We start from the raw sequence: 72,089 nt of genomic DNA on the forward strand, positions 1-72,089 counted from the left end.
TTCTAATTTCCAGATGTTTGTGGAGGAGATGAATATCTTGACTACAATTTTCTTGAGGTTTGACAACCTTAAGGTTACATATCTGAACACCGTTCTGGCTACCTTGCCGCTAGGCAACTTTTACCAGAGTCCAGATATGGGTGAATCTATCAACTTTTGTATTCATGTCGCACCTCCTGTGGAAAAGATTGCTTTCATGAGAGAACGAATACTGGGGTAAGAACTAAGAAATCTACACTTTTACATGTTCTCACAAAGTTTTGAATGTTAACATGCCATTATTCTGGTTCTTGAACCTGATTTTTTAAGAATAGTTCCAGCTTCAGATCCACTTTACAATATTTCCAACGCGACTAATTAAACTCTTTTTGCAGGTATTTGGAGAACAAGAAGGAGCACTGGTATCCCTCCACAAATTTGGCAAACTATTCAGCTATGCTCCTTAGTTTCACTGCAAAGATATACCAAATTGCTGTCAACATTTCAATGAGCTTCCCTGGTGGAAAAGTCAAGGTTGAAGCCTCAAGAACGAATGAGTATCCTCAATGAGGTATGTGCCGATCTTTAAGATTGGTTTTGTTGGTATGACCTGTATGCTATTTTTTCATGCTTATCCTTGGATGATAGGCTTTGAGGTTCAATAATTATGATCCTAACCCACTCCTACATGCATGTGGCGTTAGCATTGTCACTGCTTTTACTCAAGTAGGAGGCATAGTATTACAACCTCCCCAGGTATGGTTTTATGTTTTGTATTTATACTTTTACATATTATTTGAGGTTATTTATGACAACTAAAGCAAATGTTGCAGCTCAGAGTTGGCAATGGAGAGGACTTTATTCCATCAAGGGGGAGATGGAATTTTAACCAAAAGGTGTGTTTTTTTTTCTTTCAATGAGTTTATTCTTTAAATTGTTAGGACCCTTGTATTGAAAAATCTGGACTGTGGTTTCACTTGGAGGTCTGACTATTCTTTCCAAGTTAAACTTGTAAAAAATCTAGGCTCCATCCAATCCTACCAGACAGGATTGGCGACTGGTTCCAGTTTCAACTTGCTGAAGTGAATTGTTCAAAATTTTGAAACTTGTCTTTTTTGATCATAAATAACTTGGACAACTTGCTGAAGAAAATTGAGAGACAAAAGGACCTTGATAATATAAAGGAGTGCATTCAAAAGGTATTTTATTTCAATTCCATCTTCCTGCATTCTCTTATTTCGTTATGTACCACAGCGTCTGAAATGCCCAAGAGTTGTTTTATAGTCCATAGGGGAAGGTTCTTCTGCTGTACCTTCACGAAGGAGATATGTAGATCTCAAACCTTCTTCCAATCACACATCCATCGAGCTGACAGGGACAGATCGGCCTGGCCTCCTCTCTGAAGTTAGTGTTGTTCTTACTGATCTTAAATGCAATGTGGTGAGTGCTGAGGTCTGGACACAAAACACTCGAGCTGCAGCAGTTATGCAAGTGAACGACGAGATGAATTCAACTATAACTAATCCTCAAAGACTCTCTAGAATCAAACAACTACTTTTCAATTGGTTTTGGCAAGGGTTATTCTGTGGTCACAATACGGTGTAAGGATAGGCCGAAGCTTCTTTTTGATACAGTTTGCACTTTAAAAGATATGCAATATGTGGTTTTCCATGGAAGTTTATTTGTAATGGGATAAATTTTATTTGAACATGAGATATGTTTCTTCTTTTGTAATTGTAATTCTTGTATAACTATAACATTTTGAATGATATTGATGTGGAGAATATTCTTTCTTGATTATAATTCTTTATTATATATTTAAATTGAAATATGATATATTGGTATTAAATGTAATAATTTAAAAGACAACGGTTTAAAACCGTTATTGTTATCTATCGCCCTCAAAGACAACGGTTAAAAACCGTTGTCGTAGCCCCAAAAACGATTATAATTGGCAGTGTTACGCTATTAAAAATGCTCTAAATAACAACGGTTTTAAACCGTTGTCTTTTCATTCAAAGACAACGGTTTAAAACCATTGTAAAACTGTTGTCTTTTCATTCAAAGACAACGGTTTAAAACCGTTGTCGTAGCCCCCCACTTTTAACAACACTGCCAATTACAACGGTTTTAAAGGCCTACGACAACGGTTTTTAACCGTTGTCTTTTAATGTTTTTGTTGTAGTGCTTCTTGGGTATGAGATCATCCACAACTTCTAGATAAAACCTTTCAAAGAAATTGGATATTTAATTTCCTTTCTAAAACTCCTCGGTCTAACTAGTAAAGTGTGAATCAAGCCTAAGTCCTTATCTATCCTAATCTAGATTAAGCAATTAGTAATCATGAATGACATTTATCAATTAATTACTTATATGCATATTCATGGTAATTATGCATGGATCAACCAAATCAAGCATTTATTAGTTTAAGTTAACAAGTTACAATTTTAAGTTAACTTTTAAGTTTACCGATTAATTTAGTGTTTATTGATTGATTTCATAATTAAAAGGCACTTGATTATAGCTTGGTTTGTAGAGTTTAAGTTTTACCTTAGACTTGTAATCCAAGTTTAGATTTTGTGATTTGATTAAATTATTAACAATCTTTTCTAATTTATCAATTTTATCTTTTAAAATATTATTTTGTATTTCTAATTTTCTAAGAGTTGCAGAATAAGAACTTCGAGTACAAAAAGTGTTGTGTTGTATCTCGAGCACCAGACCTCCTTTTATAAGCTCATTAGTTGAAGTGACCATTTGCTCACATCGTGCAGTTCGGACACCCGCACCCTCTCCTGCCGCTCCTAACGAGGCAAACTCTATCTCCATGCAACGACTACGCAACGGCTAGAAGATAGAGTTTTTCATGTACGGGCGCCTGGACCATGTTCCGGCGCTCGGACCATTGCTAACGTGGACCCGAAGAGTTATCCACTGCGACTAGGTGCCCTTTGGGCATCCTGGTGGTCTGAGCCCCTTGACCATCTTGTTCGGGTGTCTGGATCAATGTCCGGGCGCTCGGATCGGTCAGCTTCGTCTTGACCATCCGATTCCTTCTCCGATTGCTGGCTTCATATCCAATCGCTTGGGTGATGTTTCGGCCTTCCAAAGTTGTGCTCACTTGAACCCAACTCCACCTTCTCCTCGAGCAATCTATTGCTACGGCTTCTCGTCCCTCGGAAACGTCACGCGCATCCTTTTAACTCCACTGGCATACTCTTCCATAGCTTCTCGTCCCTCAGATGTACCGAGCCTGTTGACTCGATTCTCATGTCATCTTTCTCGTCCGTTGCATCTTTCGGTTAACTTCTTGTGTTCCTAAACTCCTGCACACTTAGACACAACGATCACATACACAGGACCTAACTTGATTTGGTTGACCACATCAAAACTAGCACGGGGTACTTACAATCTCTCCCTTTTTAATGTAATTAACCCAAGTTAAGTTAGGGTTAAAAGGAAAAAAAATAATAAAATATTTACAATTAATAATCATACTATGCAATTAATAAATATACAAAATTAAAACTCTTAATATGCAAAATAAAATGTACCTCCCCTACACTTAATCTATAATTCTTCCCCTTTGATTACATTAAAAATAGGAGTAAAAATTATAAGGGTTACACAAATAGTGTCAAACACTTAAAAAAAATTCTGGGAATTATTTTCGAAAAGTTGAATTTTGATGATTTAAAAATCAGTTTTATAAGAAAAAATTTTAAAATTATTTTCAATTGTTTAAAAATTATGAAAAATTTTCTAACGATTAAACATACTTATTCAAAATAGTGATAAAATTTTAAAAAATAAATAAAATTAATATAAGTAGTAATAAATTATTTTTATACAGAGAGATGTATTTATAAAAAATACTTAATAAATAGTTTTTGAGTATAAAAATTCTTGCAACTTTTTCTAAGTATATAAAATAGAGAGTCTATCTATAGATTTGTTTTTTTGAAGATTGTTTTTTTTTGAAAATTTTTAATATCAAAAATATTGACAAAAATTCGTAGAAAATAAATTAACAATCATAAAATTCAAAAAAAATTCTTTTGATAGAGGACATAATGTTTTATCACATAAAGATAAATTTTTTAAAAAATAAATTTGTGAAATAATTTTAATTTTGAAAATATGATTTATTTTAAAAAATTTATAAAGAATAATATGGCAGTAAAAAATTTTCAAAATTTTTTCTGCAATAAGTAATAAACTATTTTTTCAAAAAATTAATATTTAATTATTTTCAAAAACAAAGGATATGAAATAATTTATTTGAAAAAATAGACAATTTTAAGCATGCAAATAAAATATTAAGGCTAATTAAAATTAACACATGCATGAAAATTTAACATAAGCATGATTTTAAAACCTAATATAGATTTCTATCTATTAAATTAATTAGATACTTTCTATGAATAAATTTTCTTATTATTTTTCTAATTTGGCCCTTGTGATATTTAAAATACCAATTTAGCCCATGATAGTTCCTAGAATTTTGAACATGTGTGCATAACTAATTCTTTTCAAGTGTTTCTATTTAATCCCTTAACTTTTCATTTTCAATTTTTAACTTGTTGAAATCTTTTAATCGATAAGATTTTGCTAATGTTATTTTTAATTCTATATTTCCCTTTTTAAAATTTCCATTTTCAATTTTTAACTGACAAGAATTTTTAGAAAGCATTTTTATAAATTTATATATTTTGTCAGGATGTAGAGATCGTATCTAATTTACTTTGTCGATCTCATTATCAGATGCTCCCCCTGTATTGCTGCTTTCTTCTGAAGTGACTCCCCCTTCATTGATACTCTCGATTCTCATTTCAGATGAGCTCACTCCATCATCTTTTTGGTGACTTGCCATCAGTACAAGTTTGGCGTAGGCTTCAATTTTCGATTCCGATGACGACGTTTCGTCCCACATCGCCTTTAGATTTTTGTGCTTCGTCCTGGTCCTTTGTTCTTTTCTTTGTTCTTCAGTTTTGGCCAATGGTCCTTTATATGACCTTCTTCTTGGCAGTTATAACATCGCACCTTTTGTTTACTTCGTGAATGTTTCTTAGCCCGCGACTTGTTAAATTTGTTAGTTTTAAGGAATTTATCAAATTTTCTTACCATAAATGTAGCTAGGGAAGGGATCCCTGGCGTTGGCCCTCCAATGCTCATGTCACTCACCGATTATGTAGAAAAACGGAGCAACAAGAACAAGCACTGTAGAGCAAGTAGTGTTTGGCGTTGCATACTTCTGTCGATGCTTGGACCCGCCCCCCCATATAGAGCTCTTGTAGCGCGTATGCATGTTTCCCAAGGCGAACACACTTCCCAAAGATTTTCCTGAAAAAACCTGTCAGTAAAGTGTCCTTGACACAGTACCTTAACAAGTCGAGTATCTCTCTTAAGTGATAGTGGAAGCTTCCACCGTAAGATCTTCTGTCTGACCATGTCGCCTATCAACGACACTAACTCTTAAAAAGATGTCAAGAGATGACACTGTGGATTCGTCGTTAGGCCGAGCAAGCATGCCACTCGGCCTGTACTTAGCAGACCGGGTACACCCGTCCACTCGGCTAGCACTCCACCGCACCTGTGTCTCATCCGCTCGGCTGATACTCCGCTGCGTCTATCCTGAGTCCCGCCGCTTGGCACGGATGCTGCATCTCTTTGGCGTTTACCTCTTTATTGAGCGTCGGTTGTTCAGCGCATTGTCGAGTCAGAGGTGATGTTGGATCGGGTACCCTTTCTCCCAACTGGCCGATGATATCTGAGCGTTGATTGCCTTGACTTTGACCTTTCCCGTGGCAACGACCCTCCTCAAGGTGGGCCCCTCCTTATCACTGCATCATACCCATTTGACAAATAAGTTAGTAGACATTAAATGAACTCAACTTAAACCCTTTACTAACCATGTTAGTAGACCAGTATGTAACACTGAGTTCTCGTTGATCAACTCTATGAAAACTCTATAACTCCCTTCCATCCTCTTGAATTTTCTTGACACTACTTGATAGAGCATGTTGTTAATGAGGAATATATGATTTTTTTTTTTTTTGGAAATACTTATGGTGGTCCAGATCCATGTCGCGATGGTTGCCAATCGCGTTGTTCAAATCACTCATGATGTTAGGTCATTCGTCAAGACTCATCTATGCTTTCGGGATTTATCCTGATGGCCAATGGTAAATTTTCATGGGTCAGGTTGATCACTTTAGGATTAGTCACTTCGAAGAATTGGATACTAGATTATAAAAAAAAATAATGTTGAAATCTATCGACAAGGCTGATGTGTTGAGGTGGAGATATAGTTCGATTTGCAAGGTAAGGTCTGACCTATATGTATGGTGTGACCATTCATACTAGAAATGATGTTCAGGGTGGGACAATGCAAGATCATGAGCCACGTTTGTGACCTACTATAGTCAGAAGTATATAGCTTGGATAACTAAGCTTAATTAGAGTGGAGAGCTTAGAACTGTTAGTTACCATTTATACCAGAAATGATGATCAGGGAAGGACCACACAAGGATCATGAGCCACTTTTGTGACCTACTGTAGTTAAAGGTATAGAACATGGAGAACTGAGATTTTCCAACTGCATGCCCTTATGATATGATAAAACTTGATGCAGTTTGCTTGGTCGCTTCCGAATTCCATTTCTTCATTTAATAACGAATCGAAGTATTTGAATCACTTTCATTTCTTCATTTGATAACTGAAGAACTATTTGAATCAGTTCCATTTCTTAGAAGTTGTTCCATAAACTTGATGCCTACTTTTGATCAAACCAAGGGAAAGATGAGGCAAATCAATAATGAAGCTACTTATGACCCTTTTCCTCATCGACTTTGTGATTGACTTGAGTTAATCTCCTTTTGGATTAACCATCAGAAAAGGAAACACCCCATGGTTATGTGCAACTCCTAGACGGGATGTTATAGTATTATATGAAAGGAGAAAATATAAAATATCAAAAAATATATATATACTTATGTGGATTAAAATGATTAAAATTTGACATAAATAAATTTATTTAAGAAAATAATAACATAATAAATTGATAAATAATAGAACAATAAATTTATATGAATTAATAGAATTTTTTTAAAAAAAATAAATTTTAAATGAGTTGTTTAAGTTTTATGGGATAGAGAGATAGGATATAAAATTTGTTTAAAATGTCTCATCAAAGTGAGAGTTGATTAAATATAAAACTGAAATCCAGAAAATCTAAAACTAAGTTTTTATTTGATCCTCCCGACTTCGTTTCCGTGTCTTTACCCCTCCCCACACAGTGCCGCCGTTCGCAAGCAGCTGGAGTCGCATCTCTTCCCTTCCCTGATGTCGGCCATCATTTTGGACAAGCAGGAAGCACGCCTCCTATCCTTGTGGCATGGCTTCGTTGCTCTTCCGGGTGCACGACATGTGCCGACTGTCGTAGCCTCTGCCGCTGCCCGAGCGTCGGTTTTCCCTAACACCTCCACCAGGTGTTGTCCTGTCCACAACACCAGTTGTTCGCCCGACCGTTGGCGCATCTCTCTGGCCACGTGGGCAGCAGCGATGCATCGTCCTAGTGTCTGATCACCGCACCGGTGATTGCCTCCACTAGCGACGCTGGAAATCCCCGCCAACCACTGCAACCAGCCGTCCTGCTATCCTCACGTGCTGGCATCAAAGTTGCCCCCTTCCCGCCGACCTCCAAACACTGCCATGAGCTGTCAAAGAGGGAGCTGCCAGCCGAGTTGCGGTAATAGATTTCATTAACAATGTTGATTGAAATCTGATTATGCTAATTATGATTGATTAATTGTTCAATTAATGGGTGTTAGGCTAACAGATTAATTGAATTAAAGTTCATTTGATAGAAGCATGCATGCTAATATTAAAAATTTAATCAGATAACTAAATGGGGATTGATTAATTAATCCAAATGACGGTTAGGTTAATGTGTTGATTCAATGATTAGCTTGTTGATTAATAAAATGTTTTTCTATTAATTAAGATTAACATTTAATTAAATATATGTTGATTAATTAACAAACTAACTTGTTAACAGATTAATTAATTTGGTAATTAATTGATGGATCAGTTAATTGACTTATTAACTAATAATAAGTTCTAGAGTGATTAATTGGTTAATTTAATGGATTAATTAGGCTAATTAAAGTTTGATTATTGTGATTAAATAATCAGTTAATTAAATAATTAATTTATTACTTTGATTAAGAATTAACAGATTGTTAACTTGATGATTAATTAAGCAATTAATAAGTTTAGTGATTGAGTGTTGAATTTATTCAACAATTACATTGAAGATGAATTAATTAAGCTAAGATTGATTAAATGAATCATAATCCTTATTCAATCAATTAAGAATTATTTGACTAATTAATTAATAGTAATTAATTAAGTCAATGGAATTACTGAACGGATGGATAGATTGATTTTACATGTGATTCTGTCTAAAACCTGCAAGGTGGTACACTGGCTCAAGCGAATAATGCCTTCGGATGTGGATGAACTTATGGGGATTTGGAAGAGCTCCTCAACGACCCTATGCACAATGAGACGAGCCAATAAAGCGTTAGCGACCTAAGATCAGGGTGGGGATCCCTGGCTAGGCCCTCCGACGCTCAAGTCAATTCCTCTCTCGAAAGTGGAAGAACAAGAAGAAGTACAGTACTTAGAAATAGAAATTGGATGCTAGTACTTGCTTACCTTGTCAACGGAGAGGATCCCTCTTTTTATACTACCTCATAAGACCTCCGTAGTCATGAGGTGGTCTCCGGTTTGTTAGAGTTTGTTAAAAGATAAAATCATCTCCTAGGCTTCATGTAATAATCCTTTAAAGAATCTTTTTTGTACCCGGATAAACCTCCTTTGTCGTTTGTGACTCATATTTCTCATATTCTTGATGAAGTATGCATAGTAACACGTCATTATAACTGAAGAAGTTTCTAGAAGATATTTCCCGTCAAATTTATCAGACTGTCATACATATGTACTTTTGTATAACATGTCTCGGCCGGTCATTCAATCTGGTCGCATATATAGTGAGAATACCCTCTGTTAAGTATATCTCGATCAGTCATTCAAGCCGGTTGCATATATAGTGAGAATACCCTCTGTTAAGCATATCTCGGCCAATCATTCAAGCCGGTCGTAATGTATATTGAGAATACATTCTTCTGAACATGTTTCTGCTGAGACTGTACATAATTTGTATAAGGCTAAATGCCTTTGAGCTCGGTCGGGCTTTGCCCAGCCGAGCGTATATAAGTACATTGGCGCTTGCTCGGCATTCACTCGACCAGTAATATGCTAAAAGCTTTATAAGACTAAGTGTACGCTCGGTCGAGCTTCGTCCGACTGAGCATGTAAGAGCACGTTGATGCTCGCTCGTCCTTCACTCAGTCAGTAATATGATAAAAGCTTATAAGGTTAAGTGCCTTTACACTCAGACAGGCTTCATTCGGCCAAGCGTATGGAATACATTGACACTTGCGCGGGCTTCACTCGGCCGGTAATATGATAAAAGCCTTATAAGGCTAAGTGCCTTTATGCTTGTCGGGTTTCGTTCGGCCGAGCGTATAGGAGCACGTTGACACTTGCTCGACCTTCACTTGGCCGATAATATGCTAAAAGCTTTATAGAGCTAAGTGCCTCTAAGCTCAGTTGAGCTTTGTCTGGCTGAGCGTATATGAGCACATGGGTGCTCACTCGGTCTTAACTCGGCCGGGAATATACTAAAAGGTATATAAGGCTAAGTGCCTATGAGCTCGGTCGAGCTTTGTTTGGCCGAGTGTATATGAGCACATGGGTACTCGCTCGGTCTTAACTCAGCCAGGAATATACTAAAAGGTATATAAGGCTAAGTGCCTTTTAGCTCGATCGAGCCTTGCTTGGTTGAGCACTTGCAGAAAGACTTCATTTGGTCATCCCATATCCTATTACTTATCCACTTACCCATGACTTCTACATTATTCACCAGGTCGAGCTATCATAATCTGTATCACTAGCCTCCCCTTCAAGTCTAGTCGAAGGAGGTATGACCGACTGACTAGACACGAGTTTCAATTTTATTTATTTACTATAATCGTTTAACTCATTATTTCATTTCTTGATAGTCAAGTAATTTTTCAAAATTACTTCGTTGATAATTATTCCTTCAACAGAAAGAGAATGTTGGGGGCGCTCGAAGATATGGTGTCTCAACCTATGATTTGGTTTGTCCTGTCCATCATAAATGTCTCTTCCTGGACGAGCGCCACGTAGCATTTTTTCCTATTTATTGAAGTAACCTTTAGCATGCTTTTTTGTTCATGTCTTATCACATATTCTTCTTAGCAAATCAATGACTCTCCTTTATTAAGCCGTTTCAATTTAACGGCGATCCATATATCTCCTTAAAACCCTAAATCTTTTTCAATTCTTTACTCTTCGTCTTCCTCCAGTTACTTGCTGGCTATTCTCTCTTCCAACTCTCTTCGACACCCCGTGTTTCTTCATCTTCCCTGGTCTTCTTCTGCTACTCTCTTTCCTTAAGGACCCAGTAAGTCACTTATTCCTTAAATGTTTCTATTTTTCACCATGGTTGAAGAATCTTTAATCCCTTGTTATGCTCAAATTCATTCTTCCTTTAGTACTGTCGATCGAACATCCATCCGTTCTCAATATGAAATTCTTAAAGAATATCATATTAAGCTCCTGCAACTTGACGCTCACCCCTATCTTCCTCTTGATAACTACATTACCTTTTTCAAAGATCAACTAGTTATAGGTTTACACTTTCCTATTCCTCCATTCTTGACAGAGATAAGTCAATATTTTGATATTCCTTTGCAACAATTTGTCCCAAATGTTTTTCGATATCTGTGTGTGCTATACATGGTATTTCGCCTCTTCAGTATCCCTTCTACTGCTCAAAATTTCTTTATATTCTTTTACCCTAAAAAATCAGAACCAGGAGTGTTTCTTTTTCAATCTCGTCCAAAGATAGTATTTTTTGAAGAAATGGCCTCATCTATCAAGGGCTGGAAGTCACGTTTCTTCTTCGTAAAATTTTCTACACCTGTCACATGGTCTACTAAATGACAATCTTCTTTTCCCCCTCTTCCTGATATAAGAGAACTTCATCAACAACCCGCTTTCTTTAATTATTCCAACAAATTACTTGGTCATCTCTTTTACATTTACAAATGGACATGTGATGATCTTCTATACCTTTTTGGCTTGAGCCCTGTTCAAAAAAGATTGTAGTGTTCCTTTGGTAAGTCTTGACACTTCAACCATTAGTCTTTTACTAACTAAAATACTCTTTTAGTTGTTATAGTGGACGCTGTATTTAGAGCTCTAATTGACAAGGAAATCTGCCTAGAAGAGGAAGCCTTACTAGCCAAGGAACAGGAGCTCAATGTGGAGCTTAACACTGACTCATCTCAAGCTTCAGATACTCCTTTGTTTGAACCCTCCACCCAACCTACGTTTGCTTCTAGTTCTCACACCATTTCTGAGGAGACATCCACAAGTTTACTTCTCCTGCCAAGGGACACCCCTTTGGAGCTACAAGAGCATACACCTGAAATGGTTATGAACAAATTAAAGATATTGGGAATGAAGAGTCGTGACTGTCATGTCTTTATGAAAAAACTTATTCCAATAGCTTCTCATGACCTGCTTTGTAATAATATTTGGTAAATACTTACAGAATTGAGTCTTTTTTAGAGATTTGATATCAAGGTGTATTATGTTGGTCGATATGCTTCGGCTAGAAATAGAGATTCCTCTCATACTATGTAAATTTAAGTGCATATTACCACCCAGTTTTTTTTATTCAATAGAGCATCTACCAGTTCATTTATTTTACGAGGCACAACTAGCTGATCCTGTAGAGTACAGATGAATATATCCATTTGAATAATTTTTTAGAAAATTAAAGAATAATATTCGTAATAAAGCAAGAGTTGAAGGGTTAATATGCAATAACTATTTGGTTGAAAAAGCATCGTCTTTTTGCTCATATTATTTTGCTGATAATGTAAAAATTAGACATCGTAAGTGTTCTCAAAATTTTGATGATACTCAACTGATAAACCCAAAGATGCTTTTTATTTTCAAGTTTCCTGGTAAGCTAATGGGTGCATTTGTTTCTAAATTGTTAACTTAACAAGAATATCATTATGCAAGAACATACATACTCTTAAACTGTGATGAGATCAAATCCTACATAAAGTAAGTTGACTTATCTAATCAAATATTTATCTCGTTATGTTTATTTGTTATCCCAATTGTCTTAAAACTACCTTTCATGACAGCTTAATGAGTGCAAGTAAGGTAGCTGAAAAGTTAGAGATGGAATTTACATTATGGTTTCAAATCTAAGTTAGATAATTGTCCAAAATATTTTGTCCATGTGTAGTAATTCCGATCTAATTTATATCATAGTTATTTTTATAAGTGAAAGACAATAGAATATCAAATATGCAAGATAAAAAAAATAATAAATCTTACATCACGACCCCTCCATAAAATAACGCTATACTTTGGTTACTATGTTAATGGCTTGAAATTCCACATGGCACAATGGGATTCACACAAATTAACCTATAATTTTGATTTTTGCATTAAAGGATCTATCGACAATAGTAATACTGAGTTTGATTACTATGGTAGACTTAACAAAATCATAGAGGTTAAATATCCTACATTACCTATAAAAAGGTATGTGATATTTGTTGGAACCCCAAGGTTATTTTGATGTGATCAAACAAGTTAAGTTAGGTTCTGTTGTGTTTAACCCTTGTGTCTAAGTGTTCAAGAGCTTAGGAGCACAAGAAGTCGAGCAAAAGACGTGGCCAACGAGAAGGACGACACGGGAGAGAGCTGACGGGCTCGATGCGTCTGAGGGACGAGGTGCTACGAAAGAGTACGCGGGCGGACGAGAAGGAGGCATGTGGCGTTTCTGAGGGACGAGAAGCCAGAGCGAAAGGTTGTTCAAGAAGGCCTGAAGTTAGGTTCGGGTGAGCCCTATTTCGAATAGTCAGAATCACCCAAGCGAGCGGAGCCAGAGTGGAAGACTCGGATTGAGGTGAGCAGAACCAGAGCAGAGGGTCCGGACAGAAAAAGTCAATGGGGTTGACTTTGAGGGTTCGGGCGCTCGGACCCATTCCAGGCACCCGGAGTCCGAGCGCTTGAAACCCTTCCTAGCGCCCGGAACCTCGGTTTTATCTTATTTGACGTGCATGTTGATCGACACTTCGGGGATAGAATTCTATCTCACTCTAGGTGCCTGGAACGCTTCCAGGCGCCTCGACCAAGACTATAAATACAACCTTAGTCCAGAAGCTTAACAACAACAAGAATTACTGAGCAACACTTATACACGCTTTCCTCTTTGTTTAGCTTCTTCATTTTTGTGTGTCAATTGCTGTAAAGAGGCTTCTCCGCCTAAAGGAGTAAGTAGTGTGATTCATCTCCTTGGATTAACAACCTCTCCGGTTATAACCAAGTAAAAACTTTGAGCCTCTGTCCTTCTTTTAATTTCTTTATCATTTTCATGCAAGTGTTCTTTTAAGTCAGAAAGATTTGTTTTTATTTGTGTAAGGCTATTCAACCCTCATTTTAGCTGGCAACGGTCACAGCAAGTGGTATTAGAGCCAAGACGCTTCAGGAGGACTAACTGTCGATTAAAGCAAAGACGATGGCCAAACAGAGCATATACCCACCGAAGTTCGAGGGGGAGTTTGCTAGCTGGAAAAAGTGAATGCAGGTATTCTTTAAAACCGACTTTGAATTACTTTTAATAATGAAGTTTGGTTTTGTAGCACTCGAAAGTAAGAAAGAATACCCGTGGACGAAAAAAGAGCAGGTCGACTATGTGGCAAACGACAAAGTAGAGTTCCATCTACTGAGCGCCCTTCCACCATAATAAGTCAACCAGGTCGTTACCTACAACTCAGCAAAGGAGCTTTGAGAGAAGTTCCTTGAGTTACATGAAGGAACATCTGAAGCCAAGCTCGCGAGACGACCACTACAAGAAAATCTGGATTACACAACACTTAAAAGACAATGTTTTTTTTTTAAAGAGCGTTGTCTTGTTTTGTTTTACAACACTTTATATTAAAAGCGTTGTGTATAATTTTTATTTTTTTTTATTAAAGATAACGTTTTTTTAAATAAGTGTTGTCTAATTATTTTTTTTTTTTTAAGTGAAAGACAACACTTTTATAAAAAAGCATTATCTATAAAATTTTTTTATCTACAATACTAACTACTGTACCCACATACGAAAACCTTTTCGCCCCCATCGATCTCTCCTCTCGACGAAAACCTCGGCGAAAACCTTCTCGGCGAAACCCTCTGCTCGGCCAAAACCTCGCTCACCCCCATCTCTCCGCCAAAAGCTCTTCTCGGCGAAAACCTCTGCTCTACCAAAACCTTGCTTGCCCCAATCTCTCCGCCAAAACCTCTGGTCATCTCCTCTGTCTGCCAAAACCAAGCCTCCACCAAAACCTAGCCTCTTTCTCCCAGAAACCTCCATCTCCTCCCAAAACCTAGCCCCCACAAAAACCTACATCTCCGCCAAATCCCCACACGTCCCATGACCTAGCCTCCGCCACTCTTCAGCGACTTGAGGTGTTTAGGACAACCGACGCCGTTGGAAAAGGCTCTTCTCGTGCGACTAGTGAGTCACACATCTCTTCCTCATTCTATTCCCATATCAATATTAAATTTAATGGTGTGTGATTTCTTTTTTTCCCTTGTATTCTGTTGTAAATGTACTTGTATGTCTTTGAATATTGTTGCTTGTATTAGATGTAGAAGTGTTCTATTTTCCCAATTCCAATAGGTCCTCATTCATTTTTTACTTTCTTTGTTATGTTTGCTTTTTCCTAAAATATATGATAATATGTCTATTTTGGTTGTTGTTATCAGCTTTTATCTATTGCTGATTTTGCATTTTTTCAACAATGGCTTTTAGCATTTCAATAGTAAGCAATTGTCAGTTAGGAAGTTTTGTTAAGTTGAACATATGTTTTCATCTTTTTGGTTTAACAATGCTATTATGTAATTAGTACTTAGAGAAAGTAATAGTACTTGGGAAAATTGAGTTCAGTCTTATATTCTTTCAAAGATAATTTAAATCTTGGATGCACTTCCTCTTTTCAATATGTCGATGCCTTGGTATAACACTAGTAAGCCATTTATAGGTATATTTTTCAAAATGTCGATGCCTTTCATATCAACAACTGGATTAAGATATTTTTTAATCCATTCTTAGGTATCTCAAAAGGGCACTTCCTCTTAAGATATTCCCATCTCAATATATCTGAAGTTATACAAATTGCAAAACAACATGTCAAAGATGTCAATTTACCTAATATTGAACTTGTATGTATCTTGTGGGATATGCTAATGGATGTTGTTCAATGGTCTAGTAAAAACTAGTAACAGAATGCAAATTCTGTGCTTCATCAGGTAGTTTTTATAAACGCATTTTATTCATGTTCTTTGATCATCTTTAGCATTTTCCGTGTTTTGATTTCTCATGCAATTCAATACATTTCCCCTTTACATCATTGGTATAAATTCCTAAAAGTCAAAAAATAATGTTCAATTTTGGTAACTTCGATTGAGATTGTGGCTTGCTTTCAGATCTATTTCGTCCCATGTTCTGCTTCAGTTTTTATGCATCGAAACCCATTGATTTTGGATCGGAAGCTTCTCCATTCTTATGCATCATATTGTGTTTCTTTTCCATTGCATTTGTTAAACATTTGATTCGTGCTAATGTGAAGGTTAAAACAACAATTGTTGCATCCAACACCTCCAAAACTGTGACAAATACCAAAATTAGAGCGAAAACCGTGAAGAAAGTGTATTCTTTGCCCGACCAGAAGCATGATCCTCCTGAAGAGGTTTGTAATTTCCAAACATACAATTCTCCTTTGTTGCAACTTGCACTTGGCTAAATAGTTCCTTTGGTGTTAGGAACTATTGAGGATATTCTATGAATCTCTATCGAAACAAATTCCCTGAAATGGCACAATTTTGGTAAGATTGTTTTCTCTGTTATCCCTACCTGTACACTTGTTCATTGCTTCTGAGCTCCTTTCTTTAGCTGATACTGCTTGCATACCGTGATAAGTGAATTATCATACTATCAACTTGCTAAGGTCATAAACTAGGCAACTTTATGTATCTGTAAGAAGACAATGCATCACAAGAAGACCATTAATGTAACTTTCATGCTTTGATCGTACATCTGAGACCCATATAATGATGCTAACAATTTTTATTTAGCAAAATGTTCCAAAAGTCCCTTTTGGTGAATTTGTCTCCTCCATTATGCTGCCTGAGAGCATATGCAAGAAATCAACTGCTTGCATTTAGGTAAAAGTTGAGCCTATTCATATCCTAAAGAAGAATGGTGGTTGATTTGTTTTGATGGGGCACCCCACTGTCCCTAGATCATGCAGGTGGGTGCATATTATGCTATTCTCCTATTGTCATTCTAAAACAAAACATATTCCCCTGTAATTGTAGGCCCTAGTGCAGATATGATTGAGTAGTTAGTAGGAGAATTTGATTTCCTTTGAAACATCTGCTGCGACATGACCTGGAAAAAAAAATATAGAGTAGATGGGAACTCAAGCAAAGCTATGCCTTTTAATTTTTAGCTGTATGACGGAAACTGAACATCTGGTCTGATATAAGCAATATATGTAAATAACTCACAGAAGACTGATCATGGGATTAAGAACTATAACAGAATTAAAGCATAGTTTTTGTAGCATACTTTGTTAGCATTTAGATGAAATGAATGAGAGTGACAAACAAAGAAAGCAATAAATTTGTTGTTATAGATCAAATTAGATGGTAAGCTGGTTCCATGTTGAAGCAACCTTCTCTTGAATTAAATTGTACACTGCATTTTAATGGATATAATCGAAGGTCTATCCTGTAATTTTTTTCAAACTCCTGTCAGCATTTAACAAATTTACTTTCTATAAATGTTTTAACAGCCTTACAATTTTTACAGAGGAAGCTGAAGAGGAAGAATGATTAATAGTGATTGCTTGAACAGACTAATAGTTAGGGGCCTTCCAAAGGTGTGACTGGGAAGTACTTTGATGAAGAACTATCAAGAAGACTTTGGGATTTAAGCGAGAAGATGGATAAAGCCAATGAGTAAAGAACATTCAAGTCAAGATGATAAGTACCATCTATTAAGATCATTTAAATTCATGCAATAAGATGTAGTCGAGAGAAGTAGTTTTGAGTGTCCTAATTTAAATTTCTTTTTTAAGCAAGAAATTATCTTTGTTATAGAAGTGTAAGGATGATAATTTGTATATTTATTTTGGTTGTTTATTTAATAATATGTTGTTGATTGAAATAGATTCATTTTCATTTATCTTTTATTTATCTTTAGTATTAGAAGACAACAGTTTAAAACCTCTTATCTTTTACTAAAAAAGACAATACTTTTTATGCGTTGTGAAAATGTTGTCTTTGCTAAAAAAGACAATGCTTTTTTATGTGTTGTCCTTAAAAAAGACAATGCTTTTAAGCGTTGTTTTTGCAAAAAATGACAATGCTTTTAAAGCGTTGCAAAAGCGTTGTCTTTGCTACAAACGACAATGATTTTAAAGCGTTGTCTTTGAGCAGACTTTTAACAACAGTACTTTTAACAACGCTTTTTCAGCTACATAGCGACTTTTAAACGAATTAAAAGTGTCATGAATTAACTTTTAAACGAAAAACTAATAATTTTGATATTGAATTTATAGATTTTACACTCTACTTATGAAAAATATAGATAAATATATTAAATTTATTTATTAGAATAAAATTATAAATTTTAATAAGAATATTATAATTTTCTATAAATATATAATTTTGTTTTTAATGAATATTTAAATTTATAATTTATATTTATTAATATCATTTAGGCTCGATAAAAGCTCGAATAAGGTCGTAAGTAATGAATATATTTGTTAAATAAAGCTCGAGCTCATCTCGATTATAAATGAGTCAAACTCAAACATTCAAGAGTTCAACTCGATTTGGCTCGATTACAACCCTACACCCGAGTGACTTCCGCATGAGTCTTGGTGAACTTCTTATAGGATGTACTGAACATCATCCAATCCAACTAGGCTCTCTTGTAGAGCTGGTCTCCAATCAATGTGAATCATTCAGCCCTCTTTTTTAGTAGTTGAGCCTATTCCTAGTCGGTCGGCTTGTTTCTAGATAGAGGTACTCGATTAAAGGTGTTCTCCAGTCGCCAACAACTCCCCCCGATTAGCCTATTGATATGGGCCACCAACATCACTTACTCGATCAGCTTATCCAACATTACTGGAGTCAAGGAACTTGCTAATTTGGCCAGTTCATCTGCGTATTCGTTCTCCACTCGAGGGATCTTGTGAATAATGACTTCTTGAAATCCAACTTTCAATTTCTCGAACGCTTCCGCATATAGCCTTAGCTTGGTATTATTTATTTCAAAACTACTTGAGAGCTGCTGCGCCGCCAGTTGAGAATCCAAGTGGATGAGAACTCTTGTGGCTCCCACATGTTGAGCTGCCTGCAGTCCAGTGATCAAGGCTTCATATTCTGCCTCGTTATTTGTGGCCTGATAATCCAGCCGTATGGACAGCTGCATCCGATCCTCGCACGGTGATATTAAGAGGATGCCAATTCTGCTACCTTGCCTGGTGGACGAGTCGTCCACATATATCTTCTAAGTCGCATTCGGTGAGTTGTTCTGTACCTTAGTGATAAAATCAGCTAAGGCTTGGGCCTTGATCGCTGTCTGAGGGTTGATACTGTATGTCAAACTCACTCAGCTCGGTGGTTCATTAGATCAGTCGTCCGAATGTCTTTGGATTAAGGAGGAGTCTTCCCAGCGTGTTGTTAGTCATCACCATGATTGGATGTGAGAGAAAGTATGAGCGCAGCCTCCGAGCAAGGAGTGTCAGCCTATATGCCAATTTTTCGAGATAGGTGTAGCGGGATTCTACATCTTTCAATATATGACTTAAGAAATACACTGGATGTTGCTCAGAGCTGTTTTGCAGCACCAACGCTAAGCCAACCATATACTTTGTGGATGACAAATATATTCAGAGCAGCTCACCGCCGATGGGATTTGCCAGTATAGGTAAGGAAGTAACGTACTTCTTAAGTTCTGCCAGTGTCTTGTCGCATTCCGCATCCCATTGGAATTTTGTCGCACAATGTAGGATCTTGAAGAACGGGTGACTCCGATTGGACGATTTGGAGATGAATTTTGACAATGCGGTGATCCGTTTAGTCAGCCGTTGGGCCTCCTTTAAGTTATGGGGTGGGGGCATGTCTTGCAATGCCTTCACTTTGCTCAGATTTGCCTTGATTCTCCACTCGGTCATAATGTATCCAAGGAAGCGGTCATTCTTTGCTCTGAATAGGCACTTGCTCGAGTTTAGCTTGATTCCATACGTCCTTAGGGTCAGTGGCTCAGGGTGATTTTATTAATATGTCATCGACATATACCTTCATATTCCGGTCGATCTGTCGTCAAAACACCTTGTTCATCAATTTTTGGTAAGTGGCGCCGGCGTTTTTCAGTCTAAATGACATGACTTTATAGCAGTAGGTCCCGTCAACTATAATGAAGCTGACTTTTTCTTGATCTTCCTTAGCGAGCGACACTTGATGGTAGCCCTGGTACGCATCAAACATGTAGATTAGCTTGTAGTCTGTCATGGAATCCACCATTTGATCAATACGTGGTAGTAGATAGAAATCCTTTGGGCAAGCCTTGTTCAAGTCACAGAAGTCAATACAAACTTACCACTTATTGCCTGGCTTGGAGACTAGCACGAAATTGGCTAGCCAGCTCAAAAATTGAACCTCGTGAATGTGACCGGTCTCCAACAATTTTTCTATCTCCACTCTGATGATTCGATTCTTCTCCAAATTGAAATCCCTCTAACTCTATTTCACTGGCTGGGCATCCGGTCGGACGTGAAGCTTGTGCTACACCACGCTTGGCGAGATGCTCGAGAGCTCGTGAGTTGACCAGGTAAGCACATCGTGGTTTCGCCTAAGGCATGTGACCAACTCTCCCTTGTTATCGTCTGTCAGATCGACGGTGACAAAGGTTGTTGCTTCCAATCGGCTGGAATGGATCTGAACCTCCTCTTTTTCATCATAGGCTAGCGTAGAAGGCTCCTCTATGATTGCGTTCACCTCAAAACACTGAGTCTTCTGAGCGACTTTCTCTTCAAATTTAATCATCTCAACATAGCACCGCCGAGCGGCCAAATGGTCGCCCTTGACATCGCCCACCGAATTATCCATCATGAACTTGATCTTCTGGCAGAAGGTGTATATTATGACTCAGAACTCATTTAAGGTCGGTCGGCCTAATATTACATTGTAGGCGGATGACGCATCCACCACGAAGAAGTTTGAGGTCCTTGTCCTTTTGAGAGGCTCCTCTCAAAGTGATATGGCTAGCCGAGCCTAGCCGATCGGCAATACTTCATTGCTTGTGAACGCGTATAGAGGGGTTGTCATGGGCTGCAAGTCACTCTGGTTGATTTTTTTGAAGATGATATTCACTGAACTTCCTGTATCCACAAAAGTTTAGTGAATAGTATAATTAGCTATTATCGTTCGGATGATCAGGGCGTCATCGTGAGGGATCTCCACTCCCTTTAGGTCCTAAGGGCCAAAACTGATCTCTGGCCCCTCAGCCTTCTCCTTGCTTCATCCCACAGCATGTATCTCCAATTGTTGTGCGTGTGACTTCCTTGCTCTATTGGAATCATCATCGGTCAGCCCTGCAGTAATCATTCCAATTTTGGCTCGCACCACATTGCTTCGGTTTTTCTCCTCCCAAGCTAAAGATCGAGCCCGCTCGGATGAAGCCCAGGCAGGACTCACATTACCTCTTCATTGAGGCTAGCATTGACGCTGCTCAACTGCCGTTCTTTTTTCTTCCCGTCGTCCATCTGATCAGCATTAATGATGCCGACCAGGAGAGGGTGAACGATAGCGATATTCTAGAGGAGCTGGTCAGCTTGAAACTGGCCCCAAGTCGTAGCAGTCTCAAGTATTATGTGTCGCCGAACGATGATAGGAGCAGCAACCGTGTCCACGGCCTGCCTTTTACAACCTTTAGCCGCTCTGCTTCCATGTGCTGCACAGCATATACTCGTAGCTCTTGGTGTGGCTGACTTGCTCCTGCCCGGGGGCCCTTTGGTGTTTAATGGCTATTAGTCGGTCATCGTTCAGGGGCAATAGTATGTTCAGCGGGCACTTCCTTCCTTCGTGCTACTTGGGCCTCCTTGATGTTGATGTATTCATTGGCGCGCTTGAGCAGGTGGTCAAAGTCTTTTGGCAGCCTTCGGATGAGTGAGTGAAAGAATTCACCCTCTTTAGGTCCCTGTGAGAAGGCACTCACCAATAATTCTGAGGTGACCGATAGGATGTCCATGACCACTTGGTTGAACCTCTTGATGTAGGCTCTCAGTGCCTCCTTGGGCTCTTGCTTCACAACGAACAAGTTAACGTTTGTCTTCTGGTAATGGTGACTACTGGCAAAATGGTGCAGAAATGTTGCCCGGAAATCCTTGAAGTCGTGGATTGATCCAATCAGCAGGCGTCTAAACCACCTCTATGTCTATCCGGAAAAAGTGGTGAGGAAGACTCAATACTTCACTCCATCAGTGTACTGATAGAGCGTGGTCGTGTTGTCACACGACCGTACCTTGCTCCTTCTCTGGTGAAGCCACTTGGTCGTGTGGCTTCACACGGCCAGAGTCATCCTTCTCCTTACTTCTTTGACACGCTCGTGTAGGGTCACACGACCAGTGTCATTTGTCTTCATTTGCTGTCCGGATCGATCATGAATGTCGTTTTCTCTTTGAATTTGACTTCTGTCAACCAAAAATGCACAAAGAGCAGATCTCCGAACAAATAAGAGTAATTATGCTGAAAGTAAGATAAGGGGTATAAAAATACATAGATAAAGCATGCGTAAAGTTTGTGAATATGCGTCAAAACATGCATAAAAGTGTATATAATCTACGCACATCAGTGGTCGTGTTGTCAAACTTGACCAGATGATTCTCTAGGTTGGTGGTCCCATTGTACTCCCTGATCGTCAATGGCGTGTAGTGTTGCAATAGTGGGTCGTCTAGGATCCCCTGAGTGAATTACCTGTTGATCCGTTCGGGGGAATCATCGATCCTTGGTGCTTTTCCCTTCCGCCCATCTCAAATAGGGCATCGTTCAAGGAGGATTTTTGCTCTCTATCTGCTCCTGCCTTGTTCTTCTAAAGAGGTGTGGAACAACACTCGATGAAAGGGGATTGACGCATTTGGTGCCTCTCCATATATGTTGGTTGGCTTCTTGTTTGCCCTCCAAGCAGTCATATTTTCCACTCGATCTCTGCTGTCGGCCTGCTGGCCTATTGCAGACGTAGTGGGTTCATTTGTTTGGAGCTCGACCACCGCCTACTGTTGCTGCTCTACCATCTTGGCTGCCCGTGCTTGTAACAGCATGTCCAATTCTTCCTTCATCAATGTTACAGTCATAAGTCATCCAGCTTCCTCTATCTCCATATCTCGGATACAGGTTAAATTCCCACAGACGACACTACTATAATCATGTTCGAAAACGGTTAAGACAACTGGCTGGGGATGTGTCTCAGGAGTTGATTGCACTACAACAAAAACCCTCATAGACATCGGTTTTCCACCGGTGTCTATTACATTTTCGACCGATGTCTATGAAGGCGATGTAAAAAGTCTGCCATTTTAAACATCGGTTTAAAACCGGTGTAGTATCACTTAACGACACCGGTGTTCGAATCAGTTATTAACCGGTGTAGTATCACTTAACGACACCGTTTCATCAACGGTGTAAAACCGATGTAATATTATATATTAATAACACCAGTTTTGGCAGCGGTATACGATCGATGTAATATTAGTTAATAACACCGGTTTTGCAACGGTGGAAAATCGATGTAATATCAGTATTTTTTAACAGTACAAATTTGATTTCCAAAACAGTAACAAAAAAAATACACAAATATTCACAAATTACACAAATATTCTTCATTCAATAGTATCCATAAAATACATAAATATTCACAAATTACATAAATATTCTTCTTACAATAATATCCATAAAATACACAAACATTCTTTTTACATCAAAAGCTAATAGATATCAAAATCAAGGTAGAACATTCTTTTAACAACACATCAAGGTAGAACCACACTTCAAATGTAATCTAGCATGCATTCAACCCACTCGAACCACACTTCATCAATTTCAACTATGGAGTACTTGAGATTTGTAAACTGTAAAAACACATAAATAATATATTAGTAAACCAAGACTAAAAATCATAGTTGAAAAAGCAATAAGAGCACCAGGTAACAAGATGACTAATTGGAATGCTTAAAAAGAGAAACATTCATCAATTATCTCAACCACATCATATAGTGATAGATCTATCATTCCTGAGAACTGTTTATCACTAAGAGTACATGGAAATTCAATTCATTAGTAGTCGACCCAAATGATATAACTGTTTATCACTAAAAGTACATGAAAAGTAAATAAATTCCTCAGCAGTAATAAAGATGAGTAACATCAATTCATTTATATGATTTTCAATGATACAATAACATCAAAACAAATTTTTATTTCAAGGGGAAAATAGCTAAAATGCTAACTAGTCAACATGAATTTCAACCATATATAGATGTAACCATATATATAAATAAATAAATAAAAGAAAAGAAAAAAATGCATCACATAAGAAAGTATCATGCTACTTACATTGATAAAATGGGAAAATTCATGGCAAAAGATCAAAGCTCCAGATAACATGGGAAAATTATATCTCAGGATCCTTAATGTTTTGCATTCCTGCATAAGTTCAGTGAAGCAAAAGATCAAAGCTCCAGATAACAACAATTCAAAGCATCATTCTACAGCAACCCTAAACACTGACTTCCAAATATACCTCCAGTTCCACTTCAAAATGTTCAACCACAGGGAATTACAAGAGCTACCTGACAATATCCAACACCACGAATCCAATGAATCATCCACCAAGATCTTAAACACGCCTAAATCATCTCTCTTAAAAAAAAATGTATAACTAGTGCCATACAAAGATCAAAAGCAACTAAATAAAGTTAAGCAGGAAGATACACAGAAGAAGGCAAACATCTGCAAAGATGTAAGTTTCTAATAGAAAAGAAAATATAATTTTAATGCCCAAGAAGGTTATCAGTAAATTAAAAAAAAAAAAGAAGGCAAACTGAAGAACATGCCAGTAGAAGATCCAAACAATTCATCCAACTAGTATTCTGATCCTGCAAGTAATAAGGAAACTATACACCAAAAATAATCAAAAGCCTAGTGCAATAGAGAAATGATAGGACATGAAATGAAGCTATGCACTAATTATGAAATCAATTGAGTGGGGTGCTACCAGGTACCAGTTCAGTAAATAGAATCAAATAGTGAGTAATTATGCTACATTTCCTCCTAATTTAATCCAAATAAATCCAATGTATCATCTTGATGTAGTACAATGAAAAGCGCTGAGTCAAAGGCAATATCTTTACTGCTCTAATATCCATTTGCTTTCCATTAAACTCTCAGAATCTGAAGCTTAGTGGAGTAGGCAATGGCAACCCAGTCGGGCTAGGAGGAAGACCACTACAGTTGCTCGATCTCTGCTCCGGCAGTGTAGGCAAGTATGGGATCGAGGCCACCCTCAGCAGAAGCGGCTGCCATAGACTTCTGGACGTTGCCATGATAAACAAAAATATCATGAGGAAGAATCTATAGAAGTACCTAGACAACATGGGAAAATTCATTAAGAAGTACCTTAAGGCATTTCTAAAAAAACACATAAAGCTTATAAATTATCAGAACGTTTGTTCAAGTTTGCAGACACAATAGCCTCATTAAATTTGCAAATGCACAACACTTGTACATACAGTGAGAAAGGAATTGCAAATTCTATGGGTACATGATTAGAGTGTTAGTCCTTTATTGGCAATAATAGATAAAAGCTCATACACTGATAACCGTTAGTGTGTGTTTGCAAAGAACACACTGTAGCAGTTCGCCTCTCACTGAAGCATTTGGACTTCTGTAGTTCCTTGTAGAGTTCAACTTTAGCTGCATATTCCAGTATCAAGTAAACTCGAGTCTGTGATACAAAATCTAGGTCAACTGAGGTGGCATAAACAAAATTCAGGTTCAATATGCCTACAATCTTTATAAGTCAAGATAGAGCCGAACCTGATCATAGAAGTAACCATATAGGCGTAATATGTTTGAATGCCGGAGGTGGCTTTGTATCTCAACTTCACGTCGCAGTTGATGCTCAACTTGAGATTGTTTGAGCTGGCTCTTGAAAAGCACTTTCAATGCCACGATATGGTTACTCTGCCTCGTCAAATTGACACAAAGAAATCAGTTATAACATAATGAACATACTAGGAAAACGAACTCTAGTATGCTATGTATTTGAGCAGTCACTCGAAGCTAACAAAATTAAAGAGGTCCGACACTAGAAATTCAAGCTTTCACCATTCTTAATTTGACAATATTATTAGTTTAAGAAAAGCGTTAGATAAATCTGTCAGAGTTGACTTTCATACCTTCTTTTCCCTGGCTAGGTAGACATGGCCGAACTTTCCTCTTCCAAGGGGTTTCCCGATATCAAAATCATTCAGCGTCCATCGTTTCTCCACTTCTGAAGCTTTCAAAGTAGACTATTGGGAAGAATCTATAGAAGTACCTTAAGGCATTTCTGGTCATTCAGCGTCCATCATTCAACGTCCGACACGTAAAGCTTGATGTTGTTCATCTTCTTTCTGGTGTCGAATAGGTCGAACGGAGCACGCTTCGACACGAAAAGGATGGCTTTGAACTCGAGCTGTCCTTCTACGGAGAAATGTTTCACGGCCAAGTGTTCCTCCCAGTCATTGGTCAGGCTCTTGTAGAACGAAGCATACTCTTCCTTCGTGATCTCTTATGGCTTTCGCAGCCAGATCGGTTTCTGCTTATTGATCTACTGCCATTCGTGGGAGACTTCTTTCACCTTCTTCTTCTGGGACTTTTTGCCCTTGTCTTCGTCGACTTCTTCAATGTCGCTGTCCTCTTCCTTCTTCGATTCCTCATCGTCCTCATCGTCACTAATTTCTTTCTCGGTGGTCTTCTCTGTCCATAAATAGATCGGATAGTTGATGAACTCCGAGTGCTTCTTCACCAGATCCTTAATTCTCCTCTCTTCCAAGTATTCCAGCTACAAGACGGGGCAATTTGTATCTTTAATTACTAACTGGTGGGAGAAATTGAGAAAACTACGGCAGCAGCTAAAAATCTAGACTATTTAGAGATAAACAAGTACCTGGTCCTCTTTGAGGTAGAGGGTGATTTTGGTTCCCCGGCCGAGCTGCTCGCCGGCTGTGTCTCTTGTGACAGTAAATGAACCACCGGCTTGTGATTCCCAGATATACTTCTCGTCGTCATTGTGCCTGGTTGTCACAATAACCTTCTCGGCGACCAGGTAGGCGGAGTAGAAACCGACATCAAATTGACCAATCATGCTCACATCCATGCCGGCTTGGAGTGCCTCCATGAACTCCTTGGTTCCAGATCGTGTGATAGTGCCCAAATTGTTCACCAGATCTACAAAGACAAAAACAATTACCAATGTTCTAGCTATTTCATGTTTTCAGGTTTCGCCGATCCATCACTTGGAGAGCATCATTTACCAAAAAATGGTGTACCCTCAAAAAGTTGGATTACGATGAACTACTTGCAGTGAATGCAAACATTCGAACGAGCATCCCGACAAGGTGCGGAGAAGAGAAATTACCAGCTTTGGTCATGCCGATGCCGCTGTCGATGATGGAAAGCGTCTTGTTCGCCTTGTCAGGCACGAGGCGGATGAAGAGCTCCGGCTGGGCGTCCAGCTTGCTCTTGTCGGTGAGACCCTCGAACCAGATCTTATCGAGTGCCTGCAGTCACACGATTTGCTTCAGCAATGACAACACAGGGGGAAAAAACGGGAGCAGCAACATGGAAAGCAGCGATGTCTCACATCCGAGGCGTTGCTAATCAGCTCGCGCAGGAAGATCTCCTTGTTGGAGTAGAAGGTGTTGATGATGAGACTCAGCAACTGGTTGATCTCCGCCTGGAATGCGAAGGTCTCCATCTCCCCCATCTGCACGTCCGCCATCACCTCGATCGAAAGAAATTGGTTTCACGAACGGGAACCAGAATCGAATGAATCAAGTGCTTCGATGCGATCTTGTCGGCCCCTACCTTAGCCGGGAAGAGTGAAGAGAGGAAGGAGGAGGAGGAATAGAGGATCGAACGAGGAGGCATAATGGAACGATTTATGCTATAATTTTGCTTAGGACCGAAGCAGGTGGTTTTGATCCTAATCGGGAGAGGAAGGGCCGTCGATCCAGGAAGGGGAAGAGATCCAGGAAGGGGAAGAGGGAGATGAGGCTGAGAGAGATGGTCGGAGGTTTAGGTTTAGGCTGAGAGAAGGGGCGCGATATTGGTTTAGGTTTGGAGGGAACTTTGTGAAGTGTTGTAAATTTTGGCTGGTTGAAAAATTAAATTATTTTTTTTTGGTTCATTAACACCGGGTTTTAAAAACCGCTATTAAAACCGGTGTCTATTAACCAAAAAAAAGGCGCTCATAGACATCGACTAAAAAATCGATGTCTATGAGCGAAAATCTGCGCTCATAGACACTGGTTTTTGAAAAAACCGGTGTAAAATACTCAAAGACATCGGTTTTTGCTTAAAACTGTTGTTGTTCCACCGATGTCTATGAGGGTTTTTCTTGTAGTGTTGTGTGAAGACTACGCTTCGCTATGCTCTGCAAAAACCAAGAACATTAGTGTCGGGCTAGGGAAAGGGTCCCCGACAATGATCCTCTAATGCTCAAGTCAGACATCGTAATAGTAGAAAGACGGTGAAGAGAATTGTAGCAACAATAGGAGCCTAAGCACAAATAACGCATGCCTCTGTTGGTGCATGGATCCTCCTTTATATAGTTCTCCCGTAGCGGATGTGCATGCTTCTCAAGGCATGCACACGTTTTTCCAACTGTTCTATGAAAAGACACGTCAAAAAGTGTCTCTAATATCCTTCCTTAATAGGACACGCAAATCTTTAACACGACCGTGGAAGCTTCCTTGATACGATTTCCCTATTGACCACGTCCTACTGTCAGTGACACCATTTCCTAGAAGGATACAATGAGCTAGGCAAGGGGTCCCACCGTTTGGTCAAATAGGGGAACTGCTCGGCCGAGCTTCCCCGCTTGAGTGACCTCAGCTATTCTTCTCTACGGTCGCTCGGTTTGGTAGGTTGTTCCTCGAGCGACTGGACATATAGTCTGATTGGATTAACTCTTGTAGGGTCGTCATAGTTGAGCATCTAATATCCTCTCTGTAATTGTTCTGGCCAAATGAACGATCTACTCTGGTGAGCCTCTGGGCTGAATGAACACCTTCAGACTCGCTCGACTCATTGCCACCCGCTCGGTCAACTTTGATGATCAGAAGATTTCCTTCTTTTTGACTGTCTTGATTTTGATCTCCATATCGATTGTTGTTCCCCGCCTTTGACTCATACTTGATAGGCCTTCTTTACCATCGCATCAATATTATTATAAAGATATATGAATATCTCTTAGACACAATACTACAGTGAGTGGGGAAGGTCTATGAAGATTCTGTAGACTCCACCCATTCTCCTAACTTCATCACAACTGAAGGAATCAATAGCCTCTACTGGCGGCGTGCCGGTGGAGGCAGAGGTGAACCCGACGTTGGCAGCACCTCCATGTCATGGGTAAATCAACATAGGCATGAACAAATCAACATAGGCATGAACAAACATGGTTTAGAGTTCTGTTGCTTGTGTTGATGGGCTTTGCTGCCTGTGCTAATTGTGATCGAATTAGTAATTAGACACTGATAGTAATTGGTTCAGTACCAGTAAATTTTATATATATCATTCAAAACTCAACTATCCATGAATGAATTAACGAGCGAAGAGAATATGAACATATTTGTGTGGTTAATATCTTGGGGAAATCTTTTCTTATTTTTACTTGAGTTTAGCTAAACTGCATTAATCTTGATTAAGTCGTGCTTAGATAAGATCGATCTGTGAACATTTCTAGGTGAATGCCGTTTTCGGTGCGTCATTTACACAATAAACCAACCTAGAATAAATCGTCTACTAAGTGATTGCATTGATGAGATAAAACAAAAGAAATTAATGCTATTTTGTGTAGCTATGCATGTTCTGTGTGCGTGAAGACTTTCCGTGAAGAGGTCTGTAGATTTTATATATATATATATATATAAATATAAAGAATATTTATGTAGCTATGCATGTTCTGTGTGCGTGAAGAGGTCACTGTAGATAATATATATATATATATATATATAGTTCGCAGGGGCCTTGCCCACCCCTGTCAATTACTTCATGCCAGAGTTATAATTATTTTAGAGTTTTTGGATTTTGTTTTCTACAATGTCTTGCCAAGACTTGTATTTTACTGATTTTTTATTAGTGATCAGGATCAAGTTGTGCAAGGATAAAGGAAAAAAGGAATAAGAAAAAGGAAATCCTGCTATGTTTAAATCATATCAATTTGTTCTTCTACATCAGTACCTTTTTCCTTCACTTTTTTAAAACATTCCCATTAACCTTTAGCGTGTCAGCACAAGCAACAAAAATCATCTCCACTTATTTATCTCCTTTAAACTGTTAACCTGTAACCTAATCTAAGTCCAACCTCCTGACTCAGTTTGTTGAGACCTTTAGTTGGCTAAATCTCTTCTATCTGAGTGTCTAATTGAGGTTTGACCTCGACTCTTAAAACTAGTAGACTTCCCGTTATTATAGTTTTATCTAACAAATACAATAAAAGTTTTAATTATTCTCTTTGGCAATAGAAATCTGTCTGTGAGATGGAGGCTGAGGTGGAAGTAATGATGTTGGAGCCTGTCGAGAAGGTGGATGTCAAGGGTAAGCTCTATCCTATCAGTAAGGATAGTCTATGAATCATTTATTGGTCATCATGTGTATACCAATAATTAATTTTTGTTTTAAAAATATGATTGTCCTTGTAAATCTAAACCGTATGAATTCTAAGAAATCTAAAATAAGAATTTGTACATAGAAAATATAAAAATATGAGCATGAATCTTTATTTCATCGAGAACATGATATAAAAAAATATATATATAAATAAATATGACAAGGAACTTAATTGAAGAGTCATCCATATTTTTAGTGTCATTCAGAAATAATCCCTGTGGATGAAGATACAGTGGAAAGAAAAGGAAGGTCTTCCAAGGGGCTTAGGGGTGACGACATTGAAAAGTTTAGGTCAATGAGGAATCAAAAGCGCTGTCAAGATTAAAACCCTAAATCCTTATGGACCAATCCTATATATAGTGGACATCTATTATCAGCCTATAGATGATAATAGATGCAGGACTATAAGTTCTACACATACAATGTCTACATCCAATAACTGAAACCCAATAAGCCTAAGTTAGATCACTTTAATGGGTTTGATTTGTACTCATATGTACAACTTACAATTAAACCCATTAATTAGAGACAATAACTAACAATCTCCCACTTGGGCTATTTATAAGTTGTATTTCTGCTATTTATAAGTTGTATATGAAATACAAGTAAACTTTAGTTGATATTAAGCTTTATGGGTATAGAATACTCTTGTAAACAATCTGGTCCATTAACTTCATTGGTATATGACTAAAGAGGTCATAACTACTGTATATGATCATAACAAGCTTCAACAGTAATATACCAATGTCATTAATGATATAGATCAAGATGCAAATGTGTAGAGTGAAAATTACATGAAATGCAATCAGTATATGTCAATTTTCAACTGGTCCTAAGATAATCTCAAAAGAGATTAGATTATATTTGCGAAATACTTTATACTAAACTGCAATAACAAATCATGATCAACTTTATGATTCCAAAAGGAATCTGTATCATATTTACAAACATCAAATACTAAACAACAGTAGTAAATGATAATATCACAGTCAGTATATTAAACAAATATATAAATTCTCATTAATGTTTTGAACTTTAAGTACGTACAATAATCAAAACAAAATGTTTGTCTTTATTATCAAATATAGAGCAATAAGATAAATACAGATTCTCACTAGATGAGTTCTTCTATAAGAATGACTCCCATATCCACAACATGCGCATGAAACACCTTAGGTACCAAGCCTTTGATGAGTGGATCGGCCAACATGGAATCTGTGTTGATGTGCTCTACCATAATTTAACGACTCTGAACTCTTTCTTTAACCGCTAGAAAATTGATGTCGATGTGCTAGGACTTCGACAAACTGCCCAAATCATGATCAACTTTATGATTCCAAAAGGAATCTGTATCATATTTATAAACACCAAATGCTAAATAACAGTAGCAAATGATGATATCATAGTCAGAATATCAAACAAACATATAAATTCCCATTAATATTTTGAACTTTAAGTACGTATAATAATCAAAATAAAATGTTTATCTTTATTATCAAATATAGAGCAATAAGATAGATATAAACTCCCACTAGATGAGTTCTTCCATAAGAATGACTCCCATATTCACAACATGCGCATGAAAAATCTTAGGTACCAAGCCTGTGGTGAGTGGATTGACCAATATGGAATCTGTGCTAATGTGCTTAACTATAATTTGACAACTCTGAACTCTTTCTTTAATTGCTAGAAACTTGATGTCGATGTGTTTGAACTTCGACGAACTACGGTTGTTCTTGGTATAAAGTTCTGTGGCTTTATTATCACAGTAGATCCTTAGTGGTTTGTCAATGCCATCAATGATCTATAATACTGTGATGAAGTTCCACAATCAAATCCCGTGATTGGATGCTTCGTAGCATGCTACCAACTCTGCCTCTATAGTAGAAGTGGCTACTAGCGTCTGCTTGCCGCTCTTCCAAGATATAGCCCCTCTAGCAAGTATGAAAATATAGCTCGAAATAGATCTCCCGCTATCCAAGCATCCAGCAAAATCGGAGTCTGAATATCCAATCACCTCCAGATGATCTGATCTTCGATACGTGAGCATATGTCCTTTAATTCTTTGCAAATACTGCATCACTCTCTTTACTGCTTTCTAGTGCGATGGTCCTGGGTTACTTACATATCATCCTAACATCCCCACTATAAATGGTATATTTGGTTGAATACAAACTTGTGCATACATGAGACTTTCCACTGCTGACGCATATGGGAATTCCTCCATCTCCTTTATTTCAAGTTCAAGTCATGGACATTGCTGCAAGATGAATTTGTCACCTCATGACATAGGTGTGTCACGAGGTGCATAGTTCTATATACTATACCGTATAAGCACCTTTTCAATATAGGTTTGTTGTGACAGTCCAAGAATGCCTCTTGAATGATCATGATAAATCTGTATACCTAAAACAAAGGATGTTTCACCAAGATCTTTTATTTCAAAATTACTATATAGAAATGACTTGGTTTCATGCAGCATGCCCTTATTATTGCTTGCAAGCAATATATAGTCCACATACAAAATAAGTATAACAAACTTACTCCCACTGAACTGGACATATATGCATTGATCAACGGGGTTCTCTTTAAATTCAAATGAGGTAATCACTTGATCAAATTTTTGGTACCACTTGATAGGACGCCTGTTGTAACACCCCAAATTTCCTTGTTTTGAGTTCTAAATGTGCTTATAAATATTTATAAATGCTTTAGAAATATTTTAGAGATTTTTAGAAATTTTTAGAGTATTTTTACGGAATTTTCGGAGGTTGATTGGTATTTTTACCAAAAGAAATAAAGTTGCGGCAAAAAGTTATCGAGCCAAGGTTCGACCCCGGAACCCCTTAGTAAGCAAAGTCTTAAGAATGTTTAGGATGACTAGGTGCCCCAGTAGGGGTGTGCTGAAAGAAAAGAGAGCAGAATAATTTTATGTAAAAATAAAAAATAAATACATCATCAGGTATAAATAGAAGAACTTAGGAGAAATAATGAAATCTTCTCGACCTAGCCTCTCCTCTTCCTCCCGTGCGCCGACTCCTCCTTGGCTTGGGCGAAAAACAAAAGGAACCTAGGGCTTCCTGTGGTGGCCAGCTAGGACGAGCTTGGAGAGAGCTTTTGATATTTTCCGACTTGTCTCGACAAGAGGAACGCATGGACGTGAGCAAACCGTGAGGATCTCAATTTTCACCGGAATCCTAGAGGGGTTTCGTGTTAGTAAGTTCAAGATAACACGGTAAGTACTGCTCACCTGCAGTAAGAGGTGGTTTCCGTTGATTTCTCGTCGTAGAAATATTATATGTGCATATTTCTTTTGTGTTCTATCCATGATTGTGTGTTACCTAGTTGATTTCACTTGTAGATGCATATGGAAGAATACCCTATCAATATTATGGGCTTAAGAGAAGTACAAGAAAGATAAAGGAAAGAAAGAAAAAGGCTAAGGCCTTAAGTAGATTCAAAAGTCAAGACTTTAGGGATTTTGGCACACCAGATGCTTGTTAAAATGCCAAGGCATTTAAAGAAAAAGTAATTAAGATATTTTACTTTGAAAGGCCAGTACCCGACTTCCAAGGTTGTCGTAAATAAATCCAGGTGTCCAATACCAAGGTCATGGCCCTGGTAGACCAAGGTCTGCTCTTTTAGGATTGGTGGCTCGCTACCCCAACCTGTTAGGGAATGCGCATGAGATGGTACTTACGCCTTAGGTATCCCAAGTGAAGCTATTTATTTTCAAGTATATGCTTTAGCAAAATTTCTTTTCAAGTTTGAAGAATTTCCAAGTTACATGTTAAGTTAAGAAAGAGCGAGTTTAAGAAAGTTAAATGCTTGTATATGTATGTTTTCTTGGGTTAAACATGTTTTTGCTCTTTTATTAGTACGAAAGTATTCCTGCATGTTTACAGGTACCATCAGTGTAAGAATTAATAAAGATTCTGGCATGAAAAGTATTTTTAAAAAAAAAACATGCTTGCACATTTCGAGATTTTTGTGAGTTAGGTAGTACTTACTAAGCTTTGTTGCTTTCTAGTTACATTTCCTCTTACTGTAGACAAAGGAAAAGGAAAACAAATTTGAAGGAAGGCGACAAGGGGATGCGTGATGGTGTGTGTGATGCCTGGACTATGGAAAGCCTTGGGAATCTGCTAAGAACATATTAAGATTTTTCTTTAAATTACTAAGAAAATTTAGAGATTTACTGTCTATTCATTATTAAGAAGATTTCATGAATTGTTAATTTTGCATATGTTGGGTATCACTTAGTGTTTTTGTAGCTAATGATTAAATGGATTAGTCTTGGTTAATGTTTGTTATATATGATGATTCCATGTCTTTTCAATGAATATGCATGAAATTCTAAATTAATAAAATGAGGAAATGTTTAATCAGTTTTGGAGATTGATACTTTTGGCACGTTAGGTATGCTATCTGATACCTTGTATGTGGATTCATTATAGAGAGTGCAAGAAGTTTATTTAATTATTGTTAAATAGAGTAGCACTTCATTTAAAGAAGAAGTAACAGAGAAAAGGTAACCCAACATTGTTAGAGCAGGGAGAACGGTTGCTACACCTGCTTTAAACCATAAATGGACTTCTTTAATCTGCATACTAGGTACTTTGAGTTCTTAGACTCAAAGTTCTCTGGTTGCACTATATATATAGACTCCTCTATGTCTACATTGAGGAATGCAGTCTTTACGTTCATTTGATGTAGTTCTAAATTATAGTGAGCTACAAGTGCCATGATTATCCTAAGGGAGTCTTTTGTCGACACAGGTGAGAAAGTCTCCTTGTAATCAATATATTCTTTCTGAGTGAATCCCTTAGCAACAAGACGAGCCTTATACTTTTTGACATTACCCACTACAACAAAACCCCTCATAGACATCAGTTTTCCACTGGTGTCTATTTTATTTTCGACCGATGTCTATGAAATCGATGTAAAAGGTCTACCATTTTAGACATCGGGTTAAAACCGGTGTAATATCACTTAACGACACCGGTGTTCGAATTGGTTATTAACCGGTGTAGTATGACTTAACGACACCATTTCATCAACGGTGTAAAACCGATGTAATATTATATATTAATAACACCAGTTTTGGCAGCGGTATACGACCGATGTAATATTAGTTAATAACACCGGTTTTGCAGCGGTGAAAAACCGATGTAAAATCGATATTTTTTAACAGCACATTGATTTCCAAAACAATGAATACAGTAACCAAAAAAATACACAAATATTCACAAATTACACAAATATTCTTCATTCAATAGTATCCATAAAATACACAAATATTCACAAATTACATAAATAATCTTCTTACAACAGTATCCATAAAATACACAAACATTCTGTTTACATCAAAAGCTAATAGATATCAGAATCAAGGTAGAACATTCTTTTAACAACACATCAAGGTAGAACCACACTTCAAATGTAATCTAGCATGCATTCAGCCCACTCAAACCGCACTTCATCAATTTCAACTCTGGAATACTTGAGATTTGTAAACTGTAAAAATACATAAATAATATATTAGTAAACCAAGACTAAAAATCATAGTTGAAAGAGAGAAGAGAAGTCCATTTTAGACCAAACAAATGGTATGCTGCAACTTAACTTAAGAAGACCGTTTCCACAGCCTCCCGATTCCTTGGGTGGGCAAGGAATGTTGCTTCCATGATTCTTAGCCTTGCTATCAGATTCAACAGTGGATAAAGATGAGTTATCTGGTCGCTCACCAGTGGAATGTCTCCGTCTTTTCCCAACAATTTCTCTGATGACATACTTCTTTGCCCTCTGTCTCCTACCAGCCTTGGAGGAATCAATTGCAGGTGTCTGAGAAGCAGATCCCTTTACTATCTTTCGGCAACAATCTAAGCAAAGTTTGTAAGAGCAATTTGAGCAACTTCTGTGAAAATCCACTAGTGAAGTCCTGCAATAATTACTGGTTCTAAGGGGGAAACAAGAAAAGAAAACAATATCAATCAAGTGAACATTTTAATGCATGATGAGACGATAACAAAGAACAGAATATGACCTAAAAATTAGAACTTGCTAAAGCAAAATAGAGGCACAAGTTTACAAATGACCATTTAAGAAACAGGGTCAGGACACATTATTCAGTTATTATGTCCATGATTTCAGAAACATAGCAAATTATGAAATTCTCATAGGTGTTACAGATGTGAAGACATACTAGTTAACAAGCTGATTGTGAGGCTCATATACTCGAAGAAGTACACCAGAAAATCCACCTTCTGGATGATAGATCGATCAAGAGGATATCTAACTGGAGGAAGAAACTAGGCAATTGTTTTGAAGCTTACCTTGATCCCCTTGCTTTACTTCCAGTTCATTTAATTGGTTTTGATAGATATGTTTCAGCAAGGGAAGCAATTCAGATATCAAGCTATATGTGTGCTCCTTATTATTAAACTTGTTTTGACCATTTGCCAGTTCCTGAAGATGATACAAATTGCATATGTACATAAAATTTTCATAAACCCAGTCTAACACCAGACTGGGTTTATGATAATTTTGATAAGTACTATGATTTGGTCACTCCTGATACCAGTCTTGTTAGTCCTGAGACTGATGCTAATCCTAAGACTAAAGAAATTGCAAAAAAGATGATGATAGTGGGTTTATGGTGCATACAGATAAAGCTAGAAAATAGACCTTCAATTAGCATGGTTATCAACATGTTGGAACGAAGCATCATGGACCTGCAAATGCCACCAAAACCAGAATTCAGTTAGAGTGCCATTTGAAGATTATTAAATGATGCAATATTGTTTTTGTTTCCTCAGTATTCTGAACAATAAAACAAAATCAAGCTTGTATAACATTTGGCTTGAATGTAATCTGTGATCAAAGTAATTTCTTAATTCTGTTTTGTGTGGTGAGATTATATTGGAAAACAAATATTGTTTAAATGCTTGTTGACCTCATAATGTTGTAAAAGAGTCGCAAAAATAATTGTTTATCATATGCCAAGCTAGTAATAGGGAGATATATATTCCCTTTAGCACCCATAACAGTCAACAGGATAAGATAGTCCATTCAGATTAGAGAATTATATGGGAAAGATAGTTGTTGTTCTTTCCAATTTCCATCATTTTGATTGCAGAGGTGAAGAGTTTCTGTCTACCTCTAATTTTGTTTGTACATAATAACAACAAAGAGAACTCAAAATCCAAGTACTTGTCAACCATCATATTATAAGCAAAATCCAAGTACTTGTCACCTACAAATACAATGCTTTTACTTGTGTAAGTAAAATAAACAATGAAAATATAAAATTAATAAAAATAATTTGAAAGATTGAATATCATACCAAACGAGAAATAGATGAAGTATCATTCCATATGCACTAATAGTAGTTTTCTCTTATTGTCAACTGCAAATACATTTCATATTTGTTAAAAATTTTAATAACATGATAAATATAAAAACTTAATAATATTTCACTAAAAAAATTAAAATCATACTAGATGAAAAGGTCAAACTATCATTCCTCCAAGTGCATCCTCCAGATGATAAGTCCAAGCTATCATATTTGCCTTTCTAGTCAAATGGTGTGGTAGAGGATTGACAATCTCACAAAAATCCTTGAGATATATTTCTAGTCAAGTGGTTGTCGAGTAGATTGTGATCAATCCCAGTGAAAGTGTACCTAACTTTCAGTGTTCAATTTTCATTCTGCAACAACAGCAAGTGTTTTGGTAATCATTATCAAAATTAAATGTTAATGGAATATCGGTAGTAAAAGCTAATAAGGCATCATATCGGCAAAACAGTTATGCAACAATCTCTTTCCTAGTATATTTGAATGATGCATTGAAAAAAAGTCTATGTTCGGATAGGTTGAAGGCTTCCCTTTTTTTCCTAAAATATTTAGTTTTATGTTAATAAGAATATTAGCAAAGATAGAGCAAGGATTACAGTAGGTTAAAATTTTTAAACTACATAGAAAATACATAAGGCAAACAATTCCGTGTTTAGTTGTTAATATAAATGTTGGTATCACAATATGGTAAACACATTGATAGACTGAAAGAACTATGTATGCAAGTCATTGTTGGTAGTTGTTGCCTCAAAAATGCTATATTTAGTTTTCTATTTTATCAAAATGATTTTCTTTGATAAAACAATGCAAACTAACTGTGAAAACTAACTGTGAAAAAGATGAATACTTTAAGATGGAAGATATTTAGCACCAAAAAGGAAAACATGCAGTAAAAAGGCTCAGTTTCCATTTCAAAGACCAGGCTGAAGATAAAACATAGTGGTCAATTATTTTTTAATTGAAGATCAAGCAAGTAAAATAGTAAGGTCATTAAATTAATTATAAATTATTACCTCATACTTAACTCGTTCTGATAATGGTACTTCACTAACCCAAACAATATACATGCAAAGACAAGAAAAGATAAAGAGGAAGAGAAGATAGATACAATCCTAAAAATCTCAGTTTGTAGTAAATGCATTCTATGCATGCCCAAATACTCTTGCAGCAAAAAGGATCATATTACATCATTGCATTAAACTGACACAAATATTTTAGCATCTTTGTGCTAAACCATAATATTTCAAAGATGCAAAATGAAAGGAAATTTAGAACAAAATTTTAACATCAAAATTAAATCAACAAATCTATATGTCATCATCTTCTTGAATAGAGAGAAAAGATATAAATTGTGTGATAATACAATAAAAGTGATGACAAAACTAAATGGTATCAAACCAATTCGTATATATGACATGTTGTATAATAGTCAATGTTTCTCATAGAATATGTTAACTCAAAATAAAGTTATAGTCATCTGACAATATTTTCTTTTGTAAAACAACAAATGTAATTTTGCAAATGATACCACTAGAAAGTTGGTAACTTACAAGATTCTGCTTCAATGCATTTTTCCTAAATACTTTGAGGAAATTCATCAAACACATTGCATGCATCAATCAATTAATACTTGCAATCAAGAGATCAAGAAGATGAAACTCTAATATTTTTTAGCTTCCACTATACTTGAGTTTCTAGGTTACACATGCAAGTTTCTAGGTTACCTGGAAGAGATGAAACCAAATCACTGCAGGTTGCTGCAAAGTATTGATGAAGAGATCACCAATCACTGCAGATGGTTTCCTGATAGATCAAATTCGTCGTGGAGTAACCCTCTGCTAAACCCCTCAGTCTACCATCTAATTAGCTCTGCTTTACTCTACATTTTGTATCAGATGGTTAGGCCTCTATCTAATTTGTAATTCTTGAGACTTTGCTTCTTCTCTATATGCTAGGGAAAAAACTCTAAATCTACTATTCAATCGCTGCATGAGTCAAATTAAGTAAAGAATTTACAATATATAGACTTTATCAATCAGTTGCTGTGTGAAGCATGCATGAACATGGCCTGATCTCACCTTCCATTTCTCTCTTTTTTTTAAGATAGTAATAGTAATTTAAGTAGCAGGTTTTGATCGAATTGGTTGGTTTGTCAGCTTCATACAATTTCCAATGCATGGATTGCCGTTTAATACTACTTTGCATTGCTAATGCTAAATGCTAACCTCGTTGACTCATTTTCACAAACAGGAAGGGTGCATGGATGCATCCTCCTCCCAGCGGAAGCGACGTGGCGGCGGCGACGACCGTCTCCCCTCAAAGCCTCGACCTGCTTGTTCATCGCTGCCGCGTGGAGAAAAGGGTCCCGCGGCATCGGAGGAGGACGTGGATGAGTTCTTCGCCATCCTGCGCCGAATGCACGACGCATCGCAGTTCGTGTCCGTTGGGCGAGGCACTGCGGCGTCAGCCAGGTGGGGCCCGTCGTTCGAGTGGGAGGACTTCTTCGGGGGCGGCGCCGAGAAGGTCACCTGTGAGGGGGGCGATGGAGCTCGAGCGGTGACGCCGACGGTAGATGAAGAGGCGAAGCGGCCACAGGGCATCAACCTCAACGCCGATCCAGGGCCCGAGGCGGAGGGTGTGGCGGTGTCGATCCCCCTCGGTGAGTATACCGCCCTCTCAGTGCTTCCTCCGGCTATTTAATTGGTGATCTCCTCCAGGTACCCGCGCATGCTGACCACGACCTTCCGCATGGGGCTGACCAGCGGCTGGGTGTCCTCAGCGTGCACGCCATCATCGTCCGCGGGGTGGCCAACCGCGGGGTCACCGAAGGTAGCAGGGGCGATCGCATGAGCGACGGAGAGTGCAGCTGAGATGGAGGAGCGGAGATCGGCGGGCGAGAGTGAGCTGCCATCACCGCTACCAATTCTGGAGGCGGCGTCAGGGGATGGAATGCAACTCCGTCACCTCGTCCTCCATGGGTTAGGCTACCTACGCTGCTACCCTCTGCGTCCTTAGTCAAACAAAAGACAAGCTGTGCTGTGCATTGATCTAGGAAGGGGAAGAGGGAGATGAGGTTGAGAGAGATGGTCGGACGGGTAGCGATGAGGAGGAAAGTGGTGGTGGTGTTGCGATACAGCGCGATATAGGTTTAGGTTTGGAGGGAAGAGTGAAGTGTTACAAATTTCGGCTAAGTATTGGTGGGAAAATTAAATTATTTTATTTTATCATAGACACCGGGTTTTAAAAACCGCTGTTAAAATCGGTATATATTAACAAAAAAAAAAAGGCGCGCATAGACATCAGTTTAAAAACCGATGTCTATGAGCGAAAATCTGCGCTTATAGACACCGATTTTTGGAAAAACCGGTGTAAAATACTCAAAGACATCGGTTTTTGCTTAAAACTGCTGTTGTTCCACCGATGTCTATGAAGGTTTTTCTTATAGTGACCCCTTGAATCCCTTTTGGTTTTAAATATCTATTTACAACCAATGGGCATTTTTTCTTAAGCAATTTGACAAGTTCCCAAACGTCATTGTCTGCCATAGACTTCAGCTCTTCTTGCATGACATTAATCCACCTTTTAGGGTTAGAGCATTATTTGACTTCTTGGAAAGATGTAGGATCACTTTCCAACCCTATGTTAAAATCATGATCTTGGAGATAAACATAATCACGAGAATTTATGGTTCTTTGTTCCCTTAAAGATCGCCTTAAAAACACTTGTGTTTGAGGTGGTTGAGGTACTTGCTCATCAAAATGAGGCAATACTTTAATTTTTGTGGCAGGTTTCTCCAATTGCATTGGAGATGCCATGAGAATATCTTGATTTACTACGCTCACTGAATGTGTGATATCCATAATATGCAGTATGGTAACCATACTGCTACTTATCGTACTAGTAGTGACCACATGAGGATCGCCAATGCTTTCCTCAAAAGATACTTCCTTGATTTTATCACTTCTATGTTCTCAATGAATTTGGCATTTCCCGTTTTGAAGAAGAATCTCTTAGAGGGATCATAAAATTTATACCTCTTTGGTTTCTCAAAGTAGCCTATAAAATTATAGCTAATTGTTCTTGAGTCTAGTTTTCTTTCGTTAGGCCTGTGAGGCCTAGCTTTAGCTAGACAACCCCAAACATGTAAATTCCTAATGCTAGGCTTTCTATCCGTCCACATCTCGAATGAGGTTTTAATTATTGTCATACTAGGTACTCTATTGAGTAGATAAAATACAGTCTTGAGTGTTTCACCCCACAAAGACTGTGGTAGAGAAGTGAAAGTCATCATACTTCTTATCATGTCTTTTAGGGTTCGATTGCGACGTTCAGCTAAACCATTCTGACTAGGTGTACCAGACATGGTATATTGAGGCACAATTCTACACTCAGCAAGGTAGTTCATAAAACATCCTGGATGTTGTTCATCTAATCCATCATATTGATTGTAATATTCACCTCCACGGTCGGATCAGATGGGTTTAATTTTCTTACCTAGTTGAAGTTCAACTTCGGCTTTGAAAATTTTGAACATGTCCAAAGATTGTGATTTCTCATGAATAAGGTACAGATAGTTAAATCTGGAATAGTCGTCTATACAACTAATAAAATATATGTATACATTCCAAGATACCTTAGGGGATGGTCCATAAATGTCTGTATATATTAGATCCAAAACGTCACTACAACAGCTAGCCTCCTTGTCCTTTTTGTTAGTGGTCTTCCCCTTAACACACTCTATACAGATATCAAAGTCTGACATGTCAAAGAAATCGAGAATTCCATGTGATATTAACCTTTCTAGGCGTTGTTTGGATATATGTCCTAAACGCCTATGCCACAACATAGAAGAATTCTTGTCGGTCAATTTATGTTTCATATCTTATACTATGCATTATTACGTTGTCAATCGTAGGAGTAAAGTTGTTCAATTTATAAAACTTATCAACCAAGGAACCATTATCAATCAAAACTAAATTAAATAAAATACTAAACATTCAATTTCCAAATGAACAAGAATAATCTAATTTGTCGAAACAATAAATTGAAATTAAGTTTCGTTTGAAAGATAGTACAGAAAATGTATTTTCTAAATCTAGAAAAACATCATTCCCTAAATTAAGCCTAAAAAACACCTATGAAATCTACTTTAGCTTTCTTGTCATTCCCTGTATAGATGTATCTTTCACCATCAAGTGAATGACGGCTACTAAAACAACCTTGCATAGTCACACTTATGTGAGTAGTAACACTGGTATCTATCCACCAAATGTCAGTGCGTACTATAGCTAAATTAACTTCTGAACTAATAAAATTTTGACAACTCCCAGAATCTACAGTATGCTTTCCTTTTCCTTTATTGATCCTCTTTCTCTTTTTGCCTAAACCTTGAGATGCTATGTGAGCACTTTTAGCTGTCTCACGCCTCAGTCTCTCCCTTATGTTTCCTTTTCTAGTATACCGTATGGTTACCAACTTCGTAAGAAGTGTGGTAGTGTCGACCTTTACATTTAATGTGAATCGGTTTGCCAATTGGTTTGGAAAACTCCTAAACATTTTCTCCCTCAGTTATTGACTCTTTAATTGGTGTTGGTATGGATAGCCTCATGATACTTAGACTCATGCTATTTGATCTCTCCCACAGCTGAAATTCAGTCCTCTGCTCTATACTGCTAGTACTGGTCAGAGGTGCAGGGTGATCATCCCTTAATGCATAATCTAAGTCCATGCAACCTAAGGCTACAGTCCATTCAGCAAAATTTGAACTAGTTAGTGTTTAGATGTTATTAATACTTGCAGTTAACATATTGCACTGAAATTAAAGAGAGAAATTTATTTAAGATCACGATTTAACTAAAGCCAAGAACATATAAGTAATATACAATTATGCAAATAAAATAAAATTTTAAATGCATATAAATGGGCTCTTTATGAGATACAAAGTACAACATAATGCACATTCCATTGGGCCGACACATTATTTGTTAGCGATACTTTTTAATATAACTCAAATTTTTATTGGCCACACAATGTGCCTTCCTTTGGACTGACCCATTGTGCACATAATATGATACTTTATATGAGTTATATTTTGGTTCATAACTCACAACAACCTTAATCGACCACATAATATGTCTTCCTTTGGGCCAACATATTTTGTGCATTATCTGGACAAAATAATATTTTGTTCCATAGTTGCAAGCTACCTTATGTATATATATGCATAAAAGTAACTTTCCTTTGGGTTGAATACTTTTAGCATAGATATACGTCTACCAACACAAAATACACTAAACCTACCTAAGGTGTCTTCCTTTGAGCTGACACATTAGTTCAACTTAGTAGCACGTTGTGTAGATAGACCCAAAAAAATCCTAAGAACTTTATTCGAACAAAAATTACTTAATCAGCCTTGATAACTCCATATTAAACTTATCAATCGATTGATACTATATCACAATCGATTTGAAAGTCTACTATATATGACTACATGACTATATATAACTCTTGAAATTAAAATTCTTTATAAATTTATAATTTAATACTATTATTTAATACTATTTAATACCTTCATTATTCATATTTTTTATAAATAGTCAAATTGTTTTTAAAAAGTTTAATATATTTTTTTCCTTGTTCGGTGCTGTTTTGCTTTGGATTTAAACAGTTTTTTTTATTTAAATGAAACATTATTCCAAATTAAAAGAGTTTTTTTTTCCTTTTGATTGTTTAGAAAGAATACTTTTTTTTAAATTTTAATGTGACAGATTTAAACAGTAATGTATTTAAATGAAACAATATTTTAAATTAAAACAATGTCTTTCGGATTGTTTCACGTTAGAAACACTAGAATAGGTTTTTTAATTTTAATGTGACAGATTTAAACAGTAATTTATTTAAATGAAACACTATTTTAAATTAAAACACTGTTTTTTTCTTCTGATTGTTTCACGTTAGAAACAGTGGAATAGTTGGTTTTTTAATCTTAATGTGACAGATTTAAACAATAATTTATTTAAATGAACACTATTTCAAATTAAAACAATGTTTTTTTTTCTTTTGATTGTTTCACATTAGAAACAGTAGAATAGTTTTTTTTAATCTTACTGTTTCACATTGAAACAATGAGTTATTATTATTTTTTTTTCCTCACGGTTTCGCGTTGAAACAGTGTGTGTCCTGTTTCACGTTTAAAGAAATTTAATATCCCATCGTGAATTTAGACTGAGAATCGATTAAGAAAACTTTTTAATCAATTTTCATTATTTAGATTTAGTAATCGATTGATAATCATTGATCGACCAAATTAAATAATTAAACCATTACTATATGAAAGATCAAATCTTTTCTAGATTTTCTCTTACATAATTTGTTCGACGATAAAAGATTATAATATATTAGGAAAACTTGATCTAACATACAAATAATAAATTGACGAAAAACTTAAACTTTATTGTTAATGAACACGATGAAACAGAACCTGTGTATCTTATACCAATTGATAGTTCTTATAAAATCTAAGCCACATGAATTCTAAGAAATCTGAAATAAGAACTTGTATATAGGAAATACAAGAAATATGAGCATGTATCTTCGTTTCATCGAAAAATATGATATAAGAAAGTAAAACATAAATAAATATGACAAAGAACATGATTGAAGAGTCATCCTTATCTTTAGCGTCGTCCAGAAATAATCCCTGTGGAAGAAGATGTTTCCAATGGACTTAGGAATGATGATGCCAAAAAATTTTGGATCAATGGGAAATCAAAAACTCTGTCAAAATTAAAACTCAAAACCCTTGGGAATCAATTCTATATATAGTGGATGATAATGAATATAAAACTATAGATTATACCCATATAATATCTACATCTAATAATCAAAATCTAATAAATTTAAGTTAAATTATTTTAACCGATTTAGTTTATACACAATTTATAAATAAATCTATCAATTAAAAATAATAACTAATAAAAAAAGTCATATGAATGGTTAATTGGGATACACATGACAGTCGAGGTTAAGACATTACGTACCAGTAGGATCGACAAATCTGATGTTGTGATGGAGATGTAGTCTGACTTGCAGAGTTTGGCCTATGTGGCGTGGCTCGGCCTATCTATAATATTAGAACAAACGTCAAAGCACACTAAAAAGTTATTATCGACAAAATCGATCCTTTTGCTGCGTAAATTATTAAAAGTATAGTGAATGGTTAGAGTGAGGACAAACATATTTAAGTATTTATAAGTATAAGTTGAGAGTATCTGTATGACAAAAGATATTTGTTCGTCCTCAAGTATTTTTGTCAATTCATTTTTAGATTAACATAAAAAAAGATAAGTTAAGATATACTTGTGAAGACATATAATCATGATTTCTAGAAAATTCAGAATCATTTAACCGTTCCAACCATTAATTCTAGCTTGATGGCAATTAATTCTATGTGGTAGAAGACGATTCATTTATTTCAACGTCTCCGTCAATTTATCCTAGGTTAGCATGAAGATAAATTACAAATAACTACTGCTATTAATACAGATACAAGATATAAGAGAGATATGATGTTAATTAATTCTAGCTACCCTCATCAATGTCTGTTTCAACAATTAATTCTAACTTGATGGGCAATTAATTTAGTTACTTTCATCAATGTCAACAATGATTTTGGGGGAGGGACCACGCAACTACGCAAGGATCATGAGCGACGTCTACTGGAGTGAGATGTATATAGCTTGGAGAACTGAGCTTAGAGAAGAATGCTCAGGGAACTGAGCTCGAAGTAGCGAGCTCGGTAACTAATCTCATCCCTTGCATGGCTGAAGGTGTAGTCTGGGAGGCTGAGACTTTAACTTAAGGTCTTTGATGTTGACATGGAGTAGAGCTAACTTAGGATAAGTTTGTTAATGCGAGATATCGTTAATCTTCTCTTCGGGTACGTATTATTAGAGCCGTCAATTTGGGTTGGGCCCGTCGGGTTGGTCCGCCCCGCCAAACAATTTAAGCGGGTTGGGTTAGAACTTTATCAACCCAAGTCCGCCGTGGGCCGACCCGCCTAGGCCCGCGACCCGCGCGGGTTGGCCCGCTCGGGCTTGGGTTGGCCCGCGGGTTGAAAAACACATGTAAGCTAAGTTTTAGGCCAATTTATTATCTTTCTTTGTTATAATTTTAAAATAAAAATAGTACTTTTCATCCAACATAAGTACACGTTTGTGTTTATTTATATTTAAAATACATGTTTATGTATATATTTAATTGTAGAAAACTTTTTCGAAGTAAAATGTTGAAGATATGAAATATTTTTTAATTTTTAAAAAAAAATTTGATGGGCCCGCGGGTTGGCCCGCCAAACCCGCAACCCGCCTTAGAATGGGTTGGGTTGGAAATTTCCCAACCCGCCAAGTTGGCGGGTTAACCCGCCACGGGCCGACCCGCCCCGCCACGGGTTGGCCCGTTTGACAGCTCTACGTATTATATGTTAGTGTATGATAAATTATTATTATATAAAGATAGATTAATCTTTTATTATTAATTTATTATTTATTTATATTTCTTTTTTTTAAACCTAAGATTATTGGTAATACAATTTGCGAGCCTCCTTTTGTGGCTACCTTTTTCTCTCCTTTACTTTGTATTGTATTTTACATACTATTTGCATTCTTTGCTTTATTCACATAGTATCATAGCCAATCTATCTCCTCATCTCCTCTCTTGGTGAACCGTGGAATAATTTTATTTTCGGATTTTTTAAGACGACTATAGAAGAATTGTATTTTCTTGAGTTTTAACCGTTGAATCGCCTTGAAACTTTGAGAGAACGTTTCTCACATCCAAGGTTATATTTTGAATGGAGATCAAATTTTAAGTTCTTTAAGTCCACCTAGTGAGTTCTGGGGCGAAACTATTCTTACTGTAGTTCATTCTATCAATAGAATTCCATCTTCTATTACATCCGGTTTGTCTCCTTTTGAAAATCTATATGGTTTTGTTTCTGATTATTCTATCTTAAGAGTTTTTGGATCCACATGTTTTGTCCTCCGTTCTCATGTTGAACGTAATAAGCTCAGTTCTCGGTTTGCTCTTTGTATTTTTCTTAGCTACACCGAGGGTCAAAAGAGATATAGAAGCTATGTTTCAGTTAGTCAAAAACTCTATATCTCACATCATGTTATTTTTCTTAAACACATCTCACTCTATTCCATTCCCTCTGAGACTTCTAATCTTCAAAAATCTTGTCTCACTCATATTGATCATTTTTGCACTGACTCTGATGATATGTCATCTCATGTTTCATCACAATTAGACCACCCTTGCACCTCTTCTTCTAATAATGCTACTTGTAGGATTGACACTCATACATATTTTGGTCATCAACTTCCCGATGATCCCTCTGCTCCTACTTCTTCCCATGATGCTCCTGTGATAGCGAATCCTCCTTCTCATTACCCTCAACGATCTCGTAAGTCTACTTAATTACATGATTTTGTGTATTCTACTTATTTTGGTTCTTTTTTTTTTTGCTTCTATTCACCAATTGTCTGAGCCATCCTCTTATAGAGAGGCTGTTCTTGATCCTCTTTGGCAGTAGGCTATGGTGGAAGAACTTTCTGTTTTGTATCAAACAGGTTCTTGAGATCTTATTCCTCTTCCTTTGGGGAAGCGTGCGATTGGTTCTCGATGGGTGTATAAAATCAAAACTAAATCTGATGGGTCAATTGAACGGTATAAAGCTTGTTTGGTTGCTAAAAAATTTTCTCAGCAGTATGGTATGGATTATGAGGAAACCTTTAGTCCAATTTCCAAGCTTATTACTATTTGTACTCTTATTGCACTTACATTAGTTCGTTAGTGGTTTATTTTCCAGATGGATGTTAAAAATACTTTTTTTAAATGAAAATCTTCAAGAAAAAGTCTACATGGTGCCTCCACCATGTGTCACTCACAACCTTGGTCAAGTTTACAGATTAAAAAAAGGCTCTTTATGGCCTTAAACAAGCTCCTTGAGCTTGGTTTGATAAGTTCTCTATTGTGATTGGATCTCTTAGCTTTCTTTTTAGCCAACATGACTATGTTCTTTTTGCTCATTGTACTTCATCAGGTCTCACGTTACTCTCTCTTTATGTTGATGACATGATTACAGGGGATGATTTAAGTGGAATAAAAGAGTTAAAATTACATTTGACTTGTGAGTTTGATATGAAAGATTTGGGCCCTCTGTGATATTTTTTGGGACTTGAAGTAGCTTATTTTTTTCATGGTTATCTTCTCTCGTAATCCTAATATATTGGTAATATTTTGGAGCAAGCTCATCTATCTGACACTTGCACTGTTGATACTCCACTTGAGGTGAATGCTCGGTACTCTTCTATTGATAGTGTTCCCTTGCTAGATCCATCTTTATATCACACTCTAGTTAGTGTAAGGAACTAGGGCGCTAAACATGCAGAAAGCACAACAAAAAACATCTAGTTCCTATTAGAAGATCCATGCGAAGGAAGAAAACAACAACATATACTAAGTTTCATGATAATAGGGAGTTATACCTTTGATGTGTGCGCTTGATCTCCTGACAGCTAGGATCTCAGCACGATCACGTGTTCGTGCCTCTTTCGGTATTCACACGAACACAAGAGAATGGAGAAGGCCACAGTTAGGACCTCAACACGATCACATGTTTGTACCTCTTTCGGTATCCACACGAATACAAGAGAATGGAGAAGACCAACACTCAAGGTTGTGCTAGCAACCCTCTAAGGAGTTTCAGCCAAAGAAAGAGAGGAGAGGAAGAAGAATGAAATCCACTCACAAAAATGAGAGAAAAATACCTTTTGTACTTCATCCAATGAAAATACTTAATGAACATTAATTCACTTAATGAGCATTGACACTCCATTAAAGCCATTTTGAAACTCTTCATTTTTTGAATTCAATTTTCGAAATTGAATGAATTTTAAAATTATTTCTTCTAATGTTTCATTAAGCTCCATTAATCGTCTTTAGTGAATGAATTCACTTGAGTCTAACTCAAGTCTAATTCGGATTAGATTAAATCCATATGGTTGGATTCACTTGAGTCTAACTCAATGATTCTAATCCAGATATGCCAATCATCTCATAATTGACTCTTAGAGCTAACACTAACAATCTCCCACTAGCTCAAGTGTTAATCAATAAAATAATCCCCTCCAATGCTTCATCACATTTTAATCAAACTAAAATGAACCTATCTCCAAATCAATATATTCTTCGTGTATGACCCAATAGGTTCTCGTAACGTTGGCAATGTTTCTAAAACTATTTTAGATACATAAGTAATGAGTGACATCTAGCAAGGTATCAATGCTACCCAAGTGACGAGAAAGTCAAAATCTGAGCTAATCTGTCCATGACTATTATCTTGTATGACTTAGTCCTTCTATCCTTGATATCTAGATTGATCAATAAGACATAGATCGTGTTATCCTCTTATCAATCTTTGTGTTTCTTGATCTCTAAGTAGACATACTAAAACAAATAAGTTCAATATCACATATTGACTCATTTGAGCATGACGATGTATTCTTGTGTTCTACTAATCAAAGAGCCCACAGATATCACCCCCGTCATATGAAAGGGATAGATCCCATCTATATTACTCACATCCCTCTGCATAACTCATTATATACCAGTGATAGACTTTATAGTCCACCCTGTTACAGGTGACGTTTGACGATACCAAAGTATACAACTCCTTATGTAGGGAACCGTAGTGACTTTAGGTCTAAGAACTATTCATACCAATAGTCACATGAGAATGTTTATGACACTCATATAATGATCAATGAAATATTCTATTGGCGGGTCATTCAGTACATAATCTCTAATATATACCCAAGTGTCAACCTGATATCTCATATTCATGACTTGTGAGATGAAATCATCCATTGGCTTGCATGTTAGTCTCAACGCATTAATATTATCCTTGTATATTAATGCTTGACTAGGAATAATTTAGAGTAGTGTTCTATATATATTTACATATCTCACTATCAATTCAACTAATTGACATGTTGTAGATTAGAACCGACTATCCTAGAACATTATTATACTTATTTATTCAGCATTGAACTGAAATAAATATAATAACCAACTTTACCTTTTATTAATAATGAAATATGATACAAAAGGAGTCCTTTATAATCATCTCAAAATTGGTACTAGGGCTAATACTAACAATGTCCTGTTGGCACTAGTGCCACTCACTTAGATATCGAATACCCATTGACCTAGTGTAACCATCATGCTTCCTCTATGCCAAAGACTTGGTCAAAGGATCCACAATGTTAGCATCAGTCGGTACTATACATATCCTCACATCTCCTCTATCGATGATCTCTCGAATGAGATGGAATTACCGTAGTATGTGTTTGGATCTCTGATAAGAGCGAGGTTCCTTAGCTTGTGCAATAACCCTATTGTTATCACAATAGAGGTCTATTGGGTTTCTTATACTAGGAACAACACCAAGCTCTACAATAAAATTCCTAATCCAAACAGTCTCCTTTGCTGCAGCTGAAGCAGCAATATACTTGACCTCTATTATAGAATCAGCGACTGTGTCCTGCTTTGAACTCTTCCAGCTCACAGCACATCCATTTAAGCAAAATACATACCCTGACTGTGATATGAAATTATCCTTGTCAGTTTGGAAGTTAGCATCGGTGTAACCCATTACAACAAGCTCTTCATCGCCTCCAAAAATCAAGAAATAATCTTGAGTTCTTCTCAAGTACTTAAGAATATTCTTGATTGCTGTCCAGTGGCCTTCACCTGGATCTGACTGGTATCTGCTCGTCATGTTTAATGCATATGGGATATCTAGGCGAGTACAAAGAATGACATATGATGTACGTAGATTGTATACACTTGTTTAGCATGTTTTGGTGCACATTACTATATTTTATGCATGCTTTATCTATGCATTTTCATACTCCTTGCTTACTTTTAGCATATATACTCTTGTTTGTTTGGAGATCTGGTCTTGTGTGTTTTCTGTCTACAGGAGTCGAATTTGGAGGAGAATTGATATTCGTGGCCAATTCAACAATCAAATGAAGGAAGAAGACACTATCCATGAGTGTCACATGGCCATGCTAAAGGAAAATAACCTTGGTCGTGTGAATGTGGCTGGTTGTGCAGCTTCAGTAGAGAAAGAGAATGACACGGCCGTGTGAGAGCCACACGGCTGTGTCACTTTTGAAGCTAATCCAGAATCTGGTCGTGTGGATCTACACGACCATATAAGCGTTCCAAAGATCGAGCATTGCCTGGCCGTGCATGTGTGCCACATGACCGTGTGACATTTCTAGAGGCAGAACATTGCTAGGCCATGTGGATCTGCATGCCAGTGCAAGGCATCTAGTGAGAAAGCATGGCACGATCGTGTGAGAGCTACACGACCGTGTGACTCTGGCCGAGAGGGAAGTAGGTAAGGCCGTGTGAGATTCACACGGCCGTGCCACAGGCCGTGTGGCGCCCAAAGCCCTGCTCAATATAAGGGTTTCTCCTCCTTTGAAAGAGGGGGAAGACTCTCCCATTGGGGAGATCGGATCTTGAGACTTTCCTGTTAGGACCTTCGGATGGCTAGAGAGGGGGGGTGTGAATAGCCTCCACTAAAAACTCAATTAATTCCTCACAAAAGCTTGTTAGCACAGTGGAAATAAGCAGAAAGAAAACTGATGCAAGGAAAAAGAACAATCCACCACTAACACAAAAGGATGTACGAGGTTCGGGGATAACTTGCCCCTACTCCTCGGCGTGTACGTAAGGTGGAGGATCCCTTGATCTTTCGGTAGATCACACCCCGGACAGATTCCGGCTAAGTATTTCTCCTTCTCGGTGGAGTAACCTCTCCACAAAGTCTCAGAGAAGATTTGAAATGAAGCACAAGACTTACAGAGTTTAGTGGCCAAAAGGAATGAACAATCAACTTACAACCACGATGAAAGCAAAGCGCAAAGACAGAAGAAGTTCCTCAGCCAAGAGCTCAAACACACAGTCTCTTGCTTGATCGACAGAAAGTTTTTCAAAATCTTCTTGTTCCAAAACCTCTCTTCTTCCTTCTTCTTATCCCTCTGCTTTCTCACTGTCTTCAGCCAGAGCCGAATCACTGTCACCTGTATCGAATCACTGCGACCAACTCAGGCGTCGCCAATCACTCTTCCTCCTCATCTGGTTCTCTGAACTCACACCAATTCCATCGATGGTCTTCACTGGTGTCTCTGAGCTCGAACCAATAAGCAAGAGTCAAGCTGTTGCCAACTGATCACAGCCAGTGAACGTTGACGCTCCAATTACACAATTTGCAGCGAAACACAGCAGAAAGAGCACTTGGTCTTATTCTTCTGATGGTGCTTAGTTTGAATTCAAGCATTGGCACGACACCTGCAATCTGTAACTCAAAAAGCTTACAGCAGATGGTTAGATCAGATGAATCAGAAATCGCAGAGAAATATCAGAAGACAAACGACATCGTTGTGGATCGGTCAACAGACCGATCAGGACATATCCTGATCGGTCTGGGAGGCTTCTGATCGGTCTGTGGACCGATCAACCTATAGGTGGATCGGTCCACAGACCGATCCCCTATAGTCCTCTGAATCCTTCACTTCCTTCTGATCGGTCTACAGACCGATCAGATAACTTACAGTGAACCACTGTTTGGTTACTGATCGGTCACCAGAACGATCAGATAACCCACAGAAAGCTACTGTGTGGTTACTGATCGATCACGAGACCGATCAGATAACTAAAGTATCACTAGATCGATCGACAGACCGATCCAGACAGCCAACGTATCACTGGATCGGTCAACAGACCGATCCAATGCCTCTGTTGATTTTAGAGCTTCCCAGCCCTAAACCCTAACGTCTTCCTAGTCCAGAGAACGAGCTACCGATCCCTCTCTGACCTAGTCTGGAGAACAAGCTACCGAGCCCTCTCCGACTTCCACGTCCGGGTCAGAGAACGAGCTACCGAGCCCTCTCTGACCTAATATGGAGAACGAGCTGCCGAGCCCTCTCCGACTTCATCCGGTCTAGAGAACGAGCTACCGAGCCCTCTCTGACCTAGTCCGGAGAACAAGCTACCGAGCCCTCTCCGACTTCGCGTGCGGGTCAGAGAACGAGCTACTGAGCCCTCTCTGACCTAGTCTGGAGAACGAGCTGCCGAGCCCTCTCCGACTTCGTCCGGTCCAGAGAACGAGCTACCGAGCCCTCTCTGACCTAGTCCGGAGTACAAGCTACCGAGCCCTCTCCGACTTCGCGTGCCAAGTATCCGTACTTGGACTTTTCCTCTCCACATGATCAACCTTGATCATTAATCAGTCTAAGTTTAATTAATATCTGATACAAACTTAAATCAGTGTCAACATCAAAACAACAGTCAGATCAGACTGTATTAACATTTCCTTCACCTTTTGGACGTTGATCCGACTATTTCAAGGAGTTTTCCATCCATGATTCGACTCCGGTGGCACAGATTGGTTCCGAAGATCACTCGTCGTCTTTAGATAAGCATTTCTTCTTTATCTTCTTGATTGAGATTGAAATGTTTACGATCATCTTGTCTTCAGTTCTTTTCTCTTGTTTCATGGAGTAGATCTCCTTGTTCTAGGATGGAGGGAATATTTATGATGTGAATTGATGTATGAATTCATGGATTTGCCAACTTCTTGTTTCAATGATGTTGTTATGTTTTGTATCAATTCAATCTTGTGTGGATTGTTGTGTTTAGATCTAATTACCATACTTGATTGGATGTTTGTAATTCTTGTGGATCTTGTAGAGGAATTCTATAGATTGTATGACCGAGGGGCGTCGTGATAAGGCTTCCCCATTAACGGACATTTAGGGGATCACCTTGAAGGGTGATGCAAGAATCTACAAAGAAGAGGGATAGATGAATGCGCTATACCCTTTATCTTGATGTAAATTGATTAGTGATGAGTTTCTATGTTGTATGACCGAGGGTCGTCGTGACAGGGCCGCCCCGTTAATGGACTTCATAGGGATCATTTCTATTTAGTTTCTTAAGGTGTAGATTAATGTCCCTAGCCGGTGTTTTCTGCAGAAGATAACTGACAACTTCTTGCAAACGCATGACAATTGAGGATAGGGTTGGTAGACCATATTACATTGATAAGTATCACAAAGAAACCAAATCTCCTGGAACTTCCATAAGACTTAGTTTCCTGCATTACCTTTCTATTTCTATTTCTATTTCTATTTCCTAGTTTTGTTTTAGTTCGTGTGATTCTTATTCGGTTGTTTAGCTAATTCGTTTTGAGACATCTTTAGTGATTATAACCAGTCCCTATGGATACAATGTCTTTTTATATTACTGACGACGTATCCGTACACTTGCGGAGACATAACAAGTTTTTGGCGCTGTTGCCGGGGACTGCGTCTATAACATTAGAGATTATCATTTGAGTTAGACTAAACTTTTCTTTGTTTTTCTTACATCTAACTTGTAACTAGTTTTCTAATTCTGTTCTTTAAATTTTCTTTACATTCTTTTATTGCATTCTTTTATTCTTTTTGTTTGTGAATCAAATTCTTTTGTTCTTTATTCTTTTCTTTGTAAATCAAATTTTGCAATCTTGTTCTTGCATATACGAAGATCTAACTTTGCAGGAGATCTATTTCCTCTTGATCTTGAAATTGATAGAACCTTTCATAGAAGGAAAACCTCGCAAAGACAACAAGAAGAACAAGAACACTTAACATGATGAATAAACCACTTAAAGATTATGCAGCACCATATGCTAGAGGGCTTCGTTCAAGTATTATTAGACCATCTATTGAAGCCAACAATTTTGAAATAAAGCCTGCAATAATCACTATGGTGCAACAGAATCAATTTGGTGGAGGACCGCATGAAGATCCTAATCAACACTTGGAAGTTTTCTATGAAATCTTTAGTACCATAAAAATGAATGGTGTACCTTCAGAAGCAGTGAGATTGTTATTATTTGGGTTTTCTTTACGAGATAGAGCTAAACAATGGTTGAATTCTTTAGCTCCAAATAGCATTACCACTTGGGAGCAATGTGAGCAGCAATTCTTAGACAAGTTCTATCTTCCAAGCAAGACAGCTCATATGAGAAATCTTATTGCAAGCTTCAGACAGTCAGACTCAGAATTTTTATTTGAAGCATGAGATAGATACAATAATATGCTCAGACAATGGCCACACTATGGATTAGAGAAGTGGTTAGTGTTGCACACATTTTATAACTAGCTCCACTCCTAGCTACCACTCTCCAACAGTGGCCGAATGGACAACTATAAACGAATGACGACCCTCTCAACCTCAAGGGAGACAATAGTCGTCAGTATGTAATGAATGATGAAATGATGTGAATAATCACAATATAGATACTATCATCAATCATGCAACCCTAGAAACACCCCTAATAACCACAACAAGTGTATATGCATACTCTAATATACAAAATGGTCAATCAACTATGCAACTCCAATAACATATACCCATTACGTCTATCCTCAACATCAATATGCATGATAAACACGCTAACCATATAAATTGGATATTTCTATGATACAAACTCTACATATGCATATGTACAGAGTCCAGATATCAAGAGTTGAGACCGTATCGAAGTAAACTAGATTATATCAAAGGTCAAATAGAAGTGACAAGCAGGAACGAAACAAATATACAGATTTAAGGTAATGCAATCTAAACATCCAAATATAACCATGCTTTAAAGTTCAAAGAACTAAATAGGAAATAGGAAGAAATACCCACCTCGAGATAACTCGTATCAACAGAACCGCCCACGTCTCACGGCTCGTCTCCGATCAAGATCCTGTGTCATATATACAATTTATTTAATGTATATGTATTTGTTTACTACAAATAGATGAATCATCCTTAAATAAATAGCTAACTCTAAAGTAATAGCTAACCAAGGTTATCTAGAATAATGTAACCTTAAACATACTATAATCAATTAGATTAGGTTCGAATATAATTCATCTTTCAATTATTCCCTAACCAAAGGTTTTAATCTACTATACATAATCTGATTTTTAATCCCAGTAATCTAGTATCAATATGGATTTAGAATCACAACCATTCACTACTATTAATCTAAGCAAGAATAAAACTCTACACCCATAAGATAAACCTAATTTAGCCACACATGAATGAAATCAACAGAAATACCCTTACTGGACATCATTTACCTTAAGAGGTAGCATTGAATCAAAACTTACAACCCTCACAAGAACCTTGCCGACAGCTACCGATCTCCCTACACCACCTCTTTCTACAATCAACATAGAAATTAACTGTAGAATAATTAATTTGCTGAAATCTTTAACAAACAGAGCCCTACTCACCTCAATTGATCCCAAATTCCCCAGTCGAGACTCAATCAGCCACAAGAAATGAAGAAGATCAAGATCTACTCAGGGGAGATCCATCACCAGGTTGATCCGACACCTACCCTTAGTCCAAAACAGAAAGGAATATCGAAATTGGAAACCCTATAAGCCAAAATCTTTGAATCCATAAGATCTTTTCGTCAACGCTTACCTCAATCATCGCCTATAGACAGCGTCACCTAATCCGCCCCAAAGTGTGATGACATGAGTCGCCTTCCTCCGAACAGATCAAGGAGGAAAAACGAAGGAACTTGATCGGTCGGGGATGATGCAAGCCAAACACCCCACGTGCCCTAGATGCTGGATCACCATCGATCGCGCTTAAGTAATGGCCGAAGAGGTGATCGCTTCTCCGGAGATGGCCGGTACCGTCGAGATCCGACGCTCTTCTGCTGGCGATTCGGCGAGAATGGGATCGTCGGGGAAGAATCCCTCCGTCGGTATCGGGTTCATCCGTGCGAGAGAGAAAGAGAGGAAGGAAGAGTTTGGGTCGGGTATTTGGGTTCGGGTGAGGGAGATGTGAGCCCTATTTATAAATAGCTTAGGGTTAAGGGAATTAAACCCTAAGTAATTCCTCAATTAAACTCTCATAATACGTATTTCCATGGTAACCCTAAAAATAAATTCGCATATCTTACATCTGGATCAGTAGTTCAAGAATACTCCCCAATGTTTAAATTCTGATAGTGCTTCGGTAATGGATCATCAAGGACCCTCTGAAAGAAAGGAGTAATGATTCTCTCAGGGGAGCTATCACTAGCAACCATCTTTCCCTTACGTTTTTCTTTTACCGGTGCCTCACCAGAATACTCTTGTGGCACTGGTCTTCATCCTCCTTGCTCCATAGGAGTACGAAAAAAGGCTCGTGGACGTCGAGTAGGGGAAATAGGAGTAGGAGTTATATAATCATGATTATCTTCTTCCATACCTTTATCCTTGCGGTGATCAATGGTCGAGAGTGCTGGGTTTACGGCTACTGCCAAGGTACCTCCAGTATTTGCTTGTTGTTACTGTTGTAATGCCCTCTGCACTCTTGCATTGATGAGCAGTTCTAGATCTTCTTGAGTTATGGTGATGGTGTTAAGTTTTTCAGCGTCCTCCATCATGTAGTCTCAGATTCAGGTAAGAGTTCCCACAGACAGTGTCAAATTTGATCCTATCTAAAAGCTGCGCGATAAAGAGCTGGAGGAAGTAGGTGATGACTCCGGGGAAGACGAATAACAATAGATCTGAGAACATCAAAGAAAATCTAGGAGAAGCCCAATATGGAATACCTCTGAGCGAAGAAGACTACAAATCACGGCTAGATCTGAGAAAACCAAGGCAGATCTAGGAGAACTCCGATGAAGAATGCCTCTGACGTTTTCCTTCCTGTGCACTTTGAAACTAGCTAACAAAGCGTTAGTGACCTAAGACCTGGGTGGGAATCCCTGGCTAGGCCCTCCGACCCTCAAGTTAGTCTCCTCTGTTCCAAGCGGGAAGAAGAAGAAGAAGTACCGTAAAACTGAAATGGAACTTGAATTTCAGTGGTGATGTTGCACGTACCTTGCCAACGTAGAGGATTATCCTTTTTATACCACCTTATATAACCTCCGCAATCATGAGGTGGACCTCGGTTTGTTAAAGTTTGTTATGAGATGATGTAAGCACCTACAATAATAGTTCAAGGAATTTTTTTGTACCCCAGATGTACCTTCTTTGTCGTCTAATGCACTTATAGAAGTTTTTAGAAATCGTTTCCCGCTAAATCAACCAAATTATTATATGATCATATATTATTCTTATATTGTTCGTACATATATTTAGTTATAATAATCCTTACTGGCTATGTTTACGAGTTTTAATAAATGTTAGTGTCTTTATGCCCGACTAGATTTTACTAGGTCGATCTCATACTAATAGTCTTATATAAGTGCGTGTTTATATACCCGCCCAGGAATATATTACCGAGCGAGTTATGTTCATGCTCGACCAGGCTTCTATTACTGAGCCCGTTATGCCTATGTTTGACCAGATATTTCCAAGCCAAGCCCCTTCTGACAACCTTAATTTGTAGGTCTACTCGCTCGCCCTAGATTATATTACCGAATAAGTTATGTGCACGCTCGGTCGGGCTTCTATTACTGAGCCTATTATGCCTATGTTTGGCCAGATATTTCTAAGCCAAGCCCCTTCTTACAACCGTAATTTTAAGGTCTACTCGCTCACCCAAGATTATATCACCGAATGAGTTATGTGCATGCTCGGTCGGGCTTCTACTACTGAGCGTGTTACAGTTATATTGTGTTTATGCCTGATCGGGCTTTGCTTATTGAGTCATGTTGAACCTTGTGCTTATGCAATTGGTCTTTGTTTGACCAGCTATAGAGATTGCTTAGGAACGCGCACCTCTAAGCTCAACCGGGCTTTGCTTGCTGAGCGTTCCTAGGTTCAGTGGTCCTCTGTTGCTTTAGTTTAGCTAGTACTTTATTCTCCATCGAACCTAGACTGCCAAGCATATCTGAACACGCTAGTCCTTTTTCTGTTTTAGTTCGATCGTGCCTATATTCTCGATCAAGATTATCTACTCAGTTGGGATTTCATGCTCGACCGAGGCTTCCTTGTTGGACGTAGGTGCGTGTGCTAATGTTTCACCCACCTTGGTTTATCCGGAACTATATTCTTGGTCGATATTTGCCTGCCGAACATGTCTACTTGCGTCGTGCGCTCCATGAGTTTTATCCCGGCCGGTCCTTTATTTTTGACCAAGATTTGCTTACTGAGTGCATTTACCTTACCCGGGCTTCCCTACTTCTTCACTCTTCTCCTTATATCCCCTTTCATATTATTACACGGGATCCGCTCCTTATAACCCATATCAGTAACTTTGCCATCTTTCCTTTTAAACATGAATTGTATGTGTTAAATGGATCTAATTCAAATGATTCGAGAAATGCAATCTTTTACAATTCGGACATGTGTTTCTTGCTTATATGGCCAAGACGATAATGTCACGAGTAAGAGGTTAATTAATTATCTAATCAGGCACATTTATTGCTCATATCGATATTAAATGCATCACTAGATGTATCAAATGTGTAGATGTCATTGCATAAATTCCAGTGATATAAAGAACATCATTCAACGTTATATTACAACAATTGTTACTCTATTTAAGCAAGAAATAGAAATAATTTTCTTTATTAATGAGGGAACAAAATAATAATTATGTAGTTCTAAGATAAGTCCACTAGGAAGCTGTAACAAGTATATTCCGATGGCGACTACAATAACCTTTGCTCCATTCCTAACTCGTAGACTTGTTTCTCCCTTGACGAGTCTTCTGTTATTCCTTAGCCTCTGTATGTCATTACATATATGTGAGTCACACCTAGTATCCAATATCCAAGTATCTGAGAAAATAGCGTGATAACAAATAACGAAAATACCTAAAGAGGATGGGGCATCAGATGCCTTATTCTTCTTCACAAACTCAAGATAGATCTTACCGTTTCTTTGCCAATGTCTCATCTTGCCACAATGTTGGCAAGGACCCATTTGTGCCGGTTCTACTATCTTGGCCTTTTTGCTCTTCCTCTTAGTCTAATATTTTAGTTTCCTATTAGAACCTTTCTTGGAGGAGTCTATTAACATCACAGTTTTCTGTTCACCTTTAATAGAAGGCTCCATAGTCATGAGCATGTTAATCATCTCTGGGATGGTCGATTCCGAATTGTTCATCTAATAGTTCATCACAAATTGTGAATGACTTTTCGGCAAACTATGTAAAATTAAGTCAATACTTAACTCATGATCCATTATAAAACTGAGTGATGCTAAACGATCTATGTAGCTATTCATCTTTAGTACATATTGTACTATGGACGAACCCTCCTGCATCTTTGAGCAAAAGAGATGTTTAGAGACCTCTAACCTTTCGGATCTAGCTTACTCATCAAATAGTTCACAAAGATGATAGACAAGATCATAAGCATTCAAATGCTCATGTTGTTTCTATAGTTCAGGAGTCATAGCAGCTAGCATGATACAACTTGCAAGTACAAAATCATCTTTATGTTTCTAAAGGGGCAACAATTGGTCCATAGTTGCATCAGCATCAAGACTTGTGGGAAGAGGCTGAACAATGACATAAGCTAGTTTCTCAGCTTTGAGAACAATTCTTAAATTTTGAATCCAGTGCAAGAAGCTTAGCCCAAACAGTTTGTTCGAGTCCAAAAACAAACGTAGATTAACAGAAGTCATAATTAAATGATTAACCTAGAAATACAAAAATGATAATGTATGAGAGACATGATATTATTTATTAAACAATTTACATAAAAGTCTACTTATTTATCAAATTTAAATACTCTTATTTTTGAATTTGGGAGATGGTAGGTCTTCTCCAAGTGGGTTGATATCCACTACAGATAAGAATAACCTTGACTTTAGCCAACAAGTCATTCTTAGCTATAGTGGTAGGTAACAAATTTACTGATTGCATATCACTTATATGCAGCTATCACATTATGCTAACAACTGATTGATCTTCACATAAACATCAGGTTGTTAACACATTAATAATTATACATCAAATACATATCACCCAACTTTATCTCTATCCACATTGATCATGACTTTAACACAATAAATCAAGGCTTCAAGTTTAAAATTGACCCGTTAATCATGAGATTGCATCCCTATGGTTTGAACATATTTAACTTCAAGTTGAGTTTGACTTTGGCCAACAACTCAAACAAGAACTTAAAATCTGGTTCTTACCATATTAATAGAAGATGTAGGTTTTAATATTGTGTAAGGGATTTGGTCTCATCTACATCATGCAAATATTCCATCTACATGATATTACACGCATGATATAAATGATGACATGGTACATTGTACGCATGACATAAATGATGACATGACACATTACATGCATGGCATAGTATGACACATCTGAAAGCTGAATCAACGGACGCTGGGCACGTGGCGCTCTCCAAGCGGCTGACGTGGATCTGCTGACTATCCGCACGGACCTCCGGTGAACCTGCACAGAAGTCGGGCCGGGAAGGGGTTCCCGGCGACGACCCTCCGACGCTCAAGTCAGGAAAAGCTCAATAAGAAAGTGGCTCCAAGAATCGTAGAATGCGTACCTCCAGCGAAGGATGAGGGCCTTTATATAGGGCTGTGGAGAAGCGGGTGCACACATACCGAGGTGTACACGTGTCCTCAGCCCATACCCCAGTAAGGACCTGTCAGTGAGCTTACCTGACCACATACTGCTACAGTCCAAGCACGCCTTCGATGGGACAGCGGAACCCCCTGTCGTAAGGTTTGGAGTACGGCCTAAACATAGAACATGCCTGCTGTCAGAAAAAGATGTCCCTTGTCCTTTTCCTCTTGCTCCTGGCCGGGCATCCGACCGGCCAGCCTCTGCCTTGCGTCCGGCCGGACACCTATAGTGGTCTACTTGGGAGATTCTCGGTAATGTGCTTTATGGAGAATGTTAGCAGTATGCTACCTTATGTCTTCGACCGAGCGTGCCATCCGCTCGGCCCTATGATCCTGTTCAGCGAGCGTCGGAACCCCGACTCCCGCCGGGGCACCTTTTGCCATCATTTAGACACCGGTCGGCCGGCCGGGCGGTCGACCTACCCTTCTCCGGTCGGCCACCTGCCCTTTGACTTCCACGTGGCGTTGACTCCCCAGAACGAGGGTCCCCTGTTCTTACCGCCGGATCACTTGCCTCCCCTTCAAGTCTAGTCGAAGGAAGCGATTAGTCCGACTGACTGGACTGCGAATCTAGCCGAGCGGCGCCTTCATGCCATTATCCTCCGCTCGGCCGACCGCAGGGATGACCTTGTAGTCAACAGCAACATTCCTTGACCCTCCTCGTAATCTGCGCCAATCTTCGACATTAAGGCTGAGCATGCGTTCATTAAATGCTTCGAATGGATGACTGCCACGTGGCGCACTGTCGTCATCATACGGCGACGGCGACGTGGTGCTTTGATGGGATCGAAGCGGTTCGAAATGAACGGCGTGATGCGCGCTTTGATTCCCGTGACCTGGATCCAACGGTGGAGGCCGCCCGACCTCCACCCTATAAAATCTTCATTTTCTCCCCCGTCGACTTACTCCTTCTTTCGCGTGCTCCCGGTTATCCCTCGTGTTCTAGAGCTCCATCGATCGTATTCTCCTGCTTCCGTCGATCCAAGGTGTTCTTCCTTCGATCTTCCTTTTTCCCGTAAGATTCTCCCCTTTTCTTTCTCATTTCCGGTGCTTTCTTTGCATTTCTTTCCCCAGTTTTCGCTTCCAGGATACTCCTTTCGCTTGCTGTCGTCTTTCTTCTGCCTTTTTGTCTTTTAGATTTCTCCCGCTCGGACCATGGCTAGTTCTTCTCATCCTGAAGACCAGTCTCTCGGCCCATGGTACACTACCATGCAGTCACGATTCGACCAGCGTGACTTTGATGTTCTGACAGATAATTTTGAAATCCCCGACGACTTTGAACTTCTTTTAGCCGGTCCCTCCGCTCGGCCACATAGGCCGCCGCGCGGAGCTTTCTGTGTCTTCCGCGACCAGTTTACTGCTGGTCTGCATTTCCCTGTACATCCTTTCATTATAGATGTTTGTAACTTTTTCGGTGTTTCGCTCGGCAGTCTAGTACCCAACACTTTTCACCTTCTCTGTGGGGTTGTTGTTTTGTTCAAAATCCACAACATCCCCCTCCGACCGGACGTCTTTTTTTATTTCTATTACCCCAAGCAGTCCGAGCCGGGCACCTTCATGTTCCAAGCTCGGCCCGGCTTAGTCTTCTTTAACAAACTGCCTTCTTCCAATAAACATTGGAAGGAGTATTTTTTCTATATTCGTATGCCTGATCAGGCCAATTTCCGGACCAAGTGGCAGGTCGACCTACCCACCACTCCTGAGTTGAAGAAGTTCAAAACCCGACCGGACTACCTCCATGCTGCAAATATGCTAGCCAGTCTGCGACTTGACATCAATAAGCTTCTTCACGAAGGAGTGATGTACATCTTCGGCCTGAGTCCCATACGGACTCCTCTTCCGAGCAGCTTCGGTAAGAATCTTACTTGGGCATTTGCTTTGATTGCTAACTGATTTTTCTCCTTTCCTTTGCAGCCGACATCGTCATGGAGTCGGTAATGGCCGGCATTCTGAAGAGAAAGGCGGCGGCGCTCGAAGCCACGACAGCCAAAGAAATGGAGGCGCTCGGCATCCAGCCGGTCGGCTCGCATGAAGAAGAGAGCGGGGCACACGCCGGGGAGTCGGCCGCTCAGGCTTCTCTCCCAGAGCCAGCGGCTGGGGCAACCATCAGCCAAGAGCCCTCCACTTGGGGTGACGTCTCAGCTCCGGAAGAAGAGAAGCCTCACCCGAAAAGGCGCCGAGTGGAGACTCCAGTTCGCTCAGCCACGTCTACTGTTCAACCCTCCGCCCGAGCCACTGCAAGTGCTCGCGGTAAGGCTCCGGAGGTCGAAGCCATTTCGTCCGATCGGACTCCTTCGGAATGGGACGAGCCGACGGTCCCTATTGAGGCAGTTCCAGTCAGCTCCCTTCCGCCCGCTCCTCAACCAGTCCAACGTTCAACCATCCGATCTCAGTTTTCGGCGCCGGCCTCTGATCCTCTTCCGGCCGCCGGTCAGACGACCCCAGGTCACGACCGCACGATACGAGTCACTTTTCATCTTCCAACTGAAGAGCTACTTCCAGAGGCCGACCAACCTACAGCGCCCAAGCATACCATCACTCTGAAGGGCCCACTAGCTGAGATGTGGGCCGATGCTCGGGCACGTGGGTAAGTTTATGCAGCAGGCCACGGGGGTAAGTTTATTTTCTCCCGAGTTTTGTATGCATTCCGTCCGATCGGCCAATAACAACTTCTTATTTTTGTCAGAGATGGGTGGAGGAGATTGCTGTCTCCAATCGCCTGGCCTTAGTAGATGAAGAACTAAGGCAACTGAAGGCGGCAGTCGGTCCGTCTGGCCCTCAAGGCCCATCTTATTCTGAGCTGCAAAAGGAGCTGAAGAAAGCTCAAGATTTGTTGGAGGCCGAGCAGAAAAAGACGGCCGATCAGGCCCATGCCTTGGCCGAGTCCGAGCGACAAGTCAAGTCGCTCGACACAAAAATAACTCTGGCCACTACTCGCAAAAACACGGCTATCTCCGACCTGGAGAAAAAGAATGTGGAGGCTCGGGGTCTAGAGCAGAAAGTAAAGGAGCTGATGGACCAGCTTGATGGCGAGAAGGTAGGCCGCTCGGCTGATGCAGTCAAGCATACAAACGAGCTGAAAACTCTGCAGGAGTCCCTAGCTGCATCTCAATTGATTTTCAAAGAATACCAAGAGGCCGAGCCGAGCCGGGTCACTACTCTGAGACAAAATTACATCCGCTCGCCCGAATTTTCAGAGAAGGTTTGCGAGCGGATGTACACTGCCTTTGATCTCGCCATGACCGCCACCACCACATATCTGAAGTCTAAGGGTCTTCTTTCAGACTCCACTACTATTCCGGTCGACGATCAAGTGGCGCTCCTGAACAACGTTCCCAAGGACCTTTACAATTACATTGAGTAGACGTTTTTATATGTAATTAGGCCGCTCGGCCAAAAATGATCCTTTTTTGTACTTAAGCCGCTCGGCTTAAAGTTTTATTTTTAATGCAATGCTTTCCTTTCTCGTACTTTGCCCCTTTGGCTAACTAATATATGTGTTGCCCGCCCGTCAATTATCAGACCTCTAGCATCCGAAAGGGATTTTTACGAAGTATTTGGCGTGACCCTTCCGCTCGGCTAAATATGTAATATTCCGCTTTGATAGCAGAGATCGCTCGCTAGATGCCGATGAAGTACCTTTAGGTATTGGGCCGAGCGGAATGATATTGACGACGCGTTTCTTGGACAATTGCATCCTTTTTATTGGCCTCATCCGCTCGGAGGGTTTATAGACGCCGGCTCGTCTCTCGAATTTTAACGTCGGAGCTCGACAGTCTTCCGCTCGGATGATTTATAGACGCCGGCTCATCTCTCGATATTTAATGTCAGAGCTCGACGGTCTTCCGCTCGGATGATTTATAGACGCCAGCTCGTCTCTCGATATTTAACGTCGGAGCTCGACGGTCTTCCGCTCGGACGATTTATAGACGCCGGCTCGTCTCTCGATTTTTAACGTTGGAGCTCGACGGTCTTCCGCTCGGATGATTTATAGACGCCGGCTCGTCTCTCGATTTTTAACGTCGGAGCTCGATGGTCTTCCGCTCGGATGATTTATAGACGCCAGCTTGTCTATCGATATTTAACGTCGGAACTCGACGGTCTTCCGCTCGGAGGGTTTATAGACGCCGGCTCATCTCTCGATTTTTAACGTCGGAGCTCGACGGTCTTCCGCTCGGACGGTTTATAGACGCCGCCTCGATTTTTAACGTCGGAGCTCGGCGGTCTTCCGCTCGGACGACGATTTATAGACGCCGGCTCCTCTCGATTTTAACATCGAAGCTCGGCGGTCTTCCGCTCGGATGATTTATAGACGCGGGCTCGTCTCGATTTTTAACGCCGGAGCTCGGCGGTCTTCCGCCGGATGATTTATAGACGCCGGCTCGTCTCGATATTTAACGTCGAGCTCGGCGGTCTTCCGCTCGGATGATTTATAGACATCGGCTCGCTCTCGATATTTAACGCCTGAGCTCGATGGTCTTCCACTGATGATTTATAGACGGCTCGTCTCTTGATTTTAACGTCGAGCTCGGCGGTCTTCCGCCGGATGATTTATAGACGTCGGCTCGTCTCGATTTTAACGCCGAGCTCGGCGGTCTTCCGCCGGATGATTTATAGACGCCGGCTCGTCTCTCGATTTAACGCTTGAGCTCGACGGTCTTCCGCCGGATGATTTATAGACGCCGCCTCGTCTCGATTTAGCCACTCGAGCTCTCTGCTTGCTGGACCGATTTACCCGCTCGACTGCTCTGATTACGTCGGACGATCTTCCGCTCGGATGATTTATAGACGCCGCTCGTCTCGATTTTAACATCGGAGCTCGGCGGTCTTCCGCTCGGATGATTTATAGACGCCGGCTCGTCTCTATTTTTAATGTCTATCGGCGTCTTCCGCCGGATGATTTATAGACGCCGGCGTCTCTCGATTTTTAACGTCGAAGCTCGACGGTCTTCCGCTTCGGAGGGTTTATAGACGGCTCATCTCGATTTTTAACGTCGGAGCTCGACGGTCTTCCGCTCGGATGATTTATAGACGCCGGCTCATCTCTCGATTTTTAACGTCGGAGCTCGACGATCTTCCGCTCGGAGGGTTTATAGACGCCGGCTCATCTCTCGATTTTTAACGTCGGAGCTCGACGGTCTTCCGCTCGGATGATTTATAGACGCCGGCTCGTCTCTCGATTTTTAACGTCGGAGCTCGACGGGCTTCCGCTCCGAGGGTTTATAGACGCCGGCTCGTCTCTCGATTTTTAACGTCGGAGCTCGACGGTCTTCCGCTCGGAGGGTTTATTAACGCCGGCTCGTCTCTCGATTTTTTCACTGCCGTTCGGTGAAGCTATTAGCCATCCTTTAAATTATTTTTGCTTCCTGCATTACAAGGACGTAGGCGACCAAAATATACACAAAAACCAGTTACATCAGTGCACCTTTCACCCAGCTCGATAAGGTTGGAGATGATTCGCGCTCCATTGTCGGTCCAGCTGTCGCCCGTCTTCATCCTCCAAATAATAAGCGCCCAAGCGGAGCTTTTCGATGATTTTGAAGGGGCCTGCCCAGGGAGCCTCCAGTTTGCCGACGTCGCCGACCGACTTTATTGTTTTCCAGACAAGGTCGCCGACCTGGAATGATCTGGGGATTACGCGCCGGTTGTAGTTTGGCTTCATCCGCTGTCGGTACGCCATCAGCCGAACAGACGCCTTGGCTCGCTCCTCGTCAACCAAATCCAGCTCCATGTTCCTCCGCTCGGCGTTGCCCTCATCATAATTCTGGATTCGGATGGACTCGACTCCGACTTCGACAGGGATCACCGCTTCGCCGCCGTACACCAGATGGAAAGGCGTGATGCCCGTTCCTTCCTTTGGAGCCGTTCGGATGGCCCATAGGACGCCCGGCACTTCATCCACCCAACTTCCTCCCAAATGGTCGAGCCGAGCGCGCAGAATGCGAAGAATTTCTTGATTGGCTACTTCAGCTTGACCATTGCTTTGAGGATACGCCACGGATGTGAAGTGTTGCTCGATGCCATAGCTTCTTCACCAATCTTCGAGCAACTTTCCTGTGAATTGCCGACCGTTGTCTGAAACAAGTAGACAGGGGATGCCGAACCGATAGATGATATGTTGCCAGATAAATTTCTTGACCATCTGCTCGGTGATCTTGGCTAGCGGCTCGACCTCCACCCACTTGGAAAAATAATCAACCGCCACCAATAAAAATTTTCACTGTCCGGTCGCTATAGGAAACGGACCCACAATATCCATTCCCCATTGGTCGAACAGACAAGACACAGTAGCTGCCTTCATTTCTTCCGCCGGTCGGTGAGAGAAATTATGATACCTTTGGCAAGAAAGGCACGTCGCGACGGTCCGAGCGGCGTCTGCTTGTAAAGTTGGCCAGAAGTATCCGGCCAGCAGGATTTTCTTAGGCAGCGATCGTCCGCCCGGATGCCCTCCGCAGGATCCTTGATGCACTTCTTGGAGGATGTACGCCGCGTCTTCCGAGCTCACGCATTTCAACAGTGGGCGAGAGAAAGCCTTCTTGTATAATTGGTCTCCAATGAGCGTGAACCGACCGGCTCTCCTCCTTAGTAGCTGGGCCTCATCCCGATCGGACGGTGTAGCACCCGAGCGGAGAAAATTCATGATGGATGTCCGCCAGTCGCTCAGAAACGAGAGGCCCTCCATCCGATCGACGTGCGCCACCAAAGATACTTGTTCAATTGGCTGCTGGATGGCGACCGACGTTATTGAGCTCGCGAGTTTGGCTAACTCATCGGCCGCTTGGTTTTCCGCTCGGGGTATCTTCTGGATAGTGACTTCTCTGAAATGGGCTTTGAGCTTTTTGAAGGCTTCAGCATAAAGTTTGAGCCGCGAGTTGTTAATCTCAAAAGTACCAGAAAGTTGCTGAGCGGGCAATTGAGAATCTGAATGCAGCGTCACCCGTCCGGCTCCCACGTGCCGAGCTGCCTGTAAACCGGCTATAAGGGCCTCATATTCGGCCTCATTGTTTGTAGCTTTGTAATCCAGCCGGACGGATAAGTGCATCCTTTCTCCTTGGGGGGAGAGCAGTAGTATCCCAACTCCGCTCTCGAGCCGAGTAGATGATTCGTCTACAAATATCTTCCACATGGCTTCGGGTTCTGGCCTTTGTACTTCGGTGACAAAATCCGCCAAGGACTGCGCCTTTATCGCCGAACAAGGCTGGTATTGAATGTCAAATTCGCTCAACTCTGTTGTCCATTTGATGAGTTGCCCGGACGCTTCGAGATTCAACAGTACTCTTCCCAATGGGCTGTTCATCCGGACGATGACAGTGTGAGCCAAGAAATAGGGACGGAGGCGCCGAGCGGCGAGGACCAAAGCGAAAGCCAGTTTCTCGAGCCCAGTGTAGCGAGATTCAGCCTCTTTTAAAATATGGCTCAGAAAATATACAGGCTCTTCTCTGCTCGCCCTTACTAATGCCGAGCCGACGGCTTGCTCGGTTGAAGATAAGTAGATACAAAGCGGCTCACCTACAGCTGGCTTAGCTAGCACAGGCAAAGAATTCAGATATGCCTTCAGTTCTTCGAACGCCCGATCGCACTCTTCGTCCCAGTGAAATTTAGTGGCTTTGCGCAAGATTTTGAAAAAAGGAAAACTCCGGTTGGCAGTTTTGGAGATGAACCTGGACAGAGCAGTTATCCGACCGGTCAAGCGCTGCACTTCCCTCAGATTTCTTGGGGGCGACATATCTTGTAATGCTTTCACTTTGCTGGGATTTGCTTCGATGCCCCGCTCGGTCACTATGTAACCCAAGAAACGCCCTCCTTTCGCTCCGAACAGGCACTTCTGTGGGTTTAACTTAACGCCATATTTCCCCAGCGTTCGGAAAGTCTCCTCCATATCTTTAAAGAGGTCGGCCGCTCGGACGGATTTGATAAGAATGTCATCCACATATACTTCCAGATTTCGCCCGATCTGCTCCTTGAACACTTTGTTCATCAAGCGTTGATAAGTGGCTCCCGCGTTCTTCAGTCCGAACGACATCACATTATAGCAGTAGGTGCTGTCGGCTGTAACGAAGCTGACTTTTTCTTGATCTTCCCTGGCGAGTGGCACTTGATGATATCCCTGATAAGCGTCGAGCATGCATATCAACTCGCAGCCGGCCGTAGAGTCCACCAGTTGATCGATCTAGGGCAGGGGATAAAAATCTTTTGGGCACGCCTTGTTAAGGTCCCGGAAATCGATGCACACTCTCCACTTGTTGCCGGGCTTGGAGACTAGCACCACGTTTGCCAACCAGCTCGGGAACTGGACCTCACGTATGTGGCCGACCTCTAGGAGTTTCTCCACCTCCGCTCGGATGATGGCATTCTGTTCGGCGCTGAAATCCCTCTTTCTCTGCTTCACTGGCCGAGTGTCCGGTCGGACATGGAGCTCATGCTGCGCTATACTTGGTGAAATTCTGGGCAGCTCATGCGTCGACCAGACGAAGACATCATGGTTTCGCTGGAGGCATTGGATCACTTCCTCCTTCTGGCTCGCCTCCAGATCGGACGCGATGAATGTCGTGGCCTCCGATTAGGTCGGGTGAATCTGCACTTCCTCTTTTTCTTCATAAATCAAAGAGGGTGGCTTTTTAGTGATAGCGTTCACCTCGATCCGGGCCGTTTTCCGAGCGGCATTGGCTTCTGCTCGGACCATCTCGATGTAACATCGCCGAGCTGCTAGTTGATCTCCTCGTACCTCTCCCACTTTGTCTTCAACGGGGAACTTGATCTTCTGGTGGAAGGTGGAGACGGCCGCTCGGAATTCACTGAGAGCTCGTCGCCCCAATATGACGTTATATGCCGACGGAGAGTCCACCACGACAAAGTTTGCAGTCCGCGTCCTTCTGAGCGGCTCCTCTCCCAGCGAGATAGCCAGTCGGATCTGTCCGACCGGCTGAACTTCATTGCCCGTGAACCCGTATATGGGGGTCATCATGGGCAGCAGCTCGGCCCGATCAATTTGCAGTTGATCGAATGCCTTTTTGAAGATGATATTGACCGAGCTTCCTGTGTCAATAAAAACGCGGTGAATAGTGTAATTGGCTATTACCGCTTTGATGAGAAGAGCGTCGTCGTGGGGAACTTCAACTCCTTCCAAGTCGCTGGGCTCGAAACTGATTTCAGGTCCGCTCGCCTGTTCCTGGCTGCAGCCGACCGCATGGATCTGGAGTTGCCAGACGCTCACCTTCCTTGCTCGGTTAGAGTCGCCTCCGGTCGGCCCACCAACTATTATGTTGATTTCTCCTCGGGAAGTATTACTTCTATTTTCTTCTTCCCGAGCGGACGGTCTAGGCTGCTCTCTAGACATCCGAGGATTTTCACGCCTTGGACTATGCTGCCGCTCGGGAGTTTGTCTTTGTCGGCGATCAGATATAGTCCGATCGGCTCCGTGAGTTCTCTGTCGCCTATCGGACGAGGGCGATCGGCGGCCGCCACTCCGGGGAACGGGATGGGCGATCAAGGGAAGACTCCGACAATCTCTGGTGTTATGTGTGTCCGTCCGGTGGAAGGAGCAAAACATAGGAGTTCATTTCTTCTTTGGCTTGGGCCGTTCGACTGCTACTTCTTGGACATGAGATCTTGGATGATGTGAACGAATTGCCTCGGCCCGCGGTCCTCTGGGCGGCTGGTGAGCAATGTGAGGCTTCCGCTCGGCAGGGGGAGCCCGCTCAGTTGGGGTTTCCTTTCTTCGGGCCGCTTGGGCTTCCTCCATGTTGATATATTCGTTGGCTCGGTGTAGCATATGGTCGTAGTCTCGGGGTGGTTTTCGAATGAGCGATCGGAAGAAATCCCCATCCACGAGGCCTTGTGTGAAGGCATTCATCATGGTCTCTGAGGTGGCTGTTGGAATGTCCATAGTCACCTGGTTGAACCGC

The 72,089-nt window shown here is 39.7% G+C and overlaps 3 protein-coding genes and 1 long non-coding RNA gene across 11 annotated transcripts; 1 reads left to right on the forward strand and 3 right to left on the reverse strand.

Moving 5' to 3' along the window:
• The first annotated feature begins 14,247 nt into the window (after positions 1-14,247).
• Positions 14,248-17,376, forward strand: LOC122009200. The gene is made up of 4 exons (XR_006119493.1): positions 14,248-14,665; positions 15,780-15,899; positions 15,973-16,035; positions 17,024-17,376. It is a non-coding gene; the product is annotated as an uncharacterized LOC122009200 (long non-coding RNA).
• Positions 17,377-24,584: 7,208 nt separating this feature from the next.
• LOC122010866 (serine/threonine-protein kinase Aurora-1-like) lies at positions 24,585-25,885 on the reverse strand. Its single transcript, XM_042567335.1, has 5 exons — positions 25,856-25,885; positions 25,677-25,790; positions 25,315-25,461; positions 25,127-25,222; positions 24,585-24,861 (listed from the first exon to the last, which is right to left on the reverse strand). Exons 1-5 carry the CDS (start codon positions 25,883-25,885, stop codon positions 24,850-24,852), a joined length of 399 nt encoding a protein of 132 aa, XP_042423269.1. The 3' UTR covers positions 24,585-24,849.
• Positions 25,886-26,074: 189 nt separating this feature from the next.
• On the reverse strand, positions 26,075-27,247 carry LOC122009198 (heat shock protein 83-like). Its single transcript, XM_042565266.1, has 4 exons — positions 27,125-27,247; positions 26,900-27,041; positions 26,429-26,709; positions 26,075-26,323 (listed from the first exon to the last, which is right to left on the reverse strand). The coding sequence occupies exons 1-4, from the start codon at positions 27,245-27,247 to the stop codon at positions 26,090-26,092; spliced, it is 780 nt and encodes a 259-aa protein (XP_042421200.1). The 3' UTR covers positions 26,075-26,089.
• An 8,473-nt stretch (positions 27,248-35,720) lies between these two features.
• LOC122009199 lies at positions 35,721-40,622 on the reverse strand. Of its 8 annotated transcripts, none has more exons than XR_006119491.1 (5): positions 39,739-40,622; positions 37,656-37,866; positions 37,502-37,564; positions 36,844-36,890; positions 35,722-36,097 (listed from the first exon to the last, which is right to left on the reverse strand). XR_006119491.1 is itself a non-coding variant. In XM_042565270.1 (3 exons), exons 1-3 carry the CDS (start codon positions 39,939-39,941, stop codon positions 36,087-36,089), a joined length of 261 nt encoding a protein of 86 aa, XP_042421204.1. In that variant the 5' UTR covers positions 39,942-40,622; the 3' UTR covers positions 35,721-36,086. The 8 variants fall into 8 exon arrangements, 4 of the variants coding, with proteins under 4 accessions (XP_042421204.1, XP_042421203.1, XP_042421202.1 ...); XR_006119490.1 differs by having other exon boundaries at positions 35,724-36,115; XR_006119489.1 differs by having other exon boundaries at positions 35,731-36,890.
• Positions 40,623-72,089: the final 31,467 nt, after the last annotated feature.

This window comes from Zingiber officinale, chromosome 8A (genome assembly GCF_018446385.1).
Source record: "Zingiber officinale cultivar Zhangliang chromosome 8A, Zo_v1.1, whole genome shotgun sequence".
Lineage (NCBI taxonomy): Eukaryota > Viridiplantae > Streptophyta > Magnoliopsida > Zingiberales > Zingiberaceae > Zingiber > Zingiber officinale.

Bases quoted from the DNA above. Each gene is read 5' to 3' on its own strand.
- LOC122009199 (XM_042565267.1), bottom strand. From the start codon at position 39,941: ATGCGTCGTGCATTCGGCGCAGGATGGCGAAGAACTCATCCACGTCCT. The intron at 36,891-39,738 runs GTTAGCATTTAG...TGGCATTTGCAG, and splicing joins TGTGAAAATGAGTCAACGAG to GTCCATGATGCTTCGTTCCA.
- LOC122010866 (XM_042567335.1), bottom strand. From the start codon at position 25,885: ATGAACAACATCAAGCTTTACGTGTCGGAC. The intron at 25,462-25,676 runs GTATGAAAGTCA...TTGACGAGGCAG, and splicing joins ACCTAGCCAGGGAAAAGAAG to AGTAACCATATCGTGGCATT. The intron at 25,223-25,314 runs GTTCGGCTCTAT...TTTGTATCACAG, and splicing joins ATGGTTACTTCTATGATCAG to ACTCGAGTTTACTTGATACT.
- LOC122009198 (XM_042565266.1), bottom strand. From the start codon at position 27,247: ATGGGGGAGATGGAGACCTTCGCATTCCAGGCGGAGATCAACCAGTTG. The intron at 27,042-27,124 runs GTGAGACATCGC...GTGTGACTGCAG, and splicing joins TGATTAGCAACGCCTCGGAT to GCACTCGATAAGATCTGGTT. The intron at 26,710-26,899 runs GTAATTTCTCTT...TTGTCTTTGTAG, and splicing joins CATCGGCATGACCAAAGCTG to ATCTGGTGAACAATTTGGGC.